At 41.8% G+C, this 72,089-nt stretch overlaps 1 long non-coding RNA gene across 1 annotated transcript; it reads left to right on the top strand.

Annotated features, from left to right (window-relative positions):
* Positions 1-14,107: 14,107 nt before the first annotated feature.
* LOC142827586 (uncharacterized) lies at positions 14,108-65,994 on the top strand. The gene is made up of 3 exons (XR_012902265.1): positions 14,108-14,281; positions 59,047-59,162; positions 65,914-65,994. It is a non-coding gene; the product is annotated as an uncharacterized LOC142827586 (long non-coding RNA).
* Positions 65,995-72,089: the final 6,095 nt, after the last annotated feature.

Here is a 72,089-nt window from a genome sequence, read left to right as displayed (position 1 = left end):
TAAATGATTTAGATAGATCATATGAAGATGATGATATACTTTCTATTCCAATAGTAATTTAGGAGGATGGTAAACAGCAGCTATTAAATTTAGACTTCTTAAAATCAATAGGCCAGGATATTATATCTGAAAGGGGCAAATACTAATAGGCAGCACCAGGAACGGAGGGAATCCGTGCAGGCTTTTATCACTGCAGTTCATAGTCTTGCTGAACATTGCAAATATGGAATGTTAAAACAACTTATAAGAGACCAGATAGTTCTTGCTATTGGAAAGAACGCGGCAGTTTTTTTGACTGTGGAAAACCTCATTTTATGAGGAAGAACCCCTTTTTTCAAAAGAGTTTTTTTTGAAAAAAGGCACTATGTAATACAAACTGTGCTTTTTTGAAAGAGAGCATCCAGACTGCCTGGGTGGTCTCTTTCGAAAAAGTGGCTTGCTTTTTCAAAAGTACTGATTGTAGTCTAGACACTCTTTTTCAAAAGAGGGTTTTTTGAAAGTATCTTTTGAAAAAGCCTCTTTCAACAGAGGCTTGCAGTCTAGACACCACTCCAGCTTAGAAGACATCAGGAATAGATATAAAATGCCATGAGGCAGTCTCCATCTTGTCTTCAATCTTGCTACTGATCCCAGATGCTAGGGACAGAGAGCCAGGAAGGATTGCTGTCCTAGCCTAACATAGGATGTATACCAGAGACTTCTAAGCTAGCAGTTTGTAACATCTCTGCTAAAAGCCTGCATCAAGAACTTGGTGACTGATGTATGTAATGTATTATCCTTAATAACCTTACTCTCAACCTTTTCTTTCTTTTACTAATAAACCTTTAGATTTTAGATTCTAAAGGATTGGCGCAACGTGCTCTTGTGGGTAAGAGCTAAAGTATAAATAGACCGAGGATCTTTGGTTGGTTCTTTGAGACTGGGAGAATCTGTTTGGGGTAGGTGAGATTGGGTTCTACAACCCCTCACCTGTGTGTAAGGCCTGGGGCAGATTGTGGCACAGGGAGAGCTGGGATGTCTGAGGGGTTTTGCTTGTGAGGCTTCCTGCTGGCCAGCTTGGCAGCTGAAGTGTTCTGTGTGACTTGTTTGTGACCTGTTTTGGGAAAGGGCTCCAGTCTAGGGGTGTAAGTAACCCTGGTTTTGAGCAATTCACCCTGAGCAATGCCCAGACCCAGCCCAGTCCGTCACAACCCCTCAGAGAAAGACTCAGCTAGAGGTATAGATTACTTTAACATTAATTACTATTAGGAATTGTCTACTGGGAGACATTAAATTCCCAGCTATTGATTGGAGAATAAATGCCACTAATACTGATATGGCATCATTATTCCTGGATTCAAAAGGTCTCTGAGTCAACAAGAGGCAGTTCAATTTCAGATGTGGTTTTGGTAAGTAATGAGGTTGTTATAGAAGATCTAGTCATATGACATAACCTTGGTGAGTCATTATGAGTTGATAGAGTTTAAATTAAATGGATGGATAACCAAAGTCAGGTGGTCATCTATAGTTTTTTTAATTCAAGGGCTGACTTTGTGAAATTAAGAAAATTAATCATAAGAAGTTAAATGCAGCACCCAAGAATTTAAATATAGAGGAGTGCTGGAATTTCTTTAAATCAAGTGTGCAAAAACTAAGTTTTATTTGCATCCTAAGCCATGTAGACAGTGACACTCACAGGGTGCGAGTCGTTCAAACCCACAATCCTGGGGTCCCCAGGCCAAAGGGTTGGGCACTTGAGTCCTGCTCCTACCCTAGGGGCAGCTGGACAGCCAACACAGGCTGGAAAAACTTGTAGGAAAAGCTTCCAAACCCAACTTGATGAACAACCATCTCAAAAATATTATTAAGAGAAGGAAGGGCACCTAGAGACAGTGGAAAAAAAGGACTGATCAGAAAAGATAGCTACATCTTCTAAGGTAGTAAATGTAGGAATAAGGTCAGATTTGCTAAAAGTGAAAACTGAATTAGCTCTTGCCAAGGAAATTAGAACAAACAAGAAGGTTTTTTTTTAGTAGTAGAAATAAAAGATAAGAAAGATGAGGTTGGGCTGCTGTAGTGTGGACAGGGAGATTAAAGGTCCAAAAACAGACTGAAAAGTAGGAACATGGGCATGGAGGAAGTGATGATGAGAGAATTCTGAGATGGAAGAAAAACAGAAGGAATTAATGTGCTTAAATTGGACAGACTGGATAATTTCTATCCCAAAAGAATGAAAGAAATGAGAAGAAAAGAGTTTGCAAGTCTACTAGCAAGGATTTTTAGTACATCTATCTAGTAAAGAATTGTATTACATTACTGGAGAATAGCTGATGTTTACCTATCTTTTTTTAAGAAAAAGAAAAAAGCGATCTGGACAATTAGGGTATGTCTAGATTATATGCCTCTGCCGACTGAGGAATGTAAATTAGATATACCGACATTGTCAGTGAAGCGGGGATTTAAATATCCCCAGCTTCATTAGAATAAAAATGGCTGCTGCTTTGTGCCGGCTCAGCTCTTTGTCGGCACGAAGCGGCAATCAAGGCAGGGATCGCTTGGCAAGGAAAGCCTTTGCCGACAGATCCTGTAAACCTTGTTGCACAAGGCATAAGGGATTGGTCGGCAAAGGCTTTCCTTGTTAACTGATCCCTGTCTTGACTGCTGCTTCATGCCAAACAGCTGAGCTGGCACAACGTGGTGGCCATTTTTATTTTAATGAAGCTGGGGATATTTAAATCCCTGCTTCATTGACTATGTCGGTATGTCTAATTTACATGCCTCTGTTGGCAGAGGCATGTAGTCTAGATATACCCTTACAGACCCATTAGTTTGATCTCAATGGTATTTAAGACCATTGTTAAAGAAAAAATAATTAAATCTATGAAGGTACACAAAAACAGGATGGAATGCAACGTGGGCTTACCAAAGATAGATCATACCAGACTAATGTGATTTTTTTCTTTGACAACATAACTTTGTTTTTTTTTTAACATAAGGGAAATGAAGTCAATCTACGTGGACATCAGTAAAGCATTTGACATAGGAAATTATTAGTTAAATTAGAGTGGAAAGAGATTAGTATAAGAATTAAAAGGTGGGTAAGGAACTGGCTAAAGGAGGGAAAAAGTTGTGTTGAGAGATGGCTATGACACAAAAGTGGATTGTGATGATGACATTTACTGATGAGATAAAATTGGGAAGAATTGTCTATATATAATAGAATTGGAATATTAGTTTTTCTATATCCATGATGGGCAACCAAGGCTAGTGAGTGGGCCATATGGGTGGCCCTCCTTCATTGCAGTTGCTTACAAGATTGAAATTAGGTATGTGCACTAACCATGACTCCAAGATTAAGATTAAATATATTATACCTGATTTTCCTTCATCATGTCTTTTCAACACAATGTGATACATTATTAGGGGCAAATTTGCCAGCGAAAGCAACAAAAACAGAGGCAGTGCACAGCTCCAACTTTGTGTGCAATCAGCATGCACCTCACACATGCCCTTGTTTTGAATGTCTGTCACTTCTCATTTTGCCAGTGGCTGCTTGGCTTTCCCCATCACTGCAGGTCCCATGCCCACCCATTCCCTCAAACCCCAACCCAGCCTTTTCTTTGCCTCCTCCTTCAATCACAACCAGTCCCTTCCCAGCAGTTCCAAAGCACTGTGAATCAGCTGATTTGCTGAATTCAAACTCTGGGAGGGAGGAGGAGGAGGAACAGAGACAGAGCTCAAATCAGTCAATTCACAGTACTCCAGAAGTGCTGGGGAGGAGGGGGCAGGAGCAGGGAGAAGTAGGTACATGCAGGGCCCTCAGGCTATGTCTGCAATGCAGGCTTTTTGTGCAAGAACGGTTTTGCGCAAGAGTTTCTGTGCAAAAATTCTTGCGCAAGAGTGCATCCATACTGCCATGTGGTTTTACCCAAGAGATATGCTTTTGCGCAAGAGCATCCATGGCAGTGTGGATGCACTCTTGCACAAGAAAGTTCTGATAGCCATTTTAGCCATAGGGGTTTCTTGAGCAAGAAACCCCTGTTGCCCGTCCACACTGCCTTCTTGTGCAAAAGCTTTTGCACAAGAGGGCTTATTCCTCGTGGGGAGAGGAATAACTCTTGCACAAGAAGCCCTCTATTCTGATGCTTTACTGTAAATTTACTTGCGCAAGAACGTGCCTGCAGTGTACACGGTCCACAAATTTTTGCACAAGAACAGCTGTTCTTGCACAAAAAGCCTGCAGTATAGACGTAGCCTCAGTGTGCAAGAGGCCTCGGTGAAGGGGACGGAAAGGGGGAAGGGTGTGCAGGCCACACCTGATGGGCTGGATGTTACTTGTGGGCCACAAATTTCCACCACTACTCTACAGGAGCAAGTTGGGTTTCTTGCACCAGTAGTTTCAATTCCTCCATTTTATTGTCCAGACTCCTTGCATTCATGTACAAATTATTTCCATTAGACCTCACCTAGTTTTATAGTTGGCTTGAGTATAGTCCTTTCACTATTATAACATCTACCTGACTGCTGCTCCAGTCAATATTTGTACTTTCTCTTTGCTGTTCATAGTTTTACCTCCTCTCCCTTCACTTATCCCTTACTGTAGCTTCATTTACCTCATTTTCCTTCTTCAGCTAGACATGGAGATTACATGAGAATCTCTCCATCTTCTCCCCTCATTTCCTAGTTTAAACTCTTATAAACCACACCAGTCCTGATCCCAGAAGAGTAATAGTTGAGAAGAATCTTCTTTCTGTGAATGCACCCCAGTGGTTGATCATCCAGAAATATTTCTCATAGCCCCTGTCACCATGTCGCCAGTTGATATTCATTATCTTGTCAGTCCTTCACCTTCCTTCTATAGAGACCAGAAATATTCCACTGAAGATCACCTGACCTTCCATTCGGCGTCATATGCAACTGGACATGGTTATCCTGGATTTATTCCAATAGGAATCTAATCATGCCATTCCTGCACATGTTGCGCCATGTTTCTCCACTCCCATCAATGTTCTTTCCAGCCTCTCCTCCACATCTTTGATTCTTGATACTGACATACAGCACACCCTTCTATTCTCTGGATCTTGTCTGAAGACAGACCTAATAGTTCTTAGTATGAAGTTTCCAATCACTTAGACCATGACTCTTCCTGCTGTTGCTGTGAAGCTGTCTTTTCTTCTGTCTTGCAGTCTCTTGTACATCAACTTCTTTTTTTGTGTGTGCTCCAGTCCCTGGCTATCTCTATCATCTCTTCCTCTCTTGTGCAGGAATTGGTCAATCTCCATTCTTTTCTTCCTTGCCACGCCATATTCTGTTTCTCCCCCTTAGTCCCTAATGTAGCAAATCTGATACTAAATTCATCTTCAGTGTCTTGTCTCTTTCTTTGTTTTCATGTTATTTCGCAGTTCACTCTCCCACTTCTGGCTGTCCATCTTTTAAGACCATTTGCTCTGTAGGTATCCACAAAACTTGAGGTATATATCACCTCCACCCTCCTCTCCTTCATTATGTTTTCAAATCCTCATCTGAATTCCCTCATCATTACTTGCTGCACCTCCTATCCCTGCATCTTCTCTATCAACATTCCATGTCTAAGTAGCAACCTTCAGATACCCACTAAAGAATGATGTACACCACACAGCTTCTGCACCCGACAATTTTCTTTGTCTACTCTCCCCCAATGGGTCACTTCCAGTATTGCCTCAATAGCCATTGCCTCAATAGCTCTTTCAAGTCTCTCTCTTAGCCCTGGTCTACACTAGGACCTTACTCTGAAATTACCCCCCTTCCCATTTGAATTTATCAGAAGTGCATCCACACTACCAAGTTTGTTATTGCAAAATAACAGGCCATGGAATTCGAACTCTGTATTCCTGCCTCTCATGAAGAGTAATGCTAATTCCAAAATAGTAATTTCAAAATAACATTAGTTATTTGGAGCCACTAATTCAAATTTATTGGCTTCAGGGAGGCAGCTCCTCAGAGTGCTTCCTGGGGCTCTAAGTCTGAGGTAGTACATCCATATTAACGGAGTTGGCTTCGGACTAATTTTGATGCTTCCCTGTAGTGAGGACATGCTAGTCAGAATTTGTTAAATCGGGAGTTCTTAAGTCAAATTTAGGAATTTTGAAATAGTTTCCTAGTATAGACATGGCCAAGAGAAAATGAAGGAAAATATCCCCTCCTCCCACAAAAGTTATCCACTGCAATAATCATATCTTTTAGATGCTGGCAGCTGGAATGACTATGTATTAGAACCTCACTGCATGGCTCAGGCTCAGTGTTTTTATAAGTAGCAATGCAATGTCACACAGCCACTTGTCTTTCACATGAGTAACTTATTCATTTACACTAATATCTATGCATGTTACACCTATTTTCTTGCCCACATATATCCAGCTGTGCCAAAACACTATTCAGGTCACTGAAGAATTTAACCCTTGGTTTTATTGCCAGCAGTCATATCACTGTAGGTAGAATTCTGCCTAAATTAGTAGCAGGAAATATAGACTTAAAAATCTGAAGCATTTACCAAGTATGATGACTTGCAGAAGAACAAGTTTAGGGGCCCTTTGACTTTATATACCATTGACAATTAGAGGAGATAGTTCTGGGGGAAAGGGAACGAAGAAATTACTATGTAGCAATCCTGATGGGCAGTTTCTCTAGTACATTCATATCTACATTGAGAATTCTTGTGCAAGAAGATATGCAAATGAAGCACAGTGATGAATGCCACTCCTTATTTGCATACCTAATGAACTGCCATTTTTGTGAACAGCTGTTCTGCCTGAAAATAAGCGGCATAATGGGTTTTGCGCAAGAGGGGCTTTTGGCACAAGAAGGAGCAGTATAAACTGCTCCTTCTTGCGCAAAAGCCCCTTGCACAATGGCAGCTCATTTGCATATCTTCTTGAGCAAGAATGGGCAATGTAGACGTAGCCTCATAGCATAGTGGGATTTTTCATGTTTTCTGCTTGTCAACAGACACTGATTTGTGGACAACAAATCTGTCTCTTCCTAAGGTTTAAAGTAGAAGACATCCGAGTCAGTAGATACACATGTATAGACAGGATCTGCATTGCTATTACAGTATCTGTTTTGCTCCAAATGTTCTCCAGAGAGAATATTGTTGGAGAGTTGGGCCATCTTCATGATAAATTGTGTTTTACACACTAGCTGACAAAATATTTCTATCACTGCCCCTTAACTCTTTCCAATGGAGAAGGTCTGTAAGTCCTCTATAAGCAATTCATCTATTTAGCCTGTGGAGGGCAGGAAGCACTGAGGATTGAAACTCAGATCCAAATTTTGCATCTGGACTACTGTTTCTATAACTGAATAAAGAAGACCCAACAGCCCCGAATAATATTGTGAAGGAGGAGCTGAGGGTTATTTAAAACCAAACTCGTATCCAGATCAGATTTTTTTAAGCTCAAAACTATATTTGGGTAAATGGGTATACAGGCAGTCCCCGGGTTACGTACAAGATAGGGACTGTAGGTTTGTTCTTAAGTTGAATCTGTATGTAAGTCGGAACTGGCGTCCAGATTCAGCCGCTGCTGAAACTGATCAGTTTCAACAGCGGCTGAATCTGGACGCCAGTTCTGACTTACATACAGATTCAACTTAAGAACCCCAGGCATCCCCAAGTCAGCTGCTGCTGAAACTGATCAGCGGCTGATTCCAGGAAGCCCGGGGCAGGGGCTTCTTGTAGTCAGACACTGGTCAGTTTCAGCAGCGGCTGACTTGGGGACGCCTGGGGCAGAGCAGCTGGGGTGCTGCTGGGTTGGTCCAGTAGCGCCGCCGCTCCTCGGTGCTACTGGACCAACCCAGCAGCACCCAAGCTGCTCTGCCCCAGGCGTCCTGATTCAGCCGCTGCTGAAACTGACCAGCAGTGGCTGAATCAGGACGCCTGGGGCAGAGCAGCTGGGGTGCTGCCGTGTTGGTCCAGTAGCGCCCAGAGCGGCACTACGGGACCAACCGGCAGCGCCCCAGCTGCTGTACCACAGGCGTCCAGAGCAAAGCCACGGAGCACGGGGGCAGCGGGACAGCCCAGACGCGCCGTGGCTGTCCTGCTGCCATCGGGCTCCGCGGCTTTGCTCTGCTTTGCTCCCCATCCCCCTGGTCTGCAGACCAAGGGGACGGGGAGCAAAGCCGCGGAACACGTGGGCAGCGGACAGCCCAGGGAGACGGGGAGCAAAGCAGAGCAAAGCCACGGAGCACACGAGCAGCGGACAGCCCAGATGCGTCTGGGCTGTCCGCTGCCCGCGTGTTCCGCTGCTTTGCTCCCCGTCCCCCTGGTCTGCAGACCAGGGGGACAGGGAGCAAAGCAGAGCAAAGCTGCGGAGCACGCAGGCAGCGGACAGCCCAGCCTGTCCGCTGCCCGCGTGCTCCACCGCTTTGCTTCCTCTCCTTGGTCTGCTGGAGACCAGGGAGACGGGCCCTGTTCGTAATTGCGGATCCGACATAAGTCGGATCCGCGTAACTCGGGGACTGCCTGTATGTGTATATGTATATGTATGAATTCTTTTGAGGATAGACATTCTGCTTCTTTCCCCTGTTGCTCAGAGTAGAGATAAAGGCTAAATAGGCTTCAGATTAAATTCAACCAAAGACCTATTTCTGAAAAACTGACAAAGGTGCTTATGGCATTCTATCCTGCTAATGTTATCTCTATATTCAAGCCCCCAGTGATGAACTCCAGTTCTCTCTGGAGGTGGACTCCTTCTTTGATCCAAACTCTGGGTCAATAGGGCTCCTTTCAGCTAAGGGACTGGATTTGCAGATTCATAAATCCTGCCTTAATTCACAACTATTTACTCCTCTTGAGGTGTAATTTGTTCTTGTTTTCTTGTTCATCTTTCAGACATTGGATTTACAAACAATTACATTTCACCCTTTACTTTTCATGTTAGTGCCCAGATATTACAGAGATGAGCATTATAGATCAATATTCAATTTCTCTTCCTTACTGCAACACACAGTGAAAGACAGCAGGAGGCACGAGGTGAAAGGGAGGAGGAGGGAGTCTGTATGGTTTTAAAAAAAACTTAACTTAGTCTTCTGCATGCCTGTTTCTGAAAAGCTAGTCTACAAATTTTAGCAAAATGGCATTACCCTCCCCCCCCGCAGTAAAAACTGTGTGCAGCAAAATTCAGTAGTTTTTGCCAGGATTATTGGTCAACCATGAACACTTAATTACATATCTTTGGACAATAAGAGTAATCTATGTCTCAACTCAACAGCTCTCAGTATTTTAATAAGAGGGAGCAATGCACGGTTCTGTTCACAAATGAGTGCTATTTCTGTAAATTGTTTAAGTCTGAACTGCTACGAGCATTATGGTAACAAAATACAAAATCCTATTTTGATATTGTAGCAATTTAGATTAGAATTCTTCTGATAATATTTCACACTTCCAACAGCCATCTATATGCTAATGTTTCCAACAAATTATCAGATGTTACTTCTACACAACCTTTTTTCTGTAAATGACCTGTCATATTCATAATGGCCTCTGTGTTTGGTGACAGTTTTTTATTTTATCTAGCAAAAATTGAAGATCCATAAAGAAACTAATTATATGGTTTCACGGTTGATAGTATGGTTTCTAGTTTTATAACTAGTAATAAGGAAACTGTTTCAGTAGAAATACTATCCCTAAACTCAGGGGACTTTTAGGATTCTGGACCATTTTTAGAGACAAGCTTTCACACTTCTGAATTTAAGGCATCAGTTGCTTGTTTATCTTCTCTGTGCTATCTCTAAGATAAATTTGTATCTTGCATTACAGAATTTCATCCAATTCAAAATTCAATTTCACACCACATTTGCTCATTAAGCCTGCATTGTTCCAACAGTAAAAAACAGGTCACAAATGCAACCAAGTATTATTCTTTGGAAAATTCACAAGGATTATCTACTATGCAAAGAGATAATTGGTGAGCAATAGCAAAATTTACAAATAACACCAGAAATCTGGATGTTGTGAAAGCCTTAATCAGGCCAAATCCTTGATTGAGGATTGAGCAGCCTTAGGCTAATATTATTTGCACAGCCTTGGATCCTCTGGTATCCTTCTAGATAGCTTCTCTCTCCTAGCTCTTATCCTGACTTTTGTGGTCTTTGAGCAGGTAGCCTCCCTTCTCTGTTGTGCCTTTCTGGAGTACTGGGATATCAGACCATCTTTATTTAGATGCCTAAATAGGAATTTAGGAGCCTATCGTTTAAGAACCCACATTTAAATATATATATACACACACACACACTTTATATATATCTCACCACATGACGTACTTGATCCCTTCAGATTAAAAACTCAGATTGTATATCATTTAGTGCAGGGACTATTATCACATGTGTGTTCAGGAACACAATAGGGCCTGATCCTTAACTAGGGCCTCCAGGCTTTACTGCAATACCAACAGAACATTTAAAGCTTGTTTATCCCACCAATGTAGATACTCATCTTGTAAACACAATTAGGGGACTATTCATGCTAGCTATTCCAAACCAAATTTTCATGGGCGCTTGGTAGCATTTTCCAGTCTGTGAACACATCCTCTATTCTGGAATATGTTCGGAGTAGAATACTGACTTTTAGATGTGTGCAGAGACTGGCATTATCTCCTTGTATGGTGAAACATAGCCCACAGGTTATCAAGACAATGTCCTTTATTGCTACTACCTGATTCTCTGCCTGGAGCATTTTGAACTTCCGTATACTTAAGTCATGGAAATAATTCATTGTCCATTCTCATTTTTAGTCCTGATGAATTTCTCTTTTGAGATCACAACTCATTGTCAATATGCGTATTGCATATTCAAAAGTCATTCTGAACCAGAACAGAAATAGACCCAACCTCTTCACAATGGTTTGAAATTTTTATTCCTTCCCTGGAATGACTACACTTTCAACCTATCAATGATATCATGTTAATGAAGTTAACAAAAGGAGCTTTTTCATGCTGGATATTTTTTTCTATTATATTTAGAAGATCAGTTTTTAAAAAAAGTAGACCTGTTTTTGAAATGTTGCTTCCAGCACCAACTGAATGTTCAGGTACCTGTAATATAGTTTGCCAAGTGAATGTTCAGCAATATCTAGTTACTTGTAATATAGTTCATAATCCTAAATAGTCTATTTGAAGACAACTGGTTTGCTGAATACATAGTTTGTTGCAAATGGTTTGCCTACCTCTAATCTACAGATGATATGGTAGATATATACTTTTTCTCATATTGTTAAATATAATTTTAGCTGACTTCCTGTTTTGCTTTTCCCTCTGCACAGTTTTTTCTCATAGACTCTGAATTTGTCTAATTCAGCTCTATCATTAAAACATGTTTCCTATTACACCACTGTCATGGGAAAAGTCAGAAAGCCCTCCACAGAATCTAGGCTGGAATGCTGGAGAAAGACTCACTATGCCTCAGCTCGTTCAGAGATTCTTTCCTTTTCTACTTCCTCTTAAAAGAAAGGTAACACCCAGCAAGTATTTCCAGGACAATATCAGCCCCAGCCCATTTATACCTCCTCAATAAAATTCGAGCTAGGCTTAGTCCTCGTACAATGAGGTTTACCTAGTTCGAACTAAGCGCTCCGCTAGTTCGAATTAAGTTCGAACTAGCAGAGCACTAGTGTAGCCCCTTAATTCGAACTAGTGGGAGGCTAGCTCTCCCCAGCTTTCCCTGGTGGCCACTCTGGCCAACACCAGGGAAACTCATATGCCCCCCTCCCGGCCCCAGACCCCTTAAAGGGGCAGGGGCTGGCTACGATGCCCGTGACAGGTGCAAGCCTGCCAGCACCCAGCCAGCAGACCCTGCACCTGGCACGGCTCAAGCCAGCCACCCGATGCCCCCCAGCCCTCTGCCTCTTCCCGGGACCAGGCTGGCGGCTCCTGGGAGCTTGCCCGGGACCACAAGAGGTGGGCACCCGCCTGGTCTATTGCTGACATCGTGGACCTCGTCCACGACCTCCGCACTAGGCACAGGAAAGTGGCCGTCTAGGGCAGGAGAGCTGCCAGCCTGGCCACCCAGGAGCAGGTGTGTATGAAAATCAAGGTGGTCCACTGAGACCCTCAACCCTGAACCCTGAGCTTACAATGGCCGTACTGGGTCAGAGCAAAGGTCCATCTAGCCTAGTAGCCAGTCTGCTGACAGTGGCCAACCCTAGGGACCCTGGAGGGGATGGACCGAAGACAGTGACCAAGCCATTTGTCTTGTGCCATCCATCTCCAGCCTTCCACAAACTTTGGGCAGAGACACCACTCCTACCCCCTTGCTAATACCACTCCATGAACCCAACCTCCATGACTATCTCACTTCTCTTTAAACTCTGTTCTAGTTCTAGCCTTTACAGCCTCCTGCAGCAAAGAGTTCCACAGGTTGACTCTTTGCTTTGTGAAGACCAACTTTCTGTTACCAGTTTGAAGCCTGCTACCCATTCCTTTCCTTTGGTGTCCTCTAGTCCTTCTATTATGGGAACTAATGAAGAACTTTTCTTTATGCACCCTCTCCACCCCACTCATGCTTTTATAGACCTCTATCCTATCTCCCCTCAGTCTCCTCTTTTCTAAGCTGAAAAGTCCCAGTCTCTTTAGCCTCTCTTCATATGGAACCTGTTCCAAACCTCTGATCATTTTAGTTGCCCTCCCCTCTCCCACCCTCTCTTCCCCTCTCCCACCTCCTTTTCCCAGTCTCCCCGAGTTTTGTTTAATAAAGAGAGATTCTATTTTTGAGCACACGTTTTCTTTATTTTGTACATCAGGAAGGGGGGCTAGGGAGGGGTAAGTGGAAGGAGGTGAGGGAGGAATGGGGTACGAGCCCCCGATGGGGAGGACTGGGCTGGTTCTGAGGGCTTCTGGGGGTGGAAGCTCTCCTGCAGCCCCCTAATTGTCCCCTCTCCCCAGATGGCAGCCTGCGGCAAGTGCAACCGGTCTGATGGCCGAGTGGTGTGATGTGCCCAGTGTGGGTACTCTGGGCACTGCAAGCCAGGACTGCTTTGCAAGCGGGGCACCCCTGAGAACTCTGACCGTGGTGGGAGTCGAGTCCCTTTAAGCACAGCCCTCGGCTAGCCTGAGACAGCATCTCCACGCTCTAAGTCCTACTCAGATGCCCTGCCGGCACTGCTTCCGGCCATCCTTAACCCCAGTTCAGGGTCCACTCAATGTGGACATGCTAGTTCGAATTAGCAAAATGCTAATTCGAACTAGTTTTTTAGTCTGGATGCGTTAGTTCGAATTAGCGCTGTAGTGTAGACATACCCCCAAAGACAAAAGGGAGATTGAATACAAAATAAAATAAATGAAAGATTAAAGACATGATAGCATAAGAAAATGAGAAGGAAAAAATTACAGAAGATGATGCACCAAGAAATTAAAAAGACGGAAGTGGAAAGTACATGACACTTTTTAGAAAGCCTTTGCAGCATTTTCTAATCATAAAAGAAATATGGAAAGGTAAATTCAAATGTTTTACTGTGCTCCCATTTCCAAAGATTTTGGTAATCCATTCCCCCTGTTCCAGTATCATTAACTCCCCCACCATTCTCTGCTTCTCTCCATTTATTGCTTCAAGTAATGTTCATCTTTCTTTCAATTAAAATTGCCTTAATTCATAAGAATATTAAATATTCCTTCATTCCCTGGCCTGGGTTCATGCTCTTCTCTGGTCTTTGCTTCCTCTGAATCTTCCTGATTTTATCCAGTCCCTTAAAATATGTACCTCATATTCTAAGGACTTCCCCTCTTCTATTGATAGGTCTCATTTTTTACCCATATCTTCTTTAGCACCAGCCTCCATCTGGATTCAGACCTTTTCTTCCCCTATACTGTCTTTAATCTTGATAATGATTTCTCCTCAATTTTTTTCTGACTTTTTGGTGTTGACAAGTCAACTCCCCCTCACCATCCAAAAAAGGTTTTGAGAGTAAAGTTTTGCCCAACTCTAGTTCAAGGATCCTCCATGTCATAGTACCCTAACTGTAGTCCCCGTGTTCATGGAAGTACACCACCGGCTCCCTTTGTCTGCCGTCAAAGACTCCCCTGTCTGTTCTAGAATGTGGAACATGACTTGCGAATGGTGCAGCTGCATGTGTAACAGAATGCTGAGAGATTTGACAATTGGGGTCACTTTTTCTGCACTTTATTATTAAGATGAACAGAAGTTGCATTACTGCATAAACTGGTGTCATGAGGTTGACAAACCCCATTCTGGACAGCAAACTGAACTAATGTGGGCTCAGCTGACTCCAAGCTGCTACACCTGTGAGAGATGTATGTACCACTCTATATAATGAAAGGTAAGTACACTATTTATATTCAAAATAATTTATTTTATAATTATATGGTAAGAATGTGAAACAAGCAATAGTGTACTGTGTGTACAGTAATAGTGTACTGTGGCACTTTTGTATGTTTATGTCTATTTTTTAAGCGAGCAGTTGTAGGAAAGATAAAAATTGGGGTACACAAAACAAATCAGAAAGGGGCACAGAAGAATTGAAAGGTTGACGGATGCTATCTTAGGAGATTGGCTGTCCAAAGCCACAGCCTAAGTCGTCAATTGGGTCTGATTTGAGCAGGAGACTGGGAAATCTGAACCTCAATTTCCATTAACAAATAGGTTTTATAAGTACACTAAAATAATAGTATGTGATACTCATTTGTAATGTAGTTCACTAATATCAGGATACCATTACACTCATATCTAACATACCAAGGTTAGTATCATTGTGCGCTATTGTGCAGCAATGTGACTTAAATAATTAAGAAATTAAAATATACTCAAATTATCAGTGTAGCTTCTCTTTACTCTCTCTCCTTGGAATTTACACCAAGACAAACTTACAGCTAATTTCATCCTATAAAAGCCAATGAAGTTATGCCAAGAATGAATGTAGACCTCAGTGAACACCTGTTAAGATTGGGTTTCCCAGTCTTTGATGCCTAAAGTTTTGGGAATATTTAGAACATCCTGTTGAATGATGAATGAGATCCACTCTACTCTAGGATTAAACAGTTTGTGGCATTTATTTTTGTACATTTTAAAGACAATGCTAATACCATTCTGAATAACACAGACATGACAACCACCCCTGCCCCTCCTCCCCCCCAAAAAAGCATGGAAGCAAGAAAATAAATTGATCAAGTTACCTTTCCTGGGGATAATGGTGATTTTTTTTTTTTTTTTTTTTTTTTTTTTTTTTTTTTACACAAACTATTGTCTCTGTATACTTCTCCTATATCTTCTCCACTTTCCTACTGTCAGGCACTCTCTCTGATATCCCATTCTCTAACTTTACACACTATTCAGTTACTTTGTGTGTAGCTATTCATTTGAAATCCCCAACTAAACAGTTATGCATAAATAGCAATAACTAACCTAAACCAATATATTTTTTACTTGCCCTACTAACAGTATTATTTATCTCTTGTATTGTCTATTCAATACTATTCATCCCTCTGTCTACATCCAGTTGGTTTCATTTGACTATTCCATTTTTCTAGCCTGGGAATTTTGCTTGCTAGTTAACAAATCCCTCCTGACATTCTGTTTTACCTGGCTATTTATGCAGACTAAAATTTTACAAAGGAAGACACATAAGCAGGTTTCATGTTTTATGCAACTCTGAAGCTTTTCCAGCTAAGTTTTGGATTGCTACGACATCAGGGACACATACAAAAGCAAATCTCCTTTATAATTTCGTATAATATTCATTTTTCTAACATTGTTTAGTATATATACAATTTGACTAACACAATTCATTACAGTTTGCCAACCATCACAAACTCATAAAAGCCTGATTCTAAAGTCCTGTGCAAGCAAAACACCATTTAAAGATAACTGGCATTTTGCCTGCATCGGGTTATAAGATCAGACACATAGCTGTGAAGTTTTGGCAGATTCTATTCATGCATATAGCAAGAACATGGTAGAAGAGCTCCCTTTGTTTAAATGTCATTCTGATAATCACAGTTCAATTCCTGAATTACATATCTACGATAACTTAAATCTGATCAATGTATGTATTACACACAAAGTCACAAATCAAAGCATTGCGTTTAAACGTAAACACATGCTTAAATTCATCCCTATTTAAAACACCTAAATCATTAATAAACCAAGCCCCAGGAATACTTTGATGCCCTCAGAAGGTGCTACAGAAAAGGAAAGCATACTCTTAGCACAGTCTAAAATGAAATGCATTGACACTCGTTTCCTCTATAGTTTGGGAAGAAACTTTATAGTTAATTTCTGAACATCAACCCTTTATTTAGTTTTTTCTTGATGGGTGTTTGTGTTTATTCATGAGAGGCAGAGTATGTTAAAAGTATATATCATAAAGTCAGTCTGCTTCTTTTGGGAAGAATAGATTATCAGATTACATATTTCTTTACATTTAATTTATCAGGCAGTTTGCCGGCAGGTGTATGTTGACTATGCTTGATACATCAAGAGCAAAAACAAACAAAAAACACCACTATGAACATCCATTTTAAAAAGCTGCAAGATCATTAGGATAAAGAGCTCTGTGAACAGCATAAATCAAATCAAAATTCCACAGAAATCTGGATTCTAACTTTCTCTACATTAGCCACAGATTCAGTGAACAACATCATAAACACATTTTGTTGAAAATTTCAAATAAATAAGAAGACCTTTGAAAAATCTGCCATCAGGCTTCAGAAGCCTTTCAAGCAACAGATTAATATTTATTTTTATGATAAGGAAATAAAGAAAAGACATTTCTGTTAAGATGAATTCTTGCGGAAAAGCTTGACTGAAGTACGAGTTCCACTTGGGGAGAAATCACAGCTCAGAAATTATAACTAGTGAGGTTATAAAAAAAATCATAACATTCAAAGTAGACACAACTGTCTCCTATAGACACCAATAATTAAATTTCTTTTATCCAGTGGAAAAAGCCATGCCAGCTTCCTATAATGAACTCAGCATCACCTCAAGGCTTTTTAATCTTAGTACTTCTACAGCTATGCATCAAAGTGAAATTATAGATCTCATGTATTTTATGATAGAAGAGAACACTATGCATACATGATAGGGCTTTAGTGATGTTCAATCTGTGGAGCATCCCAAAAAGAAAACATTCTTGAAAGAGAATTTATATTGCATGTTAACTATTGTGAACTGAAATTGCTGTAAAAATAAGCCATAGAACAATTCCATAGCAAAAATAGAACATGCAAAAATTCTTAATGGACAGATAAAAAAAGATACTGCTGGTACAGTTGCATGAGATTTTGGAAAAAATAATTAAAGATAAGTTGTAGTTTAGGCTATTCACAATCCTTTCTTATTGATTTGTGAATAAAAACAATTGCTCATTAATATTTTCTTTGCATTATGACAGTTTATTAAACACTAGCACAGTTGTAGGAACAAATTTAATAAACCAAAATATTAAACAGCAAGTGGATGTTACACTTTAAGTACCCTTTCTACTACTAGAGTAGTATAAAGTAGATTTAGGGCAGTGGAGAGCAACTTTCGGACTGAGCACTACATATAGCCAATTGGGGTTCTGTGTGTGGTTCATGAGACATTTTGTTTACCATTGCCCACACAGGGCTGCCAGATTCCACTGGTTTCATTCTGCGTAGTGTTTTTTCTACTGGTATTTCTAAAGGGAGACATATGTAAAGCAAGGACATGTGAAGCAAAGTGCATGGTGGCTGCACACAATGCTGACTGAGAGCTGTGTGCTCCCTCTGCATCCAATAAAAGCGTTGCTACGGTTCAATCACTACACCACCACTGGGTACATAAATACAGTTGGCATAACTTCCCTAACCCAGGAGACCAATTTGTTTACAGCAATCTTGTGGTCCATTGAGGTGAAGGGCCACTCATGAGGCCCACTCAACAGCCTAGGTTGTCCATGGCCAACGTAGGATTTGTCTAAATATGACAATGCAGAATATGGTAGAATGCGTGTTCCTGATTAATCAAATTCTGAATAAAACATTCCTATTCTGAAACATGTGCGCACATGTGGAATTAATCTACTTCCACAATGGAATTAGTCAGCAATAAATATTTCCGAATAACTCCCTGTGTAGATAAGCTCTCAGGGAATTTAGAATCAGATCTTCACTGCCTCTTTTACTTGGGAAATACTATTTGTTGTGCTATGTATTGCCTATAGTTTGTAACAATCATATGGGTTTTAGCTTATAGCAAAATATTTGGTTATGACACACATTTATTTTGCATTAAACATCCCTACATTGTCTCCATATTCTATCTCCTGTACAGAATAAATGCTGTGTATGTCGATGGTTGACTGCCAAAATGTATTGTAAGAGTTTGCTGAAAGCAGTTGAAAGAAACCACACCACAGCTGAATAGTTCAAGATAGATGAGTCGTTGAACAGAATTTGTAGAGTTCCTTTATGAGCAGGATCCAAAGTTTCAGATTCGTGCTTCACTGAGCAGCATCAAATCACTTTGAAATAGGTAGTACAGAGACATTTACAGAGGGCCCTACAGTATGTCAAAAAGAGTACTTCATCACTGTGAAAAGCTGACCTCTGACAGCTTTTTAAACTATGCCTGTGACTTAAGTTTGTACATGCAGTAGGCGTTACTCAGTGTATAGTTTTAACTGTGTGAATACAGCATATATTGGCAGCAGTTTGATTAGAAAAGATGAAGCCTTTTGGAATTAAGACCCATGATCAAGCTTCCATATAAAGAAAAAAATCTAGTTCTGAAATGAAGAAAAATGATCAAAGTGTATTGAAGTGATACACAACATGAACCCAAGTAATATCCCGGCTCACAGCTCTTAAGTCATTAAAGCTAAGCTATTATGACTTCCACATCATGTATGCTTGAGAGTTGTATTACATCCCCTGTAAAAATGTTTGCCACGTAATTACAGTACCTGTTTCATACCTCAAAATGTACTTTGCACAGATCTTCCAGCTACACTACCACATGGCTATTTTAAATGTGGCAGCAATAACGTCTTGTACTACACATTTGCTTTCCTTTCCTCTGCTCTACAACAATATCAGATTGCAACATTTATCTACTCCAATGAAAAAGATGATGGCAATCAGAGCTAATCATTGCCTAAGAATAGGAATTTTAATTAAAGGAAATAAGATGGGAAGCTTTGTTGCAACTTATGGCTGGTGTCTGGGATAGGACTGATATAGATTCTGATTGTAAAGTGGAGATGAGCCTTGAAATCTACACAGTCAGAGGTGCCCCTTAGTACCTTGTACTCATATGAGCTGAGTGATAGGGTCTATTGGTTATATGATGGAATCCTTGGTAATGCCATACAGGACCAAGTTAAATGGCTGGTATGTGGGAAGGGAGGACCTTGGGCACCCATATCCTATTGTTAAGTTAAGAAAGTTGTGGCAGGCTGCTTAAATCCATCCTTGTGTTTGCCTGTCTTTTATTCAATTGCTTGTCCTGATCATTGTTGTTTTTTGTGACCTTTTCCTTCTTGGTTAGTCTCTGTTTCAAAAATAATAGCCAAGGATACAATGTCAGTATTTAACATTTTCCTAAGAGCATCAGCTTCTAATAAAGGATATTCAGACACTGCCGTGGTAGATACTGTAAAAGAACCTAGACAGATGAATAGCAGTATTCTTGTTTGTGGTTAGCTTCTCTGCATTCCTGCTTTTTTAGGTTGGCAATTCAAACTATTTACAAAATGCCAGGAAAGTACATATGTTACTTACTTCTGTAGCTTGCAGAATGAATTAACGTTGGTGTTACCTATTGTGACAAATCTCCTCCTCAACCCTTGTGGGTCTTGCATTTTCAGGGGGATTACTTGCCTCAGAGGCTCACAGCAGCTCTTAATTTAGACACCAGCTTGCTGTTTGTTGAGCTACTCTCATCATTAGCCAGCAAGGGAAAGGGAGGGGAAACCAATCTTCATAGTCTCTGTGACTCCTCGGAGAGTAGGACAAACCTGTGTACCAGAGCCACTCTCTTTCGAATACTAAAATGAGGAGGAGGTGGGGAGGGGAACTTGGGTCAGGGGAATCCTGGAAATCCCCTGGTGGCAGCAGAGCTGTGATGGCTGGGTAGACCTGACTGGGAAACCTCCGGTGGCAGCAGGGCCAGGCAGTAGCCTGGGGGCACTGGCTAGGGAATCCCTGGTGGCTGCCCTGCCAGGGCACCCTAGGGAAACCCAGGTGGCAGTGGGGCCAGATCATAGCAGCAGGGCCAGTGGCAGATGGGTGGCCCAGAGCCAGGGAACACTGAGGAACCTTTGGAGCTGGCTGCAGCTGCATGGGGTTGGTGGTAGCTGGGCCACCCTGGGCTGGGGAACTTCTGGGAACTCCAGTGGCAGTGGAGACAGCAGGGTAGGGGAAATTGAACTCCTCTGGTTCAGCAAACTCCCTGGTGTAGGATGACTCAGGTCCCAAGGTGCCAGACCTTGGAGGTCCAACCTATATCAGTTGCATGACAAGTATGAATTTCTGCTCAACTTCCCCATTAATTTCTCCAGTACTTCCCTTAGTGAAGGCTCTTCTTTCTGGTACTTGCTTGTGATTCCTCCTCCCAAATTCTCCATAGCTCCTTCTCTCCTCAACTCCCACACACTGAGCTAACAGAAGAGGACCTTTTAACCTGTCTCAACTTGTTCTTAATTGGCCTGATTGATTCTAGCAGATTCCTTCAGGTTCTGGATTAGCCCTTGCTGGTTCACTCTGGCAACAGGGATTTATTTAACCTGGGTCTTTATTTCACCATTATCACCTTCCTCTAGACATCTGGCCTAACTCTGTCACACTCTAACGTTGTTGTTATTCCCTTCAATACATCCCATAACAATTTTTCTCATTCCTTCTCTCACTTTCAGTTCAAGTCACTGATGGCAATCTATACAAATACGTAAAACAAACAAAAGAAAACACAAGACTGTTTGTCAGTCAAATAGAAATGACCTACCAAAATACATTACACACTTGGGTGCATCTAGACTGGCAAGATTTTGCACAAAAGCAGATGCCAGCTGTCTACACTGGCCGCACTGACAAAATGTAATGTCAAAAAGAGTAATGTACAAAATCAGTGCTTCTTGCGCAAATACTTTCACGCTCCCGCTCGGGAAAAAGCCCTCTTGTGCAAGAATACTTGCTCAAGAGGGCCAGTGTAGACAGGGAAAAATTGTTTTGCGCAAAAAGCCCCGATGGCTAAAATGGCGATCGAGGCTTTCTTGTGCAAAATTGCGTCTAGACTGGCCACGGATGCTTTTGCGCAAAAGCACTTTTTGCTCAAAAGCAGTGCCAATCTAGATGTGCTTTTGCGGAAATACTTTTAATGGAAAAACTTTTCCGTTAAAAGTATTTCCGCAAAATCATGCCAGTCTAGACACAGCCACTAAGTTTGGGATTTGATCCTGAGTCTACTTGCCATTACTATTCATTTCTTACCTGGTGACATATCACTGTGTAGCATAATGCCATCTTTCTTCTTTTTCCAGAGTCAGACAGTTTCTCATCACTTTCTGATGAGTTTTTATTTTTCATAATTCCTAAATATGAGGTATTGTCTCACATGATCATAATTCAGACTGTATAATAGAAAGTGTCTGTGTCCATCTCTTTACTGTCACCATAGCTGTACAGTCTGTTTTCTTTGCATTTAGACTGTGTATCAGTCCATTTCCATCTATAGGCTGTGGGGTCTTCTGTATTTAGCAAGAATCTGTCTCTGTTTTGCACATTTCATCTTGGTAAGGTAGGCTGATGTTATGCTAGTTTTGGGCAAGGATCTGTAACTGTCTATTTCTTTTTTCTGTTTGGGATTTATCCTTCTCAATAACTGGTGTACTGATGTTTTAGATGCTAGTCTAACACATTGAAGATGGTTTGACTTTGGTCAGAATTATTTGCTTGAGTTGTCAAGGAGTGAAAGTTAAGATCAGGGTGCAATATTTTCCTTTGCTCTTTGACTTTAACTAGAATTTGGCTTACTAGTTTGAATTTATAAAGACGAATTTCTAGCACTGTATAGTAGTTCTCACACATTTATTTCCCATTGACATGAGCAGAGAATACCCTTTGAGTTCTGATGGCAAGTTGACATCCTCAAGCATTCTCGTTTCTTTGGTAAACACTACTATTTATATGTAACATACAATTCCTTCAGAGGCCAAACTCTTGTCTATCAGTTGAATTGGTTCACCTCAATGTTCTAATTCTTATTTTCTTTGTACATCTCATTCTGTCATGTTACAGTACTTATACCTCTTGGATTTTTCCTTTGCTCTTTTTTCTGCATGCCACTTACCATTATAGCTCCTAAAAGAAGTTCACAAAATTGGTGTAATTACTGTTTGCAATTTGAGCTAGTTAACCCTAATGAGCCTTTAATTCTCATTACGTAGAAACTAAATGAATTCTTTGCATCAGTCTTCATGGCAGAGGATGTGAATGAGATTCCCAAACCTGTGTCATTCTTTTTAGGTGAAAAATCTGACACTTTCCCAGATTGAGGTGTTATTAGAGGATGTTTTGGAACAAATGGTTAAAATAAACAGTAATAAGTCACCAGAACCAGATGTTATTCACTCAAGAGTTCTGAAAATATTCAGATGTGAAATTGCAGAACTACTAACTGTGGTTTGTAATCTATCCTTTAATTCAGGTGCTAAACCAAATGACTGGAGGATAGCTAGTCTGTGATTCCAGTCTTTATAAACTGGGCTCCAGAGATGATCCTGGCAATTACAGGCTAGAAAGTCTAACTTCAGTATTGGGCAAACTGGTTGAAACTATAGAAAAGAACAGAATTGTCAGACACATACATAAACAGAATTTGTAGCGGAAGAGTGAACATGGTGTTTGTAAAGGAATGTCATGCCCCACCAATCTACTAGAATTTTTTAAGGCAGGATGATCATGTGGACAAGGGGAATCCAGTGGCTAAAGTACACTTAGGGTATGTACTACATAAATTGTGTATCTTATTTTGAAATAGCTTATTTTGAAATTTGGCATGTCTACACACTGCCAAATTTTGAAATAACATGCTATTTTGAGACATCCGTTAGCCCTCATGGAACAAGGATTACCAGAATGTTGAAATAGTGTGCCTATTATCTCAAAAATATTTCAAAATAACAGGTGGCTTGTTAAGATGCAGGGTAGCTATTTAGGGATACCTCTGCTATCCCAAAATATTCCAAAGCCTCAGAAAGCCTTTGACAGGGTTCCTTACCAAAAGCTCTTAAGAAAACTAAGCTGCTATGGGATTAAAGGGAAGGTGTTCTCATAGTACAAAGATAGGAAACAAAGGGTAGGAATAAATTGTCAGTTTTCAAAATGAAGAGAATTAACAAGTGGTTTCCCACAAGGGTCCATGCTGGGACCAATCCCATTCAACATTTTGATAAATGATGGGGAAAAAGTGGTAAACAGTGAGGTGGCAACATTTGCAAATGATACAAAACTGTTCAATATAGTTAAGTCCAAAGCAGACTATGAAGAGCTTCAAAAGGATCTCACAGAACTCAGTGACTATGTAACAAAATGGCAGATGAAATTCAGTGTTGATAAATTCAAAAGTAATACATGTGGAAAACAATCGTAACTATATGTATAAAATGACAGAGACTAAATTAGCTGTTACCACTCAAGAGAGAAATCTTGGGGTCATTGTGGATAGTTCTCTGAAAACATCTACTATATAAATCCATTCTATGCCCACATCTTGAATACTGCATGCAGATGTGGTTGCCTAATTCCAAAAAGGATATATTGGCATTGGAAAAGTCTCAGAAAAGGGCAACAAAATGATTAGGGAACAGCTGCCATATGAGGACAGATTAATAAGACTGGGACTGTTCATCATGGAAAAATAGGAGACTAAGGAGGAATACAATAGGAATCAATAAAATTATGACTGGTTTGGAGAAAGTAAATAAAGAAAAATTGTTTACTCCTTCCCATAACACAAGAATCTGGGATCACCAAATGAAATTAATAGGTAGAATGTTTAAAGCAAACAAAAGGAAATACTTTATATAATGCACAGTGAATTTGTGGAACTCCTTGCCAGAAGATGTTATGAAGGCCAAAACTTTAACTGGGTTAAAGGCCCATTGTGAGGGGGTCACTCACCACCGTAGCAGGGGTCCATCATCTGTCCCCAGAATCAGTCCATTCCGCCCGCACAGGCCCCCGCTCACGTGGCATTCCCCCTCTGGAATCTTCCAGTCGCGCTGCTCTCTTCGCCACACTGCCCTCCGGCAGTGCTCAAGTCACTCGCTCTGAGCCCCCCTTCCGGGGGTTGGTGTCTCTCCAGCAGGCCTTGCCACAGGCCTAGCAGGCTGGCCGGTTCGCTGGCTGTCCGAGCGCCCTGGCCCCGCCAGACTCTCTACCCTGCCCTAGCTCTAGAGAGTGTCCTGCTCCCTCAGCAGCCAGGCTCACACTCCCTTTGCTGAAGCAGCCCTTCCCTTTTATAGCTCCCAGCTGGGCCTTAATTGGTCAACGCCGCCCAGCTGGGCTGAACTCCCCGGGCCTGCTCCAGGCTGGGGTTTGGCTCTTAAAGGGCCAGTACAGGGCAGCTGCCCTGTTACACCCATCAATGATTACTATCCAGGATGGGCAAGGATAGTGTCCCTAGTCTCTATTTGTCAGAAGCGGGGAAAGAGCAGGGATGGATAACTTAATTACTTTTTCTGTTCATTATTTCTAGGGCACCTAGCACTGACAACTATCAGAAAACAGAATACTGGGCTATATGGACCTTTGGTCTGAACCAATATGCTGTTCTTATGTTCTTATTCATGATTCTGGTTCAAGAGACATTTCCTAGCAATGAATTGTGTTGCAGATACAGAAATTAAAAAGTCCTTCTCTTTGTACCATACATCATTCTGGACATATAGAATATAATATATAATATTAACAGGAAATTACACTTTTTTTAAAAAATTACGGAATATGAATGCTATATAAAATGCCTTGACTTTTCTTGGCCAATCTTCTTTTACTTCCTGTACCTCAAGGTGACCTAAGTTCTCAGATCTGCTTTGTGATTCTCTCACCCCAGCGGGCAACCTCCTGTGTGCTAGATTTTTACTGCTTGGGAGTTATAGTGGGTCATTTTGCATTGCAATCACAGAAGGTTTGCCACAGACAGGTGCACAGGGAGAGGATTCATGTTGCTCTGTCCCACAAGGACATAAACTGTGACCTCTTTAACTTTGGGCTTCACTTTATCTTCCATTACTGTTGCACTTGAATTCAAAATGTTACACAATAAGTCCGCAGAATCTGCTGCAAGCTTATGTATTTCTTACGTTGACCTCATTATTGTATTATCTGAATGCATCACAATCTTTAACATATTTGTCCTCTCAACATGCTTGTCAATAAAGTTCTATTATCTCTATTTTCTAGATGGGGAACTGAGGCACAGAGAAACCACACCAAAGGTCACACAACAATTCGGGGGAAGTGAAGGGAACTAAACCTCTATCACAAGGTCCTGGCTAACCACTAAATATTCTGTCACTCACCAGCTCTAAGTGCCACTGTGGAAAGCAGGATAATATCCTTGCCTCCTTTTTGCCTCTTTTGAGGTGGCCAGCACTGCTAGAGGAACAAGTCCAGAGAAGTCCTTGTGCTATTCTTGGGAAGGATAGAGTGCAAGAACTGTGCCACATCCTCTGAGGAGTTGCTGCCCTCCTTCCTTGCATTGGTTGGTCAATATCAGGCTTTTGATTATTCAGTTTGATATATTTAAGATGTTCCTTAACCAACCAACTTGCTTTCACTCATGTTAAGCAAACCCTGGCAAAAATATGTTATGAAACATCTTTGAGGACTACATCATGGTCTAACTTTCAGGGCCCAAGACTTCATAATATTAGTATATATCACTAGCAGCATGATGCCGTTTTAATGGTTTCTTATTCCTTCGAAGCTGTTCTCAAAGTACATGACTTAATTCTCAACATTGGTTAAGTGATCCTGAATCGGGCCAACTTCAGCTTGTTTCTCATTTTCCTGAAGTAAAAGTCTTGAAGCATCCTGCAAGCTTATTAGCACCTTCTGCAAGGTGTTGATTGAAATTCCATGGGATTTGAAGTTCCTTGACAGTATCTAGCAGGAGGTACTTAGGACTTTGCCAGACTAGCCCCTTACTGCTGTACTTTAAGCACAAATTACATAATGTTGTTTTATTCATGGGTCCCTCTTATGTCTGGTGATTCTGCCTCACTGCAGGGGTAGCTGCCCTTCTGGGAGATACATCTGAAGCACATTGTACATTGTGCTCTTTTTATGACTTTACATATATTATCTTGTGTCATTTTTCTTAATGTAAACATTTAGTCATACAAATGATAAGCATATATGTGCTATGGACGTGTGAAACATAACTTTCTTTAGCAAAGCAAGCAGAGGTGCTCTATTTTTTCTTCTCTATGTAAGTTCTTATACTGTATTCATTACTGTAGCCTTCTAGTAATGCACTGAGCAATATGATCTGGCATATGTTGTTCATTCTCTCATTCTCTCTCCTGGGAGAGAATTGCATTCACTGAAGTGTTTTTGGAAGATTTTAAGGTTTTGCTTTCTTAAATATATTTGTCACTCTCTATTTATATTACAGAAACACGTGAGGTTTTTGATGGTCTTTTGTTCATAGGCGAGTTCATTCTACAATCTAGGATGAGCCCATGAGCAAGTTTTGTCTCCAAGATAGACAAATTTTAACCTTAGGCTATGTCTACACTGCTGGGGTTTTTTCGGAAGAGGCTTTTCCGACATTTGGCTCATCTACACGGGGCCAAATGTTGGAGAAACCTCCTCATTCGGAAAAGCCCTTATTTCTCATAAAATGAACACTACAGGGCTTCAGACATTTTTTTTGGAAGAGGAGACGCATTCCCTGGGTGTGTTGAAGTTTTTCCAGGAGACCTCCAGTATCCTGGAAAAACTCCATAGTGTACATATAGCCTTAGGCTACATCTACACTGGCATGATTTTCCAGAAATGCTTTTAATGGAAAAGTTTTCCGTTAAAAGCATTTTCGGAAAAGTGCATCTAGATTGGTAGGATGCTTTTCCGGAAAAGCACTTTTTCTGGAAAAGCGTCCGTGGCCAATCTAGACGCGCTTTTCCGCAAAAAAGCCCCGATCGTCATTTTCGCGATCGGAGCTTTTTTGTGGAAAACAGTACTGTGCTGTCTACACTGGCCCTTTTCTGGAACAGTTTTCTGGAAAAAGACTTTTGCCCGAATGGGAGCAGCATAGTTTTTCCGGAAAAGCACTGATAATTTTACATTAGATCGTCAGTGCTTTTCCGGAAATTCAAGTGGCCAGTGTAGACAGCTGGCAAGTTTTTCCGGAAAAGCTGCTGATTTTCTGGAATAACTTGCCAGTGTAGACACAGCCTTAGTGTAGAATTCTAGTATGCCATAGGAGCAGATTTATCAGCTATGTTTTCATCCTGAAGCTTTACTTGGTCTTTTAGATATTTTGGGCCTAGGCCAGAGAGCTCCTTGAAAATAAGGACTGAGTCCAGGAAACTTTGATTCAGTATTCTCTAGGTATAGTGAGTGGAGGAAAGATTCAATGTGCTTGTGGTAGCTTGCATTGCTGAGATGTGCTGCAGCATTCTGTACCAGTTGAAGTTTACTAAGTACTGAAGGCTTAATTTCCAGTGTATCTCACTGCCTTATCCTGGATCCCTTCCCTCTCTCTTAAGATCATTACTCATGATCAATAGTGTAAAATGCTCCTCAAGTACTGGAAGATGAGAATGGATTGGCTGCACTCTCTCCACTGACAGTGGATGATCAGCCATCGGTACCACTAAAGTGCCTAAATCTAGATTGTGACAGGTCAAGAGTATTAGCTTCAGTTAAATGACCCTGTAGTTGGCCTTTGTGTAGCTTTTATATGAGTTTGATAATGAACGGAAGGTTTGACACTGGAAGATAGTGGGCTAGAACAGATATGTCCAAGTGAGTCTCTTCAATGTTGATCAGACTATTGTGTTTGAAGGAGGAAGGTAAGATTCCTTCTCTGAATGAATAGTTACTATTTTGGTCAAGGGTGACCCCAGCTCATTTGCATCAGAGGAGAGAAGAGAACATGGATACACAGCTACACAGAGCATAAGGAATTCAATGCGAATGGATGTTTGATTCCTTCATATGGCCCTCATTATGAGACAATTATAGTGTCAGCAAAGGTCTTTACTGCTACTAATGTGCAGCTAATTAATGATTATTACATCATTAACAATAGCCTCTGACTAGGTATAAAGTCTTTGTATTTTCAGCTCTACTTCACATTTTGTATTTCTTTACAGAGAACCTCACCATTTTTCTATGGTCGTCTCTGTTACCTAGGCCTTCTTTATATTCCACTAATCTTTAATCTTCAGTGACTTTGCCCTTCTGACCAATTTTGCTGTTGAGCAATGAACATTATATCCAATTTAGTGACAGCCAGCTTGAGGTCAGTCTGCTTTCAGAAAAGAGATGTACAGAAGTATGCGTTAAGTGAGACTACCATGCTGCCTGATCAGTCTGACAGTTTATTATGACACACAAAATCAAAATGGACTACTGATGTCAAAGAAATGTATTGCCTGAGAAAAGATCACAGGATTTGGTCCATTCTTATTTGGAGAATGTTTTCTATTAATAGTAAACAAAGAAAGTAGAATATAAACAATGTGTATGGGGGAGAGAGGGCATGTAGGGTCAAGTCCTTCACATTTGTTCTTGACCTGCCAGCGGGGTTGGGTTAAGAGCTCTTCTGTTCTTCTCCCATAGCACCTGCTCCCTAGTATGCTCAACCCATGTCACCAGCAACCAGCGTTAGGCAGGAGGACGAAGGAGTGGAACCAGCCACTTTTCCCTCTAGCTGCTCAGGGTTGCTGTTCTGTCTATCGCAGTAGCTGACAGAGATCCTGGCTGGGGAGATGGTGGAGGAACTTCTCCAGCTCATACCTGACTGCCAGGAAAAGGAGTGGATCAAGCCAGAGTCTTCTCTCAGCCTCCGACAGCAGGTTTCTTGCTCACGCAGCTCTTGTCCCTGCAGCTGGGCTTGGAGCAGCCAGCTGCTGCCTCCTGACTCAGATTCTCACAGACAGCTGCTGCACAGCACAGAGGCCACAACCAAGAATGTCCAGCTTTAGACAGCCACATGAGAAATATGCCTAGGGTTGCTAGGTAACCCTTTTCAACTGAACACCCAGTTGAAAAGGGATCCTTCCCAGGCTTCTCCCGTCTGGTGAAAATGAGAGAGTGGGTATGGGACAGTGAGAAGGGGTGCAGTGAGTGGGGCAGGACTTCAGAGAAGGGTCAGGGCAAGTGTGTTTGGTTTTGTTTGGTCAAGAAGTTGGCAACCCTTTATCCCTCTCCCCACTCAGGCCAAGCTGCCAGGGAGAAAGGCTGAACATGCTGGAGTGGAAATGCAGTGGGAGAAGGACAGAGCCTCCCCCACCCCACTCCAACCTGTCTATAACATTGGGCGGGGAAAGTATAACATCCCTAGGCTGGACACACAGCAGGGGCCGCACTGGGCAGAGGAGACGTGGGGTAGTCACAGGTCCTCCCCCCACTGTATAGGGAAGTAAGAGTCAACTCTAAAGGCCTATGTCATCCCCTCCCACCTTTGATAGCACAGGGAACTAAAATCCAACAATTTTGTGTGGGAAAGCTGAGAAGGGAAAGGAGGTAATAGAAAGGTGGAATTCACATTGTACATATTTATCAGTGAATCGGTAATTTCTTGATCTCATGTGTTTTGCCTACTGTAAGCAGAACTGATCATTACATTTTGTTAAATGTATGTATGAACCACCTACGTTCCATGTTCCACGAATTATCAGGTGACAATTTTGTAATAATTAATATGATGTCAAATTGGAGAAGTATTTGGCAAATATAACATCCTGAGCCCGCAAATGTTTAAACATTTGTGTAGTCAATAGTGAATCAAATGGTCTCATCATGTGGGAAGAATAATAGAACTAATTTTGTGAGTAAGGTTTACTTTCAAGAGTGAGGATTTCAGAATTGGGTCCATGTGTTTTAACTCTAGGGGTGTGTCTAGACTACATGCCTCCTTCGACGGAGGCATGTAGATTAGCCAGATCGGAAGAGGGAAATGAAGCCGCGATTAAAATAATCGCGGCTTCATTTAAATTTAAATGGCTGCCCCGATCTGCCGATCAGCTGTTTGTCGGCAGATCGGGGGAGTCTGGACGCGATGCCCCGACAAAGAAGCCTTTCTTCATCGACACAGGTAAACCTGGTTTCACGAGGCTTACCTGTGTCGATGAAGAAAGGCTTCTTTGTCGGGGCATCGCGTCCAGACTCCCCCGATCTGCCGACAAACAGCTGATCGGCAGATCGGGGCAGCCATTTAAATTTAAATGAAGCCGCAATTATTTTAATCGCGGCTTCATTTCCCTCTTCCGATCTGGCTAATCTACATGCCTCCGTCGAAGGAGGCATGTAGTCTAGACACACCCTAGGATCTTTGGAAGAAGATAACCCTAACAGTTAATTAACAGCGGACTACATCACATTTATTAATAGCTGCACACATAAGGTTAGATGTACATGCCTGAGTTTCTACTCTGAGAGAAGTGAGGTGCACATATACTGATCTGTTGTCACATTCCACTGGCTGTACTACCCTCCCCTTCTGGCAACAGTCTCCAGCTGGCCAGAGCAGCTGTGGTCAGCAGCCCCAGTAGCTGCTGCCACTGGCCCAGGGTACTCTCCTTCCCCAATTTAATCACAGGTATTTTTAGTGTAAGTCAAGAGCAGGTCATAGGCAATGAACTTTTGTTTATTGGTAGTGACCTGTCTATGGCTTTTACTAAAAAACACTTGTGACTAAACTGTGGCCTTCCTAATAAGCTTTATATAGTTATAATCTATTTAAGTGGTAGCTACACAAAACAAATGCATCTTCAGTGTTCCAACAAACCCACAGTAAACTGACAGTACAATATCTTTATCATTTCATTAGTCTACAGTTTCTCATAAACATTTCAAACTGTGATATACTTTTTGTTCTGAGGGAGTTGTGGGAGTCTAATACATTCAGCAAGCTATAATTGTTCTCAGAATGATTCCATAATCTCAAAATCAGATACTATGACAAGCTTTACACAACTCCTGAATTAATAGGACTCCTGAATTGAAACATTTCTGGTTAGCATTATCACTCACCCACTGGTGCCAGAATAATTTTTATATTGGAGGTGTTGAATACATAAACCTTGCATTTGGGTTATTATTACCACCTCTGTTTTCACCACCTAATATGGATGTGTCTTAATGTAACGAACTACAAAATTTTAAAACAGTGTGCTACTATATCAGAATACTGGCTCTGTGTTTATTATAGCAAGGGCAGCTAAAAGTATACCAAAAGCAAATGTTATATTAGTGGAATGTGTACATGGCTTCATACAATAAAGTCAATGCATATTTTAAAACGTTTTTAATATTTATTTGTAAGATGCATTGTGAGAACTATAATAGATGTTCAGAAATAGCTTTGAAAACATTTCAGACATTGATCATATCAGTGATGTTAGACAGAGTAATAGAGTCCTTTCATGAATTCATTTACTATCTCCCCTCTTTATTTTCCACACCTGCAGATGCCTTAGAATCATACATCATACAGTATTTTATTACTTGGATTCAGAAGTTCTTGTTGATGCAGGCACTGACTTGAAACACTTTCCCATTTAATCAAAGACAAGTTAGCACCATTTCAGGAAATGAGGTTCTCATAAGCAGCGGGTTACATTCATTTCACAATTCTTTTCATTTAGTGAAAGAGGTGTTTTAATATCTTGTAAGTGTCATTAGTATAAATAATCTCTCTAGATTCCAAGGGCTTTTAATAAATTCCTTTTTAAATGTGTGTTCCTATTTGTTCTTTTTGTCTTTTATAGCAGGGAAGTCTCACATTATAAACCTGTCCCCAGTTTTATTGAACTATAAAAATTTTTGCATGCATATCACAGAAACACAAAACCATCAGTGGTTTTATCAGACTTGTTAATCTATAACCTTGTAGTCTATTATACAATAAAGAGGAAATGTTACATTCTTGACATTTACATCTGAAAAGTGGCCAGGTGCAGTAATGTGTATAGGCCAAGCTAATATGCATAATCTGTAGAGTAATGTTTATAGTTTACCCTGTTTCATGTAAAAAATTAAAAACTTTGAAGGAATTTCTAAGGGAAATTCGGACTCTACTGAAATCAATGGGCTTTTTGCCATTTATTTTAATAGGGCAGGATTTCCTTTGTGTCAGAAATTCTTGAATACTGTAGCGATATGTCACTAATGACAGGTTCAAATACTTTATTAGTTTTTAGTTACTTTGGATATAGTTACCCTGCATCTTTGAAACATGCCCATTATTTTGAAATATTTTTTGAAATAATGGACGCGCTATTCTGGCATCCCTGTAACCCTCGTTCCACAAGGGTTAAGGGATGTCTCGAAATAGAGCATTATTTCGAAATCCAGACTGAATGGATGCTTTCTCACATGTAAGCTGTGATTTCTATGGATGGAATGGCCACTAGAGCATCTGTGCTTTTTCCTCTTTCATCTTCTTCCAAAAGAACTCCCCCTTCTTTGTCCACACACGCCTTTTTGCAAAAGAGCTCTTTTGCAAAAAGGCTTCTTCCTCATAGAATGAGGATTACCAATGCTGGAAAAAACCCTCTTCTTTTGATTTTCTTGCAGAAGCACACAATTGAAGTGTGGGTGTCCCTCAAGTTTTGTCAGAAAAACAGCTATTTTTCTGACCGAACTCTGTAGTGTAGACATACTCTAATATTAAGATGCTCTGAGATAACACATAAAGAGAATCTTACAGAATTCTAGAGAACATTAACCTTCCTATAGATTTTTAAAACTTAGAGACTGACACCCATGCTCCAGCATTCATTATGTAGCTTTACAGGCTGGATTAGAGCATCTATTGAAAGGATGCCTTTCTTGCTTTTAAAGGTTTTCAGAGTAATTTTCGATAGAAACTTGTCAATTTTATCCCTGTGCGACTTACCTCCAAGGGCTCCTCCAACTAGACACTCTGGGAATTAGTTTTCAGCTCTGGAGCACACCCTTCCAGCCAGTGTCTCACCCATTATCCCCTGAAGCCACTGTTACTTGTTGTTCTCCACCATCTAATGTTAGAATCCACGTCCTTCCCAGACCGTGGTGTCTTCCTCTCTGGGTATTGCCCTGACACAGTGCACCCACACTCTGGGGTCCTCTCCTTTAAGGACCCGCAACCCCCTTCACCCATCTTGCCTCAGTGACCCACTGTCAGTCTTCATCTAGCCCCTGCCACAGGGGCAAACTGCAGTCTGAAACGGCCATTTATCATTGGCAAGGGGGAGTGGACCTGGTGCCTTTTTTTGCCCTGACTACCTCCCTGCAGCCCTATTAGTCTCAGGCCTTGCATTGAAAGTCTGGGAACTTCAATAGCCAGAGATTCCCCAGCTCTGCCTGCCTTTCCCCATCCCTGCTCTAAATCAGACTAGAGATAACGAGATCAATTCAGTCAGGGAGGATGAGGCCCACTTCTAGCAGCTGATGTGGAGGTGTGAACACAGAGGATACATCTAGACTACAGGCTTTTGTCGAAAGAAATTTGGTTGACAAATACTTTCAACAAAGAGCATCTAGACTACATCCAGTTCTGTTGACAAAGCAAGCCACAGTGTAGACGGAAAGGACAGTATAGAAGCAATAACACCTTCTGTCAACAGAACTGTATAGACAAAGGCGTTATTCCTCAGAGAATGAGGTTTACAGCCGTCGACAAAACTGCTGAGTTCTGTTGATGTTATGTCAACAGAACTCAGTGGCAGTATAGATGTAGGTATAGTTTTGTCGACAAAAGTCCACTTTTGTCGACAAAACCCTGTAGTCTAGACACACCCCAAGAGAGGAGAAACTGCTTTTGTATTTGGCTATCCAGTCACAGTCTTTGTTTAATATTAAAATGATGGTATCAAATTTGCAGATGAACTGTAGCTCAGCAGTTTCTTTCAGAAGGCAGGATACCATACTAAATGGATTTTTGGTCCAACCCAGCATGTCCATTCTTATGTATTTCTTATGTAATTATTTTTTTAAATAATTGTTTTGATTCTCACATTCTATTTTTCTATTTCTGAAAAAGAAATGAGAATGTAACTTGTAAATCTAAGAGTAGTCACCAGATGGTAATACTATAAATGTGTTTATAAATCATGTTAAACTGAATGAATTGGCAGTTAGATTTTGGAGAGTACGTATTAAATTTTATTGAATTAAATAATATTATAGCAGAAAAGACTTTAATACCATTACATAGTGCCAGAAATATTGCATATAATAGCAATAAGTTTCTGGTGACAGAGTTTGAACAAATAGGCATCACAGAACAGATCTTTACAACAGGTACTTGTTCACAATTTTGTTTAGGGTCTAAAATATTGGTTTATTTTCTTTTTTTGCTTGTTATTAGCTAACACTATTCTTTAAAGAAATTAAAGAGTGCTACAAGGAAAAGTTGGTCTTGCTATTGCATTTTCACTAGAAATTAAAGATGATGTCAGATATAGAACTTCTGTAGCACTACCTTCTAAAAATGCAACAAAAGCAAAAGCAATGAATACGCCATTACCTGAATATAGGACACTGTTAATTTAATAAAGGGTCTTGATCATAGAATTTATGATGGCTCACAAGAAGCAATCAGTGATTGAATTAACATGTAGTAAAATACAACACAGTTAATATAAAAATAAGAATTCCATCCAAGCACTAATGTAATTTATAATATAGTAATCACAGAACTATGGGGAGTGAGAGTGAAAAAAAGAGTTCCTCTGAGGAGTCCCCCCTCTCTCCTCATCATGATATGATTAATTTAGTTATCTCTGACGGCAGAGCACCTTTTCTGGGTTTGAATATCTGCAAGGATAATAGAATTACACCTTTCTCTGGTAGCCTTCTCCATTGCTAAACCATGTAGTTTTATTTAATCTATTTTTTCCTAGTTGCAGATGAAGTGCATTACTATTTGTTCTTTTCTCACTTATTATAAAGATAATTGATCCCAGTTCATTTTATTACATTAATTAATGTATTTGTAGACAGTTATCACAATTCCCTTGATTCTTCTTTTTGCCAGACGGAACATATCCAGGTTGCATTAATCTTTCCTCATAGGTCTTAGTTTCAAAGTGTTTAATGGTTTTTATTGTTCTTTCCTGAGCCAGTTTGTCAATGGCTGATTAACAATGTGGTGGTGAAAGCTGAATGTGCTACTCCAAATGAGACCTAAACAATGAGAGGTACAGTGGAATTCCCCTATTGTTTTACATATGATAACAATTGGGCTAAGAATTCCTAACAGCTAATGTATTCAGTGAATTTAATAGGTTTTCTGTTTGTAAATTATATACTAACAGTCTGTTATTACACATTGTTCTCATTCTCCGTTCATTTCCCTTTTGTTGATGAGTAATAATATCCAGGACAGCTTCTAGTCTAGTTGGATGCACTCTTTTAAGAGCTCCCTTCACAAGGCACCTTTGTTTGTTATCCACCAGGAATCTGGGCAATTAAAATATCCTAAATAAATTCCATCACCATGGTGCTTCTGGTTCAATTTAGGCACGCAGTTGCCCACAAAACTCACATCTCTCTTTTATTTATTACAGTAGTGCAAGTGATTTTTTTCATCCTTCATTCTATGCATTGTGTATCTGGTGGCTTTAATTATTGATTTTATTTCATTTCCCCAATTTATTGGGAAAGTAGTATTCTGTAAGAGTCCACTCAACTTGACTCTAATAGGCAAATGTTCAGCCTAGCTTCCAACTTTGTGGGTTTTGGATTCTAAGTGCAAATTATTTTTGGTACAAAACTAAGCCAACAATTGAGAGCAATAATTGCAAATCTGGCTGTATTTCCTTGTAGTTCTTGGCTATACCCTGTTTATTTTAATTCTAATTAACTAGAGTCCTCCGTTTTGAATTCCCACAAGACACTCAACTGTGTTTACCTCTCTTCTATGTGTAGGAAGCTATTAAGGAAACTATAATCTTACTTCAAACAAATACTTCAAACACAATAAAGAGCAGCAATAATTCTATTTACATAAATGATAGCTTGATTCTATTACCTCAATTTCCAATTTGGATAGTTAAATACCCATATCTGTGAGCAGATAAGGCATTTGTGCATCCAACAAATCAGTAATTGTACATGCAAATGAGGACACCAAACACAAACTTTAAGAGTTTGGCTTTTAGCACACACTGATTCCAAAATAAGACTAATCATATCTCTAGACTAATCATATCTCTAGGTTAAGAATAGACTATCATTTTGTATGTCAGATGGTCAATTTAAACATCAAGTTAACCTTTCAGTTGTATGTGTTAAGTGCACTTATTCTAGGAAAAGTGATAGTAGATAATATGGTTGCCTAGAAGGGTTGTTCCCTTTTTCTTATTCTTGTGGGTCAGTACCAAGTTTCTTTCAGTCTGTGTAAAAATCTATAGTGTTTCCTTGAAGTTGTGGTCTTGCCTCTAGCTTTCCTTTTAAACTCACATCAACATATATCCATGGCAGACACAACTTCTATTAAACTAATTCAAGAAATCTGCACAAGTCTTACTGGGAAAGTTAATTCACTGGGGGCATTAATTATATATGACAAGCATAAATAAAAAGGTCAAAAGCAGCCAATGTTGGTGAATTGCATCTCTGTTTCCAGTCCCTGCTCTTCTGCCATGAATCATGGTAGACAATTCTTAACTTTGTTCAGTATTGCAGATGTGTTTATCAAAAATCACTGTGCTGATCCAGAGCTCTAGTAATACATTTCACATAAATTTGTTCAATGGAATGACACTGTTAGCATTCAAACAAAATAAGAGAGATGGTATTAGGCACATGCTCAACAAAAAGACCAATGAACAAGTTCTGAAATACTGGATAATTGTGCAGTGAGGTTCAGTAGCCTTTTTCCTGTGATGTTTATATTACAAGATCTTTCTATGAGCTTAGTTCTTCCTCTGAGTGTCCATATAGTAGCCTTTGAAATTAATATGAGCAATACATAACAAATGTCAGCGTTTTGTACCATATCACAATATACTCAAGTGATGATACAAGGTACTAAATAGTATGTTTTAGGTCTACAGTCTAGTTTTGTCAATTGTTTCTTAGGCCATACCCTCTCACCTGCATCTCTCTTCTGCACCTTCTCTTCCAGATCCCCCACCTCATCCCACTCCTGGGGTATGTCTAGACTACAAGCCTCTGCTGACAGGGGCATGTAAACTAGGCTACCCGACACAGTCAATAAAGCTGGGATTTAAATATCACGAGGCATAAGGGAGTGGTTGACAAAGACTTCCCCTGTCAACCGATCCACGTCTTGATTCGCATGCTGTGCTGACGATCAGCTGAGCCGGCACAGCGCAGTGGCCATTTTTATTTTAATGAAGCCGGGGATATTTAAATCCCGGCTTCTTTGACTGTGTCGGGTAGCCTAGTTTACATGCCTCTGTTGGCAGAGGCATGTAGTCTAGACATACCCCTGAACTCTCCCTCCTGCCCCAGACCCTCCATCCCAGACTCCCAGCCAGACCTTATACTTCCATCCTTTCCTGTGCCCATTTTGTCATCATGGTTAGTTGCTCATGGTCTGTGGAAAGGACTGCATTGAGCAAGGTGGGCTGTGGTCCAAGAAAGTTTGAAAACCACTGCCCTAAAGGACAAATAGAAGAGTCTATTATTGTTTGGGATCTAAGGTTGTCACTCGTGTGTGTGTGTGTGTTTATCTGCTTTAACCTTGTAAATTATTATTTGTTTTTCTTACGTAATACTTCTTTAGTTAATTTATTATAGATTAATTATAAGGGTTGTCTTTGGAGTAGGATCCAAGGTGGATTTGATCTGGGATAAGGGACTAGTCTTTCAGGTTGGGAATAACCTGAATATTATGTGATTTTTGGTGTAAGGAATCATATATCACAAAGGCCAGCTTGTCTGGGTGTAAGAGGAGTACCTGGGAACTGACTGTGTTGGCCTGTGACTACATATTAAAGATATTCGTAGTATTTGAGGATTTCAGGCTTGATACTTTGTTGGTGAAATCTAAGTATAGTATTACAACCAGGCTGTGATTTGAGCATTGCTTCTTAACTGTCTGCTGTGAGCTTGATATTCATGCTTCTGATCCACTCCAAATGGCATGACAGAGTTAAAATTATTACAGTAGAAACTCTCTTGCCTAAGGATGGGATCAGAGGAATTATAATCTCTGCAGTGAAGGGCTTACATTTCTAACAGACTCTTACTGCAAATATTTTTGATAGCTTGGAGTTATACATAGCTAATTGATTATATAAGTTGTATTACAATATACATAATATTACAGACACCACTAATGTTGTGGAGCTATTTCTGAGACTCATCTGAACCATATGGTAAATTGTGTTTCACAATCTCTCCAGCTCTCTGTCCACTAATTAATCTCCTCCAGGATTTATTCTAAGATTACAACGTCTGAGCAGCTGCAGACAGCACCATTCTCTTGTAATGGTCAAATTGCCAAAATAGTGTGGTTTAACCACCCCTCCCCCCAAATTTAGCTTTTACATTGCAAATCACACAGATTCTGGATTAATGGTAAGTGTCAATGTGGGACTATGCCATGGTTAACTGAGACAGTGTTTGAGCTGCTGAAAAAATGTCAATAGGAAAGAATGAGATAGAGACCATTTTCAGCATGTATGCCAAATTAATTATGAGACACGCTCAGAAAGGTTTTGACAAAATGGAAAGAACTAGAATTTCTATTGGTGGACCCCTCTTAACTGACCTCAGATATATTGATGGCATGATGGTCTTTGCTTCAACGCCTGATGCAGTCCAATGAATGTTGGAATCTGTTAAAACAGTTAGCAAGGAATATGGACTATCTCTCAAAGGAGCAAAAATAAAATGCAGACATTTTAACATATATAGTCATGGAGGCTGTTCCACAAAAATTAAAGGAAGACTAGGAATGGCTTGCTTAGGCATGCAATTTTTTATTGAAGTTTAGAAACACCATGGAATCGCAAAATGTTTCTTTGGCAAAAAGCTTAATTTTTTTCCATATCAAAGTACAGATATGAATGGTGGGAAATTAATGCTGTGGACAAGAATAAATTAAAGTATTTTTGATGTGGCGTTTGAACAGACTTTTCCCTGTCTCCTGGATGGAAAAGATGACACGTGTTTATGTTAGAAATATTACTGGAGACAAGCAGATCGTACTGTCAAAAATAAACTAGTGCAAACTTAGGGTACGTCTAGATTAGATGCCTCTGCCAACAGAGGCATGTAAAATAGGCTACCCGACATAGTCAATGAAGCGGGGATTTAAATATTCCCTGCTTCATTAAAATAAAAATGGCCACTGCGCTGTGCTGGCTCAGCTGATCGTCGGCACAGCGTATGAGTCAAGATGCGGGTCAGTCGACAAGGGAAGCCTTTGTCGACTGCTCTCTTATGCCTCATGAAACAAAGTTTACAGGAGTGGTCAACAAAGGCTTCCCTTGTTGACCGATCTGCGTCTTGACTCGCGCGCTGTGCCGACTATCAGCTGAGCCGGCACAGCGTGGTGGCCATTTTTAATTTAATGAAGCCGGGGATATTTAAATCCCGGCTTCATTGACTATGTCGGGTAGCCTATTTTACATGCTTCTGTCGGCAGAGGCATGTAATCTAGACATACCCTTATTCATTGTGGTCATATCAGGTATAGAGATAGAAATAATCTTGAGAAACTTACCATAAAGGGAAAGGTGGCAGGTTAGCATGGCAGACTATGACCAGAAAGAAGATGGATAGATGTTGTGGGGCAGATCCACCAGTGTGGGACAGGCCACCACTTCTTGTAACTCCCATTGGTGGGAGCATTGAACTGCAGTCAACGGGAACTGTGGGAGGCCATAACTGTGTAAACTCAGGTAAATATAAAATTTGGTAGCCTACCAGGGGCTAACCCTGGCAACTTGCATTTGGCCTGTGAGCTGCTTATTGGCCACCCCTGCTTTAGGGGCACCCATGTGTATCCAGTTCCTACTGCTTAAGCTGTAATCCTTTTAATTTAGGCACCCCCGCCCTTTCCCAGTTCCTAGGGCTTCAGGTGAAAGGCATCTAACTTTACCCATCTATGAGCTCTGGGAAAACCCCTTTGTAATATATTAATATCTATTTGTTAACAATCACCCAAACAGAATGCATATGCTACACATACAATACTCTCCACTCCCAATAAGACAGATAAACATTTTTTGATGCCAGGGATTAGGTCCATATGAGGGACACAAGTTTCTGCATAGTGTCGTTGGCAAAGTGTTAAAAAGTCAGCACTTATAGTCAAGCTGTTTCGTGGAGGTAGTTCCCAAAGAATATCTGTTTGGACCTCAGTTTATCTAGTGAAACTTGAGTCCTGTGTAGTATACCTTAAGCCGGGCTAGAGAACTTCCGGTATGTGGATTGGACACAGTCCATCAAGGTTAGCAAATGGCAGGCTGTGAGATAGATTGTTTACCTGAGCAGCTGCAGGCATGGAGCTGCACATTTCCCAGTGGCTATGGTTCTCCTTTCCTGGACAATGGGAGTTACAGGAAGTGGTGGCCCAGTCTGCATCACTTTCTGCAGCTTGCATTGGCTGGGAACAGCAAACTGCAGCCACTGAGAGCTGCAGAGCTTCATGCATGTGGGCATTCATCTAAACAAATTGTCTGGTGTCCCACCCGGGGATAACCTAGATGAGCCATGTGTAGTCAGAGAAAATCAAACTGAAAATCAGAAGAGTCACATGCCAGGGTGGAGTTCTGGGAGTGTGTTTAAGAAGTGGAAGAATCTGGAAGGGTCAGTGCTGAACCTCGAGGTGCTGGGCAGCTGGCCAGGAGGACTAAGTTCAAAGGAGCAGGTACCAGACAGCAGATCTGTGTCCCAAGACTGTGCCGAGGACCCCAAGAGAGAGGCAGTGGCTAGCCTCCATTCAGGCTTTGGGAGGTCTGAAATACCCCAGGGATCCAACCTCCGGGTTCTTCACAGCAATCTGGTGGCTGACTGGCAAGGCAGAGCAACTTGATCTGTGACATGTGGGTCATCAGCAGGATTTGGCTCTTTAGATCTACAGTGCAGATGTCTACCACAAGATTAAAGGAGTAAATGGTAACACTAGTTGGCTATTGATCTATGTGGAAGAGTGACAGGTAGCCAATGAGACACTTCACCGGTAGGTTTTGTAACTGTGTGCTGGCAGCAGCAAAATATAGAGATGGAGGACACCAGGCCATGATTTCAGACTCTGGAGCAGGAGTGTTCTCTGGTGTTTATAGACCATCTTCCTCTGTGTCCCCATCTTGCCTACTCTTCTCCTCTGCTTCTGTCCAGTTCCCCAACCTTAGCTTCGTGTCCTCTTCCACTCTGCTATCTAATCCCTTAATTCCTGCCATTCCCTCTGTGCACTCATATATCCCTCTTCCCCCCCCCCCAAACATGTAGCCAGCTGTGGTGTGTCTAGACTACAGGGTTTTGTTGACAAAAGTGAACTTTTGTCAACAAAACTATACCTATGTCTATACTAGCGCTGAGTTCTGTCGACATAACATCGACAGAACTCGGCAGTTTTGTCGACGGCGGTAAACCTCATTCTATGAGGAATAACGCCTTTGTGTCTACATCTCATGTTGACAAAGCAGCTTGCTTTGTCGACAGAACTAGATGTAGTCTAGATGCTCTTTGTCGACAGCAGCCTGTAGTCTAGACGTACCCCTGGGAAAAACATTCTACATTGAGCCTCTCTCACAGCTGTGGCTCTTATCACATGAGGCAGGGCCCAGCTCCCTGGTCCAGTTCATTGGCTCTCGCCACTCATAGGTTTGAAGGAGCCTGCAACTCTATTACTTGATGCACAGTCAGGGCCCTCCTCCCATGATACCTCACCCTGTGCCTTTCCTGCCTCTGGCACTGCCTGATGTGTCCATTCACTTGCTGAGCTGGGCCTTTATGCGGGTGGCACAGAGGCTCAGAAAATGACATGACAGAGATAGATCACGAGGAAGGATTAAGCCTTCTGGGCTTTAGCCATCTACCATCTATGCCCACACTTCCTCCTTACCTCCTCCTCCCCTGGCTTCTTCCCCCCCCCATCTGCTCATATTACCCCTTGCATTTGAATCAGGCTGCAACTTCTCCCTCCTCTATACCCCCTAAACATCAGCTGAGCAGTCACTGAGAGCACAGGAAAAAGTCTCCTTGCTTTCAGTGTTGATGCTCGTTGCCACAAGCAATTCTAATGGTTCAATTCTAATGAAAGTCCACTTCAGTCCATGCATCCCTGCACTGGAAAATGCCCACTATAGATTACATCTTCAGAGAATTTAGCTGCCAAACTTCAGCAAGCCTCTATTGTGCGTATGAAATTTGGGATTTTTCAGAGGCTTATAATTTGTCCAAATTTCAACCAATTTTTCACAGGTATAGCAAAAAGCACTTCCCTATCCTCAAAGCAAATTTCCTGCCAAATTTCAAGTCCCTGTTCCAAAGTATGGAAGAGCCAGAATTTCCCAACAAACTAATATTTGAATGAGAGAAAGAAAGAGAGAAAGAAGAAAAAAACAAAACATGGGCAACATATTTTCCCCCATGTTGTTCTTAGAAACAGCTGAACCATTTAAACTACAAATCTTAAAACAAATCCATCCTAAGAAAGACTTGCATCATGGAAAAATTCTGCTTGAATAATTTGCTTGTGAGAGGAAATGTATAAGCAATTGAAAATAATGCCCAATAATTTGGAAGTGGTGAACAACCTAAATGATAGGCAGAATACCAGCTCTGCATGTAAAATACAGAACACACGATAGAATGGTGGAGTGTACATGCTTTGTCATTATTAAACTTAGAAAGTATTCAGTACAGATCCAAATTTCCCTACCATATCTAAGTAGGTTCCAGTAAGAAGAGATGTTTCTACTTGGAATCCAGAAATACTGTGACAGAAATCAAAGAATGACAAAACTCCTTACAAATCATTATTTATGTTTCCAATGGGTTCTGGAAATTATGGAAATTATGCCAGCTGATGAACAATACAGTCTGTGGAATATCAAACCCAGACGCCAGAAGTCCTATTATTGTCTTAAACGAGCAGATCAGAGACATGTTATGTTATTGAAGTTGAGAGTCAAAGGCTTAAGGGGCTAAAATATTTTTTAGAAAAAATATTTGAAACTAAGAGATATTTTAATATTCATATTAATAAAAATGCATCAAATTAAAGAGTTAAATTTAGCTACCAGCTTTGTAGGTATAATTAGAACAGAAAAGGTCATGTTTGGCTATGGACAGAAATGTCTATAGCGAGAGAGTTGTTTCTACAAGCTGGTAAGGTTAAAATGATTAATTAAAAATTCTCTTTTGTGGCTAATATTCAATTCTTTTTGTTACAGTTTCTTTCAAGTAAAATCACAAAACTAATTTCAGAGAGACGCTAGTGTAGATGAAAAAAGGGCTTTTATTAAATGTTCTATTTGCAGATGCATATATTTCAAACAGTCTTCAATAAACTAACATACTTTCTGTAGGACATTGAGATCTACAACCAGTATTGCTAGCAAATTCTTCATCTGCTGAAGTGTGCTCATGAGGATTCCTAACTTGTGCATGAAACACAAGTTCATTTCAAGAAATAATGTTGTAAAGTCTTAAGAGAGGAGCATGGATCAATAATCTTAATGTTGAAACACTGCCTCCAGCTGAGTAAAGAATGTTGGCAATCTGATTATTTTCTGCAGAGAAAAAATGTGTTAATTTTTAATAAATGCTAAACTTGTGAAAAATGCTAATAGTTTATTATGAAACTTCTTACCTTCTTATAACTATTTTCTTTCATCCTTGTGCCTAATCCAAGAAGTCATTTCCTCAACTTTAAATGTATTTTTTCCACTTTGAACAGCTTTTTTAGAATATGAAGCTCACCACAAAACACTGCAAGGGGTTCACATCTTGGAATTTAATTGCACATCAGTTTTCCAATATTTATATTAACTGTTCTAGGCAAATATTAGGCACATCTCAGAGAACAGTAAAACTTGAAGAGACAGAAAATATCCTTTAAAGGCTTTCTTTGTAGCCAATAAACAATTTGCAGAAATGAAAATTCTCTGCTTTATCGTAAATTATGCACAAAAGCCCTGATCTTGCAAAAATATGTGTTTAACTTTAGGCATGTGAGTTGTTCTATTGAGGAACAACTCATTGGCATTGGCCATTAGAATTTAAATTTAAGCATGTCTTTGTGTGATCAAGGCTTTGGACACCACAGGACAGTTTCTTGCTGATGACAATGTGCATAACTTTATTGAAGTCAAGAGAGCATTCTCAGTTTACAACCATTGAGGGTCTGCCCAATACTGCAGACTTATCTATATAGATGGACGCTGCTGAATGGAGCGTCACTGAACTCAGTAAGGATCTAGAGAAGGCTAGGAGTCTATAGGGATAGCTCAGTTTGTAATTGTGTAGCCTTTTGACTTGATCCAATAGCAATTTGTCTGATAGCTGGAACATTGTCACATGATTTTGACTGGTCTATTGCTCTTGTGGAAATGTGCTCTTGAAAATAGAGGGGAAACAATTAATTATACATGTCAAATCCTATCCTAAATATTGGCTCTCTATAAACTTAAGGCTAGATTCATAAAAAGATATAAGCATCTAACTTCCACTTAAGGTGCCTAAATCCAAAATGCAGAACTTCAAAACACCTGCTCAGTTGCTGCCTGACCCACCTAAAATCCCATCAGCAGTCATTGGTCTAGAGAGAGTGCAAGAATGACTCTATAGGCCAATAGTTAGTGTGCTCATCTGAGAGGTAGGGTGCTAGTGTCCATGTTGTAGTGAACATTTTAATACTAGTATGAAGTGAAATAGTTTCAACAGGAAAGAATGAGAGGGGCCTGCCCCAGACTATCCCTAAGCTCAATGCTTAGGGAATTCTGTTGGGTAGTAGACATGGATTCAAACCTCTCCTGGGGTATGTCTACACTACAGAGTTAGTTCGAACTAACTTAGTTCGAATTAGTTAATTCGAACTAAGCTAATTTGAACTAACGCGTCTAGAACTAAAAACTAGTTCGAATTAGCATTTTGCTAATTCGAACTAGCATGTCCACATTAAGTGGACCCTGAACAGGGCTTAAGGATGGCCGGAAGCAGTGCCGGCAGGGCATCAGAGGAAGACTTAGAGCATGGAGATGCTGTGTCAGGCTAGCCGAGGGCTGTGCTTAAAGGGTCCCGACCCCCACCCCGGACAGACAGTTCTCAGGGGTGCCCCGCTTGCAAAGCAGCCCTGGCTTGGAGTACCCGGAGTGCCCACACTGGGCACATCACAGCACTCGGCCATCAGCCCGGCTGCACTTGCCGCAGGCTGCCATCTGGGGAGAGGGGGCAATCAGGGGGCTGCAGGAGAGCTTCCACCCCCAGAAACCCACAGAGCCAGCCCAGTCCTCCCAATCGGGGGCTCGTACCCCATTCCTCCCTCACTTCCTTCCACTAACCTTTCCCTAGCCCCTTTTCTTGATGTACAAAATAAAGGACAATTGTGTTCAAAAATGGAATCTGTCTTTATTGAACAAAACTGGGGGAGACTGGGAAAAGGAGGTGGGAGAGGGGAAGAGAGAGGCTGGGAGAGGGGAGGGCAACTACAATGATCAGGGGTTTGGAACAGCTCCCATATGAAGAGAGGCTAAAGAGACTGGGACTTCTCAGCTTAGAAAAGAGGAGATAGAGCGGGGACAGGATAGAGGTCTCTAAAAGCAGGAGTTGGGTGGAGAGGGTGCATACAGAAAAGTTATTCATTAGTTCCCATAAAGAAGGACTAGAGGACACCAAAGGAAAGGAATGGGTAGCAGGCTTCGAACTAGTAACAGAAAGTTCTTCTTCACAAAGCAAAGAGTCAACCTGTGGAATTCCTTGCTGCAGGAGGCTGTGAAGGCTAGAACTAGAACAGAGTTTAAAGGGAAGTGAGATCAAGTCATGGAGGTTGGGTCCATGGAGTGGTATTAGCCAGGGGGTAGGAGTGGTGTCCCTGCCCAAGGTTTGTGGAAGGCTGGAGAGGGATGGCACGAGACAAATGGCTTGGTCACTGTCTTCAGTCCATCCCCTCCAGGGTCCCTAGGGTTGGCCGCTGTCGGCAGACAGGCTACTGGGCTAGATGGACCTTTGGTCTGACCCAGGATGGCCATTGTAAGCTCAGGGCTCAGGTTCGGGGGTCTCAGTGGACCCCCTTGATTTTCATGCACACCTGCTCCTGGGTGGCCAGGCTGGCAGCTCTCCTGCCCAAGCCGGCCACTTTCCTGTGGCTAGTGCGGAGATCGTGGACAAGGTCCACGATGTCCGCACTTGCCCAGGCGGGTGCCCGCCTCTTGCGGTCCCGGGCAAGCTCCCGGGAGCCGCCAGCCTGGTCCCGGGAAGAGGGGGAGGGCTGGGGGGCATCAGGTGGCTGGCTCTATCCGTGCCAGGTGCAGGGTCTGCTGGCTGGGTGCTGGCAGGCTTGCACCTGGCACGGGCACCGCAGCCAGCCCGTGCCCCTTTAAGGGGTCTGGGGCCGGGAGGGGGGCATAGAGTTTCCCTGGTGTTGACCAGAGTGGCCACCAGGGAAACCTGGGGAGGGCTAGCCTCCCACTAGTTCGAAGTAAGGGGCTACACAATCCTTAATTCGAACTAGCTAGTTCGAACTAGGCTTAATCCTCGTAAAATGAGGTTTACCTAGTTCGAACTAAGCGCTCCGCTAGTTCGAATTAAATTCGAACTAGCGGAGCGCTAGTGTAGTGCCTATTAAAGTTAGTTCGAACTAACGTCCGTTAGTTCGAACTAACTTTGTAGTGTAGACATACCCCTGCATACCACCCAGAATGGGGATTTGCACCCAGGTGTCCCATGCCCTGATTGTACTCTAGCCACTCAGCTATAAGTTATAAAAGAGATGGTACCCTTGCCTCAGGTTTTGTGAGAAAGGGCACAGGCATGTAACTGCAGAAAAGGATTCATGATTGTGAATCTCAAGCACAGAGTCACCTCCCTCTGACATGGATGTAGTGGCTTAAATTCCTTTGAGGGATGGGGTATAGGTCATATATGCATCCTCAGAATTTCCTATTGGCACCTAAGTCCATTAGCTACTGTAATGCTGTGTCTCCCATCTGTGGATCTAGCCTTTTTTTAAAATGACTATGCTGATCAGTGTAAAACAGAAGCTGATTGAATCTTATAGGAAGGGAGAACAGTAAAGAAAACTAAGCTAAAAATATAAAATCCCTTAGCACTGCTAACAATGAGAACTTCTCCAACACAGCTCATAAGAAAATTCAATTAGTGACTTTTTCCTGAAGTCCAAGGAGCCTGTCACTAGGGATGTGCTTTGTTGAAGTTGCTTTGTTTGCATGGATGTCAGCATGCCACAGTGTTGATATTGATTGTGATAGATGTCAGCATGCGCAACATTATGTCTACAAGATACAAAGTAATAGGTACTTTTATAAATGCCTAGACAGAAGTATTTGAAGGATGTAAACACCAGTGATGGAGACGAGTGACATGGAATATAACTAGTTAGCAATCTTATTACTCTGACCAAATGAAAATACAGGTTGGCTATCTGTAAGGAACAGATGAGATCTCAGACTCTGAAACAGTCTCACAAGAGAAATGGCTGAAGCCACATCAATGGAGTCATTGAAACAAAACTGGACAAAGCCCTTGGTGATATATGGAAGTATACTGCTGTTGAAACATGTGCAACTGGGCCCAATAAGATGTTTGCATTTAAAACTTTTAAAATTACTTTTCCAAACATCAACACAAGAGTTTATAGAAAAGGCACATTATATAAATCAAAGCATTAGAAACCAAACAAGAATTGCTTTGAAAGCTACAAATTCCATGTAAATCTTGTTACAGAATGGGAAAAATGGGGCCTCAAAATCATATGGATTATCTCCAAACAAAACCATGAATAAAAACAATGTTCTTTGAAGATTATAGAAGGAAACAAAAATGGGAGGGGGATGAGCCAAAGGGCATGTCTACACTGAAAGGCAAAAGTCAAATTAACATACGAAACTTCAGCTACATCAATTGCGTATCTTAATTCAACTCATATCTCAATTGCCTGGGTGACTTCCTTTCTTAATGAAAGGTGTGAAGAAGGAGTGGCTGCATTAAAGAACTGTGCATGTTCTTCCACTTTTACACATGGAGTCAGGATGTTGCCTGCTTGAGGCTTTCAGTAGATCTAACTAGATGATCACAATGGTCTCTTCTGGCCTTATAAGCTATGAATCGATTATTATTGATGGTCTGCAGTCACAAAGAAGTCAAGGGCTTGCACATGGACAGAAGGACCTGCCTAATTATGGTATAGATGTTGCCAAAATGTTATTTGATTTGAGAATATTTTTGTATTTGGTATAAACTGCAATGCGTATGAAAGTGTATTTTGTCTCTTCCATTTTGTAGGCCTAGAGAAGCCTGAGTAACTATTGTATTTCAATTCACTGGTTTGGTGTATGAAAAGGGATACTTTGCTGTCATCAATACTAGCAGTAAATCAGACTAAGGCCAAAACACAACACAATTTTATGAAGATTGAGCACTATATCTTTTTCTGTGTGACAGATTTTGATCAGCTCTACTTTTTATTGAATAGGCAGTTCTTTAAGTTTCAACTTTTGTTACAGTATGAATTAGACCTCAGAGAGTGATTTTTGCAATAATAAAAACTTCTGAACAGAACTATTAAGATAATGATAAAGAAAATGATAATTTCTGAAGTATTACAATTGTCTCACCTTAGTGAATAACAAGATTTATCTAACAAATATTAAGCAAAGGGCTTACACAGACACACACAGGAAAATTAACCCAAATTAGCCAAAGGTATGAACTAAGAGTGGATTAGTTAAACTGCATTAAATCCCTGTCTGAATACTCTCATTCAGAATTAAAGTGTCCTTGATTTGGTTTGCTTTAATTCACGTACAGACACATTAGTTCTTAATGAGAGTGTTGCTCAGGGATTTAATATAGTTTAACTAATCCACTGTTAATTCACACTTCGGTTAATTCAGATTACCTTTCCTGAGTGTCTCTACATAGATAAGTTTAAAGTTGTCCCAATAGTGTTGAAGATGCTGACACAAACAAGGAATTAACAAAATCCATGCTAATGTCAACTCTCTTCGGAACTTGTGTGAAAGGGTGCTAAATAGATGACAGAAGAAATAGATTCAACCATTACCATGAAAATAAGAATAATATTTAAAAAGCTACACTACTCTTTTAAAATTTATAATATCCAGCATTTTTCTGTACATATTTGAACAGTATCCTGTTGGTTTGCAAACTTCACTTTGGCATGTATAACTATGAATGCTATGTATTTGCCATAAAGTTTAACAGCTCCTTTTGATCCATGGCCACCCCTCAAAATTCCACTTAGTACATACCTGGATGGGAAGAATCTAACTGGGTGACAAAAAAAAAAAAAATCTAAACTTTTTTGTCAGAAATCGAGTTTCTGAACTGTGGTCTGTGAGTTACCATGTTCACTGTCTTGCTAAGACTTCTATTGTGGCTCAGGAACTGGCTGCTTCAGTAGACATTTGTGTTCTTTTGGAAGACTCATTGTTGTAAAAGAAGCTACAGACAAGTGGAAAAATCTATTTACCTGGATAGTAAGATCAGGATCTTCATTTGATAGGAATTGTGGACCTATATGGTATAAATTAAAAGTGGCATATGTCATCCAGAGGTACTTGTTTTATTTATGCACTAATTGTCTAACATGGTCTTGAAAATTATTTGTGTTTAATTAACTTGGTAAAAGACAATATTCTGTGTGTCATATAAATGCATTCCTTTTAGCCACCTAAGAATCATGTACTGGAAGTCAGCAGAAAGAGGTCATCATTGATTCTGGATCATGTTCTTACAGGGAATCAATAGTCCCCAACACAGGGATGTTAATTGCCTTTCAAATTGCTGGACTTGTTCCATAAGGTGATTTTTTAAAATTTCTACAATAAATAATTCTGTATGAAAGATGATTTAAAATACATTTTTCAACATCATATGCAAGATATTTTCCACTTTTCTTATTGTTTATAAACATTGTTACCTGGGGGACAGATTTATAATTTCATTCTTTTTCTAAGTAAATTAAATGGAAATTCAGTCTCTCTTTTATATTTAAATTGCTTTCTTGTGGGGGGAGATGATGGTGCTTAATCAACAGAAAAGTTTTGTTTCTACACAAACTTTACCTCATTTGCAAAAATACAATACAATACAATAAAACTAAAACTAAAACTAAAACTAAAATCTTTACCTTGTGTGCAGTCAAACTAAGCTAGGAGAATTATTTCTGTCCACTTCAGAACTGCAGCAGTTAGCCTAAGAGAGCTGGATATGCACGTCATGAACAAACACAGCTCAAAATAGAATCAGCTCCAAATTATCATTGTGCATTGCCTTTAAAGTGCAATGAGATAATGTTTGCTTCATGTTGCAGTAATATGTCATGATGCTGCATCATAGTGACTAAGGGCTAGATTCACAAAGGGACTGGGGCACCTAAAATGGCAAGGTGAGCATCTAAATCCAAAATTCCGATCCTCAGAACTACTGCTCAGCTACTATCTAAGCCTGTGGGCACCTAAATTCTCTAGGCACCTAAATGTCAGTGAAATCCCATATGCACTTAAATTTCTGCTGGTGAGCATGCAGAAAGATTCCTATGTTTTGCTGCCATGGAGATTTCTCTAACTAGACATACCTCAACCAGCTCCCTTAGGGTATGTCTACACTACCACCCTTGTTTGAACTAGGGTGGTAATGTAGGCAACCGGAGTTGCAAATGAAGGCCGGGATTTGAATTTCCCGGGCTTCATTTGCATCTCGCCGGGTGCCGCCATTTTTAAATGTCCGCTAGTGCGGACTCCGCGCCGCACGGCTACACGCGGCATGGACTAGGTAGTTCAGACTAGGCTTCCTATTCCTAACTACCGTTACTCCTCGTTTCACGACCTTAATCCTGGAGGCGGGCTCAAAGGCCAGGTACTGGATCAGAGCCTGAACAAAAGGCAGAGGAAGGAACAAATGTATTACCAACCCTTCATGGACAAGTGGTTAGTGTGCTCTCCCAGAATGAAGAAGGTAGATAATCAAATCCATGCTTTGCTTGCTGTGAAGCAAGGGTTTGAACCCAAGTCTTCTACTACCCATTTAAGTGCCCTAGCCACTGTTCTGAGTAGATCTCTCTTTTTCTGCTTTTTTGTGAAATACATAAATATTAATTGGCATCAACACCAGAACCAAGGGCTCCCAGGTGAGTGCCCTGGCCATCAGGCTGGGAGTCATTCCCATTCTGGCCCCATGATATTTTAAAGAATTTTAGACAATGTTTAACAGCTTCAAGAAGAGAGATGGCGATCTCGGCTCCATTGTAGACCACCCTCTAGTCTAGTGGCTAGGGCACTCTCAGGGGTGGTGGGAAACCTGAATTCAGTCCCCTGCTCTGAGTCCAGCAGTGCTGCTGGACTTGGCTCTAGGATATAAGTAGAGGAAACATTACCGCATTCCAGTTTTCTGTGAGAAAGTGATGGCCTGGCTTACATCCCTACGTGTTCTCAGTTAAGGTCTCATGGCTTAGAATCCTGAGTGGAGTGAGGTGCTTTCTTTAAGCTCAGTCATAGGTGCCTAACTCCCTTTGAGAGGCAGGGCGTAGACACCCAACCTTTGCCTTCTCCTATTTTCTGTTTGGCAAGCTTGTGTGGCTCCCTCTCCTGTGTGCTGGCTTCTGTGACTCTCATTCTTAGGTGCCTAACTCTTCCCATGCATTGTTCATGAAGCCTGGACATTTAAATTGGGGCTGTGGATTGCCTGAGATGTCAGGCTGCTTAGACATGGACACACTGAGCCTTACACTAGAAATTAAATCAGTTTAACTACTTCACTCAGAGGTTAAACTGACTGTGACGTGGCGGGCCGCCTCCACCCCACGGACGTGGACCCACCCCGCACTGAACCCGCGGTCATCCTAACACTCCTCGGGACGGCCCAAGGGGTAAGGGCAACGTGCGGCACGTGCTCTGCAGCTGCCGCCCAGCTGAGGAGCGGAGCGAAAGGTCCGCTACTGGCAGGGAGCTGGGGGACGGGGGAAGAGGCGGAGCTAACGTGCGCAGTGACCGACGTCACCACATCGGAATGCCGGCGTCGACATTTAAAATCTAACTGGGCCAGGAGTAGGGGAGAAGGGGGCGGAGAACGCGGGAGTGGAGGAGGTAGAGGAAACAGACTAGGGAGGAGAGAAGACGGACCCATGTGGCTGGGACCGAGACTGGTAGGGGAGTCACGGGGGAGCTGGAGACGGAGGGTCTGAACGGGGAGTGGGGAATAGGAAGCAGCCCAGGGCAGGGTGAGGAGCTTGCGTGCTGGTGAGTTTCGGGCAAGCGCCTCACTGGCAGGACAGGACCCAGTGATCCTGTCCTTAGGGCCCTGGGCTGGGGTCTGGGAGAGAGGGTGGGCCCGGACCTCCCTATTCCCCATTGGCAAGAAAATTGAGGGTGCCACAGCGAACAAAGGGGAGCGGTGGAGAAACGGAGGGTGGGCTAGCCACCTCCATTACACTGACCTAATCCCCAGTGTAGACAGCACTCGGTTAAAGCAAGAATTCATCCACTGATCTAGCAATCACCTCTCAGGGAGGAAGATTGCCTACCATATCACAGACATATATTGAATATCATCTGGAGTGTTTTACTGGCCATCAGTTAGGCCAATGGGAGTCTCCCCACCAGCCAGGACTTCTGTTTCAGGTTGGGTATTTTCTAAAGTGAGATGGATAGGAGAATGGAAAAAAGTATTTTGCATTGCTCAATCAAATGGATGGAGCCTGGTAAATGTTCTGTGGCATTCACTCTACAAAGCATTGAGTCACAGGCATAGATACAAATCAAAGCGCTCATTTGTCTCTCCAGAGATGTTCTATACAAATCTAGACCAATGGTTGTCAACTTTTCCAGGCGACTGTACCCCTTTTAGAACTCTGATTTGTCTTGCATGCCTTGCATTATGCTTCACTTAAATACTACCAGTTTACACAATCAGACATAAAAATACAAAGATGTCTCAGCATGTTATTACTGAAAAAATGCCTACTTTCTCATTTTGCTACATAATTATAAAATAAATCAAATGGAATATAAATACTATACTTACATGTCAGCGTAGAGTATGTAAAGCTGTATAAAAGTTATTGTATGAAATTTTACTTAGTACTGCCTATGCTAGGGCTTTATAACTGGTGTAAAACTAGGCAAATATCTAAGGCTACATCTAAACTACACCTCTCTGTCAGCAGAGGGATGTAAATTAGACATATCAAAAGTGCAAAATGAGCTGATGTACCCTTCTGGAAGACCACTGCATAGCCTCATCAGTACTTGTACCTCTGGTTGAGAACCACTGGTCTAGACTTCGAAAGAGCTTTTGCATTAGTCCAGCGTTTAATGCAAAGTTTAAGCTAGAGGCACAAAACCATTTCAGGCAAATATGCATGACAGAGGACAGGATTTGTGTAGGTGGAAAAAGTGACATAACTCAAACTACACCTTGCCACTCCCTGCAAATCTATTGCTGAGTTTGAAGATGACAGTACTGGTAGAAAGAAACCTTCTCCCAGGGCTCCTGTGGTGGCCACAGATGTAACTGGATGCAGAAACAGCTTTCAAGCACAGGGATGCAGAGCTTGGGAGCAGCCTGCCAGTCCATGTTTTCCTCCTAAGCACTCAGCTCTGTCTTGAGTGATGTGCAGCCTTCTGAGGTAGGGACCTGCAGCTACCAGAGCTGAGGAGTCAATAAAAAAAAACACATCAGAGCCAAATACAATCAGAAAAGAAACAAAGACATACAATAAAGGAGACAAAAGTTATAAAAGGGACAGAAAAATCAGATGTAATCACATAATGCAAGGGGAAATGGGGAGGAGATAGCTTCCAATCCATCCCACTGGGACTTATCACTCATCTAAATTTGTGAGCAATTGTCTTTGAGAATCTGCCATCAATTTATGCTGATTCTTCCATGCTCAAGCCAGAGTGCTAGAGGATACTAGAGCAGTGCATTCATCACAGAAATGTACATGACACAAAACCTACAACAAACAAACAAAGCAAACAAACAATGTGGTTTTACTTAAAACTGGTGGGTTTATCCAGTTAGATGGCTGTTTTTATCTTTCCATTTGAAGCAGATAGATCTTTCTCCTGTAAAATAAATAGAAGATACCACTGAACTAATGTAAAATAATTTGTGTACAAGATTGTGCAGATGTGCAACTTTATTATGAACCATGTGGATATAATTCAGGAAGTGTTTTGCCCTTCACTGACCACCCATGATGAGTGTTTATATATGTGATCACTAAAATTCACAACTGGCTTTCATATTTTTTCTATGACATTGCTGGAAGGTGTATCAGATCCTGACTCATTTCCATTGCAAAATCCTCAGCTGTTGAAAACTTTTGCCTTGCTATCAATATTCTACATGCCATCCCAGCCACATGCTGTAAGATGATGTTTAAATCATAGTACAGTACAACAGAACATGGCTCACATTTAAACCCAATCAATGTAGGGAGAGACTGTACTTTCTAAATCTACTATATATTTGAGAAAGTTTGTCAGTCTGTGAACGAGTCTGTCTGTCCATCTGTTTGTTCAAAAACTCCTCATAAATGGGAAGAGCTAGAACTATCAAATTTGGTCTGCATCTTCATCTTATCATAACTTAAAGCAAAGTCTGGATTTAGTTATGTGGGATGGGGGCTGAAGCTCTCCCCCAACTGGTACAGGGACACAATAAAAAGTTCTCCTCCTAAACATCTAAGAGAAGTAACAGTGTTAGTCTGTATCTGCAAAAAACAAAGTGGAGTCCTGTGGCATCTCAGAGGCTGGCAGACTTATTAGGGCATAAGCTTTCATGGGTAAAACCCACTTCATCAGATGAATTGGAGTGGAAGTTATCTGATGAAGTGGGTTTTACCTATGAAAGCTTATGCCCAAATAAATCTTGTATCTGACATGACACAGGAGTCCATCCATTTGTTTCTCCTAAATGATAAGAGCTAAGACCACCAAATTTGGTATACAGCTTCCATCTATCGTAACTTAAAACAAGGTAGGGATTTTGTTATGTGTGTGGGCAGGCTGAAGCTCCCCACACTCCAATTCGTATGGGGATGCATAAAACCATAAAAAAAAAAAGACAGACTCACCAAGCAGGTGAAAGGGGCTGGTTGGGGGCATCTCTCCCTCCCAGGACTGCTCCAGTCCCAACCCTCCTACCTTCAGGTGCCCTTTAGGGAGGGCAAGGGGGCTATAGCTCCCCTCACTGCTTCATACAGGCTGCTGGCTGTTCCCCTTCATCACCTTCATTGATTAAAACCCAAATTAAAGTCTAAGAAGAAGGCAGAAATATGGATCTAACAACAGCCAATGTCAGACAGAGATTGTGAAAAGTATGGAACAAAATCCATGTAGGTTTTGTTTGCGTAGACAAGTCTACAAAATGACAGAATGAAGCCCTAAGAAAGCAGACTTTTGCATCATTATCACTAAACATATGGACTGTGTCTACACTGGCATGAATTTCCGGAAATGCTTAAAACAGAATAGTTTTCGTTATAAGTATTTCCGGAAAAAGAGCGTCTACATTGGCAGGCTGCTTTTCCGGAAAAGCCCTTTTTCCGGAAAAGCATCTGTGGCCAATGTAGACGCGCTTTTCCGGAAAAGAGCCCCGATCGTCATTTTCGCGATTGGGGCTTTTTTCCGGAAAAGACTACTGGGCTGTCTACACTGGCCCTTTTCCGGAACAGTGTTCAGGAATAAGGACTTATGCCCGAGTGGGAGCAGCGTAGCTTTTCCGGAATAGCGGCTGATTTTGTACAGTAGAGCGTCGTTGCTTTTCCAGAAATTCAAGGGCCAGTGTAGACAGCTCGCAGCTTATTCCGGAAAAGCGGCTGATTTTCCGGAATAAGTGGCCCAGTGTAGACACAGCCATGGTTTGACCTTATTTTTCCAGTGCAATGGTGAAGCAACTGCATAAATGTGGAAATGTTAGACAGAAGCAAAAATATAAAGCACTTAAAATCTGAAGAGGCATAAGATAGGGGAAAAAAGCTTGATTATAATTTAAATCTTTGATACCATGGTCCCCAAGAAAATCTTTGTTGTTCAATCACACATTTATATATTAGTGACATTTCATGTGCTTAAGCAAGCACTTGAAAGTGATATTTAATCTGTGTGCAGTTAACATTCTGTCACCTGACAGATGACAATGCTAAAGAAAAAAATTTAAAGTCAGTGTTCTTATTTAGTCAGGTATGATTAGGAGATTAGATTTACAAACAGCACTACCAGTTTCTTATCTTGTGTTGTGACAGCATTAGTGTTTGCACCTCTGGTGCAGGTTTAGAAAATGAAGAAACAAGGTACACTCTCACGGTAATGCATTTGGACATCTTCACTAAATTACACATGTACTTGCATGCACTGAAACCAGGTGTATCACTGACCCTTTTCTTTCCTTAAAAAAGTAAGTTCTTTGAAAATTGACTGACATTTTCTATTAGTAAAAAGATATCATTCGGTTACTTGTGGTAGATTCCAGTTCAACAGACATGGGATTTACAGACATAAACAATAATATCCACTAATAAAATGTATGTGATCTGTTAATTCACCTAGTTTCTTTGCTGAGTTCCTCAGTATTGTTACAAGAATACAGGTTATATCTCCCTGGTCCGGAACCCTGAGGACCTGAGTGGTTCCGAACCAGGGAGTTTTCTGGACCACAGGAGCCATCAGCTCTTGGCCATCAGCTCTGGTTCTGAACACCAGCCCCAGCCACTGGGCACTGCTCTGAGCCATGGCTGGAGCTGCACTCCTCACTGCCAGCCCCACGGCTGCCAGCCCTGCTGCTACCAGCCCTGGCCAGGGCTGTGTTCTCAGCTATGCTGGCCCCACTGCCACCAGCCCTGGCCAAGGGTGTGCTCCCCACTGCCGGTCTGGGCTATGGTCCTGGCTTCTGGCCCCACTACCACTGGCTGGGGCTCTCCTCCTGACTCTGGCCACCCCCACTCTCACCAGATTTTAGACTTTCAATCTGCACCTTAGATTCTGAAGGATATCATTGTGAGAGAGCATGACAGCTGTATCTGCAATATATAGATTCAAAATCTACCCTCAATTCCACCACTGCAAACAGAAAGACTGTATGAATATAAAAAAAATGCAGAATTCTGCTCAATATCTTTAAAGAGAGGCAAAATTATGGGCCAAATTTTGCCTCAGTTACATCCAGTCAACCAATGAAATTATAGCAGTATAACTGAAAGCATGGTGAGATTATAGATATTCCTGAAGGAATAATTTGACTCTGGTTTCAATGGGAATTGTGTATGTATACCTAAGTGCATAATTTGGCCCTTCATGACTGTAGTCAAGGAAACAGGTGGAGTGCAGTTATTTAATCCTCTTGGCATTCCAATTAACTCTAGACACTCCAAATCATGCTTCATGTGTTAGAGAGAAACCCTATACTGCTAAAGTTGTTGAAGCACTGCCAACATAATTAAACATTTTCAGCAGTAATTATACAAATGAAATAAAGAAATGGACTTTCCATTTTTGCTGTCTTGGAGAGAGAGCAACAAAACTGTGGTTCTTACTATGTTTATTACTGTAAATTTATGTTCAGAAGTGCAAGAAGAAAGGGTAAGAGAAGTAGCTTTTGCTTTTGGGTTGAGCTGGAAATACATGTTTTAACATCATTTCTTATATGTTAGCTCATAAGGTTTAGTAATCACTTCCAAGGTCACAAAGAGCCTCCTAATTTACTAAGTATTACTTCATTTTGGATGTTCTTAGTGAAGCCTACACACTTATTTATGTTTTCATACCTATTCAGTTATAACCATTTGTTTCCCAATATGTGTCTGAAGTAACTGAGAAATTAAACACATCACTCATGCAGTATATAAAGTGGTCATTTTGGTCACTGAGGGAAAGATTTTCATTTAGAAAGCCAAGGAGAACTGCAAGGATCAGCAGAAGGCAGAATGGATTTGTTGCAAGTATAAGAGAATCATGTTGGTACAAAAAGTAACCCTGAATTATTGTTTATACAGCCCTGCAGTTTGTAAGATCAATATTGTATACACAACAGTACTCTTCACATGGCACTTAGAAGCCCTTTCAGCATGAATCTAGAGCCTTTTCTATATCACAGAAAGTGTAGTCATTTCCTCTAGACACTGATTGTAACAAGGTGTTTCTGATATGAGTTTTTGTGAATTTTTCCTTATTTGCAGTGTACAGATGCCCTTTTGGATTATAAGAAAATATAAGGTACAAAGCTGTTAGTAAACCAAAAATACAAAAGGCATTTCTGAGGTAGTGCATTTTAATACGATTAGTCATCAGAAAGTGCATTCATAACTAGCTCAGGGTATGTCTACACTACCACCCTAGTTTGAACTAGGGAGGTTAATATAGGCAACCGAAGTTGCAAATGAAGCCCAGGATTTGAATTTCCCGGGCTTCATTTGCATCTTGCCGGGCGCCGCCATTTTTAAATCCTCGCTAGTTTGGACTCTGTGCCCGCGGCTACACGCAGCACAGAGTAGGTAGTTCGGATTAGGCTTCCTATTCCGAACTACTGTTACTCCTCGTGGAGTACAAGAGAATGCCTTAAAGCCAGAGGCCACGTGACAGGGGACCACAAACCGGGGAGTTTAAGAAGGAGTTTGTAGGTTGGAATCCTACTATAGCCACTATGGTTGGGAAGGGCAGCATTGCCTGTGCTAATACTGCCCCTGTCTCCTTCACCTGTTGATTGTATGCAGACAGACAACCTGAACATGGATGCTTCTACCCAGATCGTGGTGTGGATTTGCAGAGACTGTGGCTTACATTTTCCACTCACAGAAAAAACTGGCTTGGGGACCATCCAATGAAAAAGGTATCTGCTGGTATAATCTCTCAGGAAGCAATGGGAGAGCTATAGGAGGAGGTGGCTAGGTAGAGGTGCATCTATGCCAATGAGGAATTATTTAAGAGTATTTACGTGGAGCTATCTAAGGCTGAGAAAGCTATCCAGCTACAGAGAACTGCTGTCACACCATTGGGGGAAGAGGAGATGGCTCTTTCACAGGGAGGACACTAGCAGCTGGTTACTTCTGGCATAAGGTAGTGCTCCACCACTACTACAACTCACCCACCATGGTGATGAAGAAGTGTTATGCTTCCCTGGCAATGAGAGATGAGGAATAAACCTTTAAGATGGAAGAGAAGGTATGTACCCCCCAGACTGGTAATTCTGCAGCCCCACTCTCAGGAGGAGACATAGGGTAGTGCTAATTGGAGGCTCTCTTCTAAGGAGGATGGAGGCACCTGTATGTTGCACTGACATAACATCCTGAGCCCACATTTAAGATGTTATGGAGGGATTGCTAAGGATCATCAAACAGGGGATGGCTGGATGCCTGACTACTACCCCATGCTACTCATCCATGTGGACACTAATGATACTGTGAAGTATGACACTCAGAAGATCAAAAGTGACCAGAGGGCTCTGGAAGCATGGGTGAAGGAATGTGGACCATAGGTGGTGTTCTCTTTGATCCTTCCAGTCAAGGGTAAGGGTCCAGGCAGAGACAGATGCATCCTGGAGGTGAATGCCTGGCTGTGAAGATGGTGTCACCAGGAGGGCTTTGGCTTCTTTCACCATGGGATGATATTCCAGGAAGAAGGACTGTTAAGCACAGATGGGGTTCACCTATCAAGAAAGCAGAAGAGCATATTTGGATACAGACTGTCTAACCTAGGTTTGACAAGGGTAGTGATCAAAGCCCACAGGTAAGTAAAAATCATGAAGACCTGGGAGAAGAGTCAGAAATTGGGGGAACATGGGCTGTAATAGCAGGAATAAAGAGGACTGGGAGGAGGGAATCAAATCAGTATCTTAGATGCCTGTACACAAATGTGAGAATTATGGGGGTAGGGGAAAGCAGAAATTACTTGAAATGCTAGTAAATAAACACAACTATGATATGGTTGGTATCACAGAGATTCAGTGGGATAATATGCACAACTAGAGTATTGGTACAGAAGGGTAAAGCTTGATCAAGAACGACAGGCAAGGAAAAAAGGTAGAGGGTTTATATTAAAAATGAGTACACTCGGACTGAGGTTGATTTGGAACTAGGAGACAGAATTGAGAGTCTGGAACCACAGACACTGCCAGACAAGAAAGCCCAGGTGGCTGGGAGCAGGGGTCATTCAGGCATCCAGTGGAGAGTGGCCATTAGCTAAGAGTGAAGCCAGGCTGGTGGCTGGAGTTGGGGTCAGGACCAGGGTCGGCAGCTAGAGCTAGTGGTCAGGATCAGGATCAACAGCATGGCTGGGTCTGGGAGTGCAGCCAGGAGGAGAGCCTGGTGTCTGGTGTCCTCCTTGGAGAGCATAGAGGTCAGCAGCTGGTGGCAGAATTGATCTTTTCTGATCCTGCAGACTCCCTTGTTCGGGATGAGTGAAGCCACAAAGGGATGGACCAGGTAGGTCCAACCTGTACTACAGATCACCTAACCAAGAAGAGGTATATAAGGTTTTTTAAAGCAAATAGCAAAATCATCCAAAGCACAAGAGTTGGTGATGATGGGGGACTTTAGCTCACCAGACACCAGTTGGGAAAATAACACAGCAGGGCACAGGTTATCCAATAAATTCTTGGACTGCATTGGAGATAATTGTTTTTATTTCAAAAGCTGAAGAAATCTGCTAGCGGAAAGGCTGTTCTAGATTTTATTTTGACAATAGGGAGGAACTGTTTGAGAATCTGAAAGTGGAAGGCAGCTGGGGTGAAAGTAATCATGAAATGGTAAAGTTCATGATTTTAAGGAACGATAGGAGGGAGAACAGCAAAATAAAGACAATGGGTTTCAAGAAGACAGATGTTAGCAAACTCAGGGAGTTAGTAGGTAAGGTCCCATGGGAAGCAAGTCTAAAAGGAAAAATAATTGAAGACAGTTGGCAGTTTTTCAAAGAGACTGTATTAAGGGCAAAAGAGCAAATAATTTCACTGCATAGGAAAGAATGGACATATGGCATGAGAATGCTCTGGCTTATCTAGGAGATCCTGGATGATCTAAAAATAAAAAAAGGGTCTTACAAAAAGTGTAAAATAGGTCAAATGACAAAAGATGAATATAAACAAAACAAAGGACAAGGCACAAAATGAGATCCAACTAGCTAGAGACACAAAGGCTGTGTCTACATTGGCACCCCTTTCCGGAAAAGGGATGCTAATGAGACCAGTCGGAATTGCAAATGCCGCAGGGGATTTAAATACCCCCCGCGGCATTTGCATGAACATGGCTGCCGCTTTTTTCCGGCTCGGGGTTTTGCCGGAGAAAAGCGCCAGTCTAGACGGGATCTTGCAGAAAATAAGCCCTTTTCCGGAAGATCCCTTATTCCGGCAAAACCCCGAGCCGGAAAAAAGCAGCAGCTATGTTCATGCAAATGCCGCGGGGGATATTTAAATCTCCCGCGGAATTTGCAATTCCGAAGTGTCTCATTAGCATCCTTTTACGGAAAAGAGGGCCAGTGTAGACACAGCCAAAGGGTAACAAGAAAAAGTTCTTCAAATATATTAGAAGCAAACAACAGACCACGGTAGACCCATTCTAGGTGAAGAGGGAAAAATAATAACAGAAAATGTGGAAATGGTGGAGGTGCTTAATGACTTTTTTCTTTCAGTTTTCACCAAAAGATTGGCAGCAACTGGGTACCTAACATAGTGAAAATTGGGTAGGTTCAGAAGCTAGAATAGGGAAAGAACCAGTTTAAAATTACTTAGAGAAGTTAGATATCTTAAAGACAGGAGGGTTTGATGAAATGCAGCCTAGAATACTCAAGAAGCTGACTGAGAAGATATCCAAGCCATTGACAATTATCTTTAAAAAGACATGGAAGACAGGAAAGATTCCAGAATACTGAAAAAGGGCAAACATTGTTCTCATCTATAAAAAGGAAAAGAAGGACAACCCAGGGAATTACAGACCAGTCAGCTTAATTTCTCTACCAGAAAAGAAAATGGAGCAAATAATTAAGGAATTCATTTGCAAACATCTAGAAGATAATAAGGTGACTAGTAACAGCCAGAATGGATTTGTAAGCAACTTATCAGTCAAACCAACTGCAAAGCTTTCTTTGACAGTTTAACAAACAGGGAAGTGGTAGATATGGTGCATCTATACTTTAGTAAGGCATTTGCATGACCTCCTCATTAATTAACTAAGGAAATACAATCTAAATGATGTTACTAGAAGGTGGGTGGATAACTGTTCTCAGAGATTAGCTATAAGTGGTTCACAGTCATTCTGGAAGGGCATAATAAGTGGAGTTCCAGGTCCACTTCTGTTCATCCATTTAGATTATGGAAGAGATAGTAGACATATTTGCAGATGATACCAAGTTGGGAGGAGTTTCAAGTGTTTTGAAGTTAGGATTGTTATTCAAAATGATCTGGACAAACTGGAGAAATTGTCTGAGGTAAAATAGGATGAAATGCAGAAAGGGCAAATGCAAAGTGCTTCACTTAGGAAGGAAAAATCAGTTGCACACTGTGGCGGGCCCCTCCCGCCTGGATCCCCAACACCCTTGTAATACAGTCTATCCCTGGCCCTTTAAGCCAGGCCGGGTCCACAAAGCAGTTTATCCCTGGCCCTTTAAGTCAGGCCAAGTCCACAAAGCGGTTTATACCTGGCCCTTTAAGCAAGGCCGAGTCCACAAAGCAGTTTATTGTTGTAGCGGGGACACACCCCAGGTAGGGGGACCCGGGCCCACCCTACTCCACCGGGTCCCAGCCCAGGGCCCTGTGAGTGACCAGGTACCGGGTCACTCCCTCGGCGGGGCCATCCAACTGAAACACGCCAAGGTTCTCGGGCCGGGAGAGGCGGCTCCCACTCCTGCCCTGGGCCACTTCCTACCTGGATCCCCGGGCTTCCTTCCCCTGGACTTGTCCAGCTGGCTGCGATCTCCAGGCCGGCATCCCCTCGGCAGGCAGTCTCCGGGTTGCACCAACTCGCCTCCGCCTTCCTTCCGGCCTCTCCTGGAGTCCCTGGCAACCGCTGAGGGAGAGCTCCCTTCTCTGGTCCTTCTCCTTCAGCTGTCTCCCCAGACTGAGTCCTGGCCCAGGCTTTTATAGCCCTGCTGCAGCCCGGGCATGCTCGGTAGGGCTGTGCGGGAGGGACCTCTGCAGCCTGGCGGGGCCCTGTAGGTTCAGTGTGGGGCTGCCTCGCCCCGTCACACACACATAGAAAATGGGAAATGAGTAGGGTAAAAAGTGATCCAGGGTTCATAGTAGACCGCACACTAAGTATGAGTCAACAACATGGCATTGCAAGAAAAAAAAAAGAAGCAAGCATCTTTCTGGGCTGTATTAACAGAAGTGTTATAAGCAAGAGAGAAGTCTCTTCTGCTCTACTCTGGTATTTAGGTCTCCACTGGCATCTGCAATACTGTGCCCACTTCTGGGCACTATATTTCAGAAAAGATGTGGACAAATTGGAGAAGGTTCAGAGAAGAGAAATAAAAATGATTAAAGGTCTGGAAAACATGACCTATAAGAGAAGACTGAAAGGACTGGGACTCTTTAGTCTGGAAAAGAAAAGACTTAGAGGAGACATGATAACAGCTTTCAGGTATCCAAAAGGTTGTTACAGGGAGGAGTGGATCAATTATTCTCTTTAACCTCTGAGGATAGGACAAGAAGCAATGTCTTAAATTGCAGCAAGGGAGGTTTGGGTTGCGCATTAAGGAATATTTCCTAACAGTCAGGGTGATTAAACACGGGAATACATTATCTAGAGAGATTGTGGAATCTCTGTCATTGGAGATTTTTAAGATCAGATTAGTCAAACACCTGTCAGGGATGGTGTTTGGTCCTGCCATGTATGCAGGGAAGTGGCCTTGATGACCTCTTGAGTTTCCTTTTAGTTGTATGATTCTGTGATTCTACATAACAATGGCTATATTGGGAGAGACCAAAGGTCCATTTAGCTTAGTCTCATGTCTTCTGTCATTGGGAAATACCAGGTGCTTCAGAAAACTAAATAAAACTGGTAATCATCAAGAGGTTCATCATCTGACATCCATTCCTAACTTCTGTCAGAGGCTAGGGACACTATATCCCTGCCTACCCCTACTTGTTGTGCCCTTCCATCATGACTGTGAACCATTTTTAACTAATAGCCACTGGAAAGAGTGAAGACAAGATGGAGACACATTGAAGTCCACAAAGTGGCCCCAGAGGTCAGACACAGCCTGCAGAAGGATGGAAAAGTATCCCTTGTGGTTGATATAGAGGGAAGCCTGGTGTTCTGGGGCACAGATGGGAATGTGTGTTCTGTCGATAGCCCCCTCCTCAGTTGGGGAAGTACAGGGCACCAAACCCCTCGATGACCATGTCGACATCAGCAAGGCGGATGACTCTGTGGAGCAGCACTCTATTGATGGCCTTGACCACCCTCAGAGTGACATACAAAACCAAGAGTCACTGAGCTGCCAGGGTGGCTGAGAGTGCTCCTTCTCTGCCACTGCCCCATGCCCCCACTCCCCAGGAACAACCCCCCCACTACAATCCTGGCCACCTGGGCAGTCCTTAGTGTGGGTGGGACAGAACAAACTCTCCCGTGGAGGGGACTTGCACCACCTTCCCCCCTTTTCTCTAGGGCAGCCCATCCCCTACTTGTACCCACCCTCTTCTGGCACAGTGGCCAGAGACTGTCAGACCTGCATGAGCACTGCTCCCATGGTGGATATCCCCATGCAGAACTGGTTCCCCATGGATCGGTAGCTATCCGGCACGGAGAGGATCCAGAGGCCAATGGCCACATGCTTCTGGAGGGGAATGGTGGGCCTCATGTGCATGTCCCATCGCTACTGAGCCAGGGCGAGCCCCTCGCAAAGCTCCGTGAAGGTGTCTTTCTTCATCCTGAAGTTCTGGGTCCAATGTTGGTCTCCCCACCACTCCAGGATAATGTGGTCTCACCAGTCAATGCTGGTGTCCAGATGCCAGATGCAGTGGGGCACACTGGCATCCAGGAGCTGCAGCTGCTCCTCCAGGTACCCCAGAAGGGTCCGGATGACAGCCGGTGGGTTGGGCTGCAGCAGATGCTGCAAGGCAGCCTACAGAAAGTGCTTCAAGGCTTGCAGCAACACATCCAAAAGAAGCACCAGACTGCCCAGGGGCAGCTCCGGCTCCATGATGCAGAGTGCTGTGGTGTCCTGAGTGAGGGCAACCAGAGCATACAGAGAAAAAAATGTTTTGCTGTCCCTTAGCAAGGTAAGCAAGCAAGCAGGGAACCCTGAGAACTGGATGTCCAGGGGGGTCCCTTTTAGCACAGGCCTTAGATAGCCTCAGGCAGCAGCCACACAAAGTAACTCCTGACGTGATGCCCTGCTGGAAACGTTTTCAGCATCCCTTAAATGCGATTCAGCATCCAATTAGTGTGGACGCGCTATTTCGAAATAGCAAAACGCTATTTCAAAATGCATTTTATTTGTAGATGTATTATTTAGAAATAAGATATTTTGAAATAACTATTTCAAAATTAGTGCAGTGTAGGGTAGACGTACTCTTAGGGAATAGTAAACTTTAGTCTTAATTTACCAAAATTTGCCTATTTACTAATTTACTTAATTTGCCTTATCAGGGTGGACCTATTCTATAAATTTTAAAATCTGTGGAAAGCTCTCCTGAACATGAACATACATTCATCAAAGACATGCTGAAGAGACTGTAAATGAAGTAAGTTTATAGCTTGCTTGTTTTCTCCTTTTTCCTTAACTAATATTCATAATTAACAGCTGTGAGTATTTTCATAGAATCATAGAATAATAGGACTGGAAGGGACCTCAAGAGGTCATCGAGTCCAGCCCTCCGCCCTCAAGGCAGGACCAAGCTCCGTCTACACCATCCCTGAAAAGGATGCTGGCCTTTAATCATGATATCCCCCCAAAGCATAGAGAAAACCCCATGTGACTAAAATAATAATTTTATATCCAAGAACTGGCATTAAAGAAGACAAGATTCGACTCTTATCATTTCTTGTTGGTTTTAGACATAAAGTTATGGGGAGTTCAACACCTTAAAAGACACCATCTATCCTCCCTGCTGTTGCCTTGGTATTTTTGATTGAAGTAACTGATATAAAATGCAGACCAGGGGTTCTCAGACTTCATCACACTGTGATATTCTGTCAACAAAAAATATTAACCTACCACAGAAGTGTGGACTGAAGTTCAGCCTGCCTCAGCCTACCTGTGCCTTGATGTCCTAGGCGGGGAGGGGGCGGCAAACCCAAAGTTCAAGCCCCACTGTTCCAAGTGTGTGTGGGGGAGGGGACGCTCCTGTCCCAAGTGCATGGATCTGTAACCCGAACCCCAACACTAGCTTTGTTTTTTGGTGCTGTGGCTCAGGGTTTGGCTTCAGCCCCAGGCTCCAGGAAGTCTAATGCCATTCTTGGTGACTTATTAAAATGGGATCCTGACCCACAGATTGAGAACTAATGATACAGACTAAGATAAAGCATGGGTAATTTACATGACAGAACCATGGCTAAACTGATTTTAAATTGGGAGCTCAGCACGCCCCACAAGATTGTTTTAGCTCTGTGTAATTTCTCCAGTGTTGTTAGAACAGATCAATCAGAAGTGTTTTGATCATCATGTCATCAATACCTATGGAGAGAAGGCTCAACAGGATGGAAAAACCTTTGTACACAGTCCACTTGAGCACTTTCACCTTTTCTACCATAAGTGGATTTGTATGTTAGATTAATAAAGAGGATTGTTCTAATGTACAGCACAAAACCTCACACAATATACTTTAAAGTATGACGAGAAAAAACAGCAACTATTTTTTCAGTTTGCTTCTCAATTTTTAATTAACAATATTGAAATGTGATTGAAATAGTTATTAGTATTTTGCACTTTTTGGCAAATAAAATTGATAACTGTTTCAATAATTTTCTGAAGGCTTCAATAAAGAATTAGCAATATGACATTTTTTCACAAAAATAAACAATAACACGTGTTATGGCACAGATGATTTTTTGTGAAAGATGTTTCATTTTTCAAATTGAAGAGTTTTTATTTAAATATGTTGTTATCTGTGCTTGTGTCAACTGAGGTCAGAAGAACTGTACCTGGCATATCTTTTAAGCATAACAGGCGTTTGCTGCCTGGCACCTCCCTGAGCCTCGATTTGAAACACACTGGGCCTTACAAAGGCAAAGAAAATCAGACTGGGATAATTTAGCTTCTAATGAGTCTCATTTATTAGTACTGATAAAAATATGTAACCTTTTTGCCAGACAGGGTTGGCAGCAACAAGAGCCAAGTTCAATATCTAGGGGTTCCTTTTAACCACTACAACACAAAACCAGCTTGGGCCCCCACTCAGTGACCTGGGACAATTATACACCACCAAGAGACAATACTAACTCACTTGCAACCACAGTGAGTCAGAGTGTAGCAAAGAGTTTTAATAAAAGGAGGGAAGTAACTCAATATTACTTTGGGAAAACACTGCAACTAAGGTTTATAAACATAAACAATGAGCCCACAGACCTATCCCAGTTAAGTTGGGCAGAGTCCTTTACCTTCAGATTCTTAAGTCCAGAAGCCCAAAGGTCCCTTTAATGTGTCCATCCCTTCTCTGCAACCCACTCACAGTTGGTTAGGGCAACCCCATATTTCAGAAGTTCATCTGTAGAGTTCACCTCTCAGACTGGGTGGATAGGGGATATGGAGGCACCTTACATGCTCCTCTGCGTCTAAGTCACTTTAACAAAATTACAAAGTCTTTCAACATTAAACTTCTTTCTATCAACTACAAGGCCCTATCTAACATCACTATATATTACAATATTCCATCCCTTTACTTTAACATGCTAACATCAAACAGAGCTGGAGCTAAGTTAAAGCTTCCTGGTTCTGTGTGAGGCCTACATCTTGTATTTAAGTTTAATCCAATCCTTTGGCTGTAGCATACATTTATTATAACTGACTTATTAGTTACAAAATTCCAATTCCAGTGCTACACACCTACACTCCAGTTCCCTACAATAACAAGATTGCAGACCCTTATAGAAGGCTTCAGGTAATCACATGGATCACTTGCTAGCTGCCATGACCCCTTGCATTCTCTGTTGCTCAGCACCATGTATTGACCGTTCTTATTTGACCCTTGACTCCCACTCAAACCTTGGAAGACCCTCGTAAACCCTCATACCCAGTATCGACCTTCATCTTGAACATGATCTATCTCTAGTTATCACTCTTGGCTTGATTATTGATCTGGATACTGGCTCTGAATGTTGGTGATTGTTCCCTCCTATGGAGTTCCTACCACCAGTCCCACCTCCCTTTGCTCAGGATCCTGAAAGCCTCATTCTGTCAGTTCATCCATACAACAGAAATAATGTAAAATTGTCCGATGAACATCACTTTTTGTCTAAAATGCATGTTTCACTTACTTTAAGAGTCCAAATTTTATATGATTCAATATTATGGGTCCAAATCTCCTGCCTATCACAAAGTATCAAAAAATAGTGATACAAAAATCTATAAAATCTCTCCGTACTACAAGTGTGTCAGATTCATGAGCCTTTCTCATGTTCATATGCCAATAAAATAATCTATTTTAACTTAGTTACTAAAGACTATAACTACTAGTACCACATTTAGGGCTCTTCAACCCTGATAGCTGATGGAAGTTTTCACATTTAATTTGTCTTAAGTGGTCTCAGGAGCTGCTTACAGCTGTATTGTCTTAACACGGAGCCAGGTCATCTACACCAAACAGTTATTTAAACAACTAAAGGTTTTTGTACCTGTGGGCACATAGATAATGAATCAGACATCACCAAATGGATAAATGTGGAGGCTGAGTCTTTATTTTAAAGTATTATTTAACTGGGACAAGCTCTCCAAGGCACCCAGTAGGGTTGTTCGAGTGCAGACCTCAACTGGGCACCAGTGGCCCATAGAGTAAATATTAGAAAAAATGCTGTTTAAAGATCTGGTGTCCACTTATGCTACACATGCTAAGAAAGATTTGAAACAAATTTCCCCTCCTCCACCTTGTTGGCAAAGTATATTGGGTGAAACACTAGGCGGGGAAGGGCAAAGCAGACAGCGTGGCTGCTCCATAATTCTTCCTGTCCTGTAGCTACTCTTTAAGCTTATGGCTAGTAGTAATATTAGCAAGAGCCCTTCCATGGCACTTTTGCAATTTGACAGTGCTACTGGATCCACTGTCTCAGAGACTAGGACATTGGTGGTCATGTCTAGTGGTTAGAGCAGGAGTGATTTTTAGTGGTTAGAGCAGGGGTCAGGAGTGAAAGTGTGGGCTCAAAGGCTGACCTGGGACACTAATGTCAAAATCAGGAAATGGAACCCTGGGTAAGGTCTGGGTTACTTGGAGTGAAGCAAGGCAGAGTAAAACAAAGGCAAGGCTGGGTCCAAGCAGATATGGAGCTGTGGGTAAATGCTTTGAGCAGCCATTGAACTGCTGTGGGCCTTAAGAGCTGTGGCTTTGCTATATGTCCAGAAGCACTAGTCTGATGGTCTTTTCACTGATCTGCAAAATGCCCTTCCAATGCCATCCTACACAGGTATATTAAAGGTTACTACAGGGTATACAGCATGGGCAGCAGGTATAATAGACCAGGGAAGGCTAAGAATTTCCTGGAACAGCTACCACTGACCCCCACCAGACACCTAAGGAGGCTCAGTCCCTTTCTTGAGGCCCCCTCTACCTGCTGCAGCTGCTTACCTGCTTAATAAGTCTTCCTTCTCCCCTCCCCCACATCCAAGAGGTCCTTGCCGCTTGCCACGTCCTTCTTCCATGGAGTGTGTGGAGCAAGAAAATACACTGATCCAGTGGCAGGCAGGAGGTTCTAGCATGGAAGTAAAAAGCAGGTGGGTAAGCAGGTCTCATTGGCAGTGAGGAGGTGGGTGAGGAGGCAAGGCAGCAGTGGCCAGGCAGGGGAATCTAGTCAGGAAGTGAAAGGTGCTTGGGGTCTCACAGTTGGCAGGGAGAGGAAGAAGCCGGCAAGACAGCAGCAGATGAAGAGGGTTCTGGACAATGGTGAGGAGAAATTTGGTGATCAGCAGGCTGGTGATTTTGCCCTGGGCTGGGGTGTTGGAGGAATGTGGGGCAGAGAGGCTGAATGGATGTGGGGTCTGGAAAAGGGCAGGGACAGAGTGTGGGCAAGGCCAAGGATGGAAGCATTAGGACAGGGAGCTAACCTCCTGCAGAGGAAGTTTCAACTACCACCTATTGCATATAGGTAGAAGCTAACCTCCATGCATTTCCTCTGCCAGCAAACATCCAATACAGCTCCACCTTGGGACTTCAGTGGTATGGAAACCATGACAACTTCCTCATTAGAACTCTTCACTCAGCAACATACTGAGTTTATACTGCATAACTTTTCTCTTGAAGGAAAACAAAACAAAACAAAACACAGAGACGAACAAAGCACAAACCATTTCCTCAGCACATGTAATCCATCCTCAATGGGGAAGATACTGCAATTTACCATTGAAAAAGTGTTTTTCAATGAGGAAACATAGCAACATGACAAAGTTACTGCCTGAATTGTATTAAGGGTAATCAGAATGTTCTTCCCTTCATCTTGTAACTAGCTGCTGTGTGTATTTTACTCTAGGCAAGTCCTTAAAGCTGCATTACTTACTGTCAAGCATTTTAGAGGATGCTTGCTTTTTGACTTATGAGTCAGTATAATTCTCCTGAGCTTTAGTCTACCTGAATATACCATTGCCATGTTTCCTTCATGCTGACACTGCCTTCAGGTGCTTCAGAAATTGAATCTGTGTTCAGTAGGATGCCTAAGAGCAGGCTACAATAGCAACAACTGAAAATAACTAGAACAATGCACAGAATGTCAAGATAATGTTCGTCTGTTGTAACTGGGTGAATTGACAAAAAAAAAAAAAGAGAAAAGGTTGGTAACAGACAGCTTTTGCTCTCAGGAGGGTTGTTAGGACTCATATGCAATAAAATGGGGAAGAGTAAAAACTGTCTGCCAGGCCATTTGTACAGTCTTTTACTGCAACCCCTGAAATTACAGTCAGGCCTGATTCTATTCTCACTTACGCTGGTGAGACTCCATTGCCACTAGCAGAGTCACTCCTGATTTTCACTAATGAGACAGAGGATAATCAGGTACATTTTCCTCCAGTGATGTCTTTTGGATACATAGAATGGCATATATGGAGCACTTAGATAAAACAGTTTGTGAGCTAAGGAAGAAGTAATTAAAGTCAATGAAAAATTAAAAGGAGAGGAAAATTAAGACTAAGAAAAATGCACAGCAGGTATAAAACTATATGGTTCTTGGTTCTCCATTAAGTACAGGAATAAAATGGAAAGGTGGCTCACAAAAAGGAATCATGAAAAACACCAGTTGTTTGTGCTCATTTTGCAAATTATTTCTCAAAATGAAAACTCATCTTCTGTGAAGCACTAGAAGTGGCTGGCCCCTGGTTATAGGCCTGACATATGAGGAGTTGTCAGGCCTATAACTCATTGGAGTGCAGAATGTTATTAATCAGAGTGTAAATAACAATTTATCCATGATGAAAAACAAGAGTGCTTACCGAAGTGGTTGAGAGAGCAGCAGAAGCAAGAGCAGGTTCAGTTTGTGCAGTGGCAGCAGTCCCATCAAGTACAACAGAAACTGATGCTGCAGGTCATAGACCAAATAGGACAGAGATGAAAGGTGGGCAATAATACCTTCTACCATTGCATGGGAAGGAATAAATGGAACTAAAATGGGATCTAACAATCACCCAGAGG

Source organism: Pelodiscus sinensis, chromosome 3, assembly GCF_049634645.1.
Source record: "Pelodiscus sinensis isolate JC-2024 chromosome 3, ASM4963464v1, whole genome shotgun sequence".
NCBI classification, from domain to species: domain Eukaryota; kingdom Metazoa; phylum Chordata; order Testudines; family Trionychidae; genus Pelodiscus; species Pelodiscus sinensis.
The sequence above is the reverse complement of the archived record's forward strand: the minus strand, read 5'-3'. Positions and strand labels throughout refer to the sequence as shown.